This window comes from Pyrus communis, chromosome 14 (genome assembly GCF_963583255.1).
Source record: "Pyrus communis chromosome 14, drPyrComm1.1, whole genome shotgun sequence".
Taxonomy (NCBI): Eukaryota; Viridiplantae; Streptophyta; class Magnoliopsida; order Rosales; family Rosaceae; genus Pyrus; species Pyrus communis.
This window is the reverse complement of record NC_084816.1, coordinates 22,953,184-23,012,601: the sequence shown is the minus strand read 5'-3', so window position 1 is coordinate 23,012,601 and position 59,418 is coordinate 22,953,184. Positions and strand designations below refer to the sequence as shown.

At 37.9% G+C, this 59,418-nt stretch overlaps 7 protein-coding genes across 7 annotated transcripts in view; all 7 read left to right on the top strand.

Moving 5' to 3' along the window:
• Positions 1-3,725: 3,725 nt before the first annotated feature.
• Positions 3,726-6,217, top strand: LOC137714633 (uncharacterized). The gene is made up of 7 exons (XM_068453797.1): positions 3,726-4,245; positions 4,339-4,488; positions 4,582-4,725; positions 4,858-4,953; positions 5,127-5,240; positions 5,339-5,629; positions 6,117-6,217. Exons 1-7 carry the CDS (start codon positions 3,726-3,728, stop codon positions 6,215-6,217), a joined length of 1,416 nt encoding a protein of 471 aa, XP_068309898.1.
• Positions 6,218-10,852: 4,635 nt separating this feature from the next.
• Positions 10,853-14,195, top strand: LOC137714764 (ankyrin repeat-containing protein ITN1-like). Its single transcript, XM_068453896.1, has 2 exons — positions 10,853-11,383; positions 13,338-14,195. The coding sequence occupies exons 1-2, from the start codon at positions 11,069-11,071 to the stop codon at positions 13,947-13,949; spliced, it is 927 nt and encodes a 308-aa protein (XP_068309997.1). The 5' UTR covers positions 10,853-11,068; the 3' UTR covers positions 13,950-14,195.
• Positions 14,196-20,236: 6,041 nt separating this feature from the next.
• LOC137714632 (ETO1-like protein 1) lies at positions 20,237-21,918 on the top strand. The gene has a single exon (XM_068453796.1). It carries the CDS (start codon positions 20,914-20,916, stop codon positions 21,916-21,918), a length of 1,005 nt encoding a protein of 334 aa, XP_068309897.1. The 5' UTR covers positions 20,237-20,913.
• A 15,182-nt stretch (positions 21,919-37,100) lies between these two features.
• Positions 37,101-37,694, top strand: LOC137714631 (uncharacterized). Its single transcript, XM_068453795.1, has one exon. It carries the CDS (start codon positions 37,101-37,103, stop codon positions 37,692-37,694), a length of 594 nt encoding a protein of 197 aa, XP_068309896.1.
• Positions 37,695-44,528: 6,834 nt separating this feature from the next.
• On the top strand, positions 44,529-50,762 carry LOC137714630 (uncharacterized). The gene is made up of 8 exons (XM_068453794.1): positions 44,529-45,102; positions 45,227-45,376; positions 45,469-45,621; positions 45,810-45,989; positions 46,914-47,030; positions 47,126-47,401; positions 48,465-48,581; positions 50,099-50,762. Exons 1-8 carry the CDS (start codon positions 44,529-44,531, stop codon positions 50,482-50,484), a joined length of 1,953 nt encoding a protein of 650 aa, XP_068309895.1. The 3' UTR covers positions 50,485-50,762.
• A 2,514-nt stretch (positions 50,763-53,276) lies between these two features.
• Positions 53,277-53,873, top strand: LOC137714629 (ankyrin repeat-containing protein ITN1-like). The gene has a single exon (XM_068453792.1). It carries the CDS (start codon positions 53,277-53,279, stop codon positions 53,871-53,873), a length of 597 nt encoding a protein of 198 aa, XP_068309893.1.
• A 2,738-nt stretch (positions 53,874-56,611) lies between these two features.
• Positions 56,612-59,418, top strand: part of LOC137714921 (ETO1-like protein 1) — a 4,025-nt gene continuing 1,218 nt past the window's right edge. Inside the window, exons 1-2 of the mRNA XM_068454082.1 lie at positions 56,612-57,408; positions 57,524-59,239. Of these exons, the coding sequence (XP_068310183.1) occupies positions 57,281-57,408; positions 57,524-59,239 (1,844 nt within the window). The 5' untranslated portion in view covers positions 56,612-57,280. The remainder of the gene's footprint in view (positions 57,409-57,523; positions 59,240-59,418) is intronic.

Genomic DNA, 59,418 nt, shown 5'->3' with positions numbered 1-59,418 from the left:
TTAGGTCTATAATTGAATTAATTATTTGGACTTCGGGCCAAATTTAAAGTGTGGGTGAAAATATAAAACCCATTGGGCCTAAAAATAATTAGGCATTGAAAACCCAGGGCCCAAAATTGAACCAAAGCCCACGGGTGGGCTGAGTAAGCAGGAGCCGTGTGGCCCAGGCCCAAGAATGGGCTGAGATAGGCTCGGGTGGATCAGGCCCCGGGTGATGGAGGGCTATAGGCCCAAGACCAACAAATTGGTTTGCAAAGGAAATCAGGCCCAAGGAGATCGCCCAGATGAGGCGGGATCACATGTGACGCGACACACCGTGTATCGGTGTTGGGCTAGGTCCAATAGAAAAACCCAATGGGTTGTTGGATTTTGGGCTGGGATAACACAATAGGCGCTGATGTGGGTCGAAGATCCGATGACCACTTAGGGTCGGGTCGAGGGGATCCGAGACACCCCAGCGGTGCTCGGTGTCAGAATTAAACCAGGAGAACGCCGATGTCGCTTCAGGCAATTATCCTCAGGGATTACAGCACGGCGAAGCACGGGGGTTCAACTAGGAACCCAAATCGTGGATGGAAGCCTAGGTTTCGACGTTGGGGAGGTCCGAGAATGGTGAGGATTCAAGGAATCAGTTCGAAGAATTGCTTCGATATTCATCGGAGTTCTGAGAAAGAACCCATCGTCTCTGAAGATGGCGAGGTCCCAATCACGACTGCAAGCGTGATTTCCCAAGTATCAACGGCGGTGAAGCCATAGCCAACTTCGGGCGGCGTCGTGGGTTAGGGTGCGATGCCAAAATGCATCTTCTCAAATGGAGCAAGGGTTGTGTTCCAGTGCTTCACAACCTATGGTGGGCTCGTGTGAGCCTAGTGGTGTCGGGGGTCACGGGTTCGAAGATTTCAATTTTTTTTCTTTTTATTTTTCAATTCAATGCAATTTAATTGGATATGCATATGCAATTCAATTCAATAGTTTAATGCATGTACATATATTTGATGCAATTCATGGCAAATATCAAATTCACATAATTCAACAATATATAATGCATACACAATTTATGTAGAATCTAAAATTTGAAAAACGTAAAGTTGGGTTATGCATTATGGTGAATGGTCATGCTATTAGGGTTGCAAAAATATCGAGATAAAAACCGTTGTTTTGAAGGAACCTAATTACGTGATGATATGGATGAATTTGTTTGATGCAGAAATATCTACAACGTCAGATTCCTAAGTGCAGCGATAGGAGCGTGCTGATAACATATTGTAGCCTATTTTATCTGACAAGAAGGACATGGCCGGCGGCAAGGGTAGAGAGAGAGGAGAGACGTGTTTGTAGAATCGTAGGGGAATTGTGTATTAAGGATATGTTATCCCCCCTACGTAATGCCTTTATTTATAGTATTAAAAAGAAGAGAATACATCCTTCATTCCCAATGAATATAAGTCCATATCGGAAAGTGTCACATTCCGGCCCGGGTGGGACCACTTCCCGGGCCCGCTCCACCACCGTAGCACGATATTGTCCGCTTTGGGCTCCGACCACGCCTTTACGGTTTTGTTTCTGGGAACTCACACGAGAACTTCCCAGTGGATCACCCATCATGGGAGTGCTCTCGTGCACTACTCGCTTAACTTCGGAGTTCCCATGGAACTTGAAGCCAGTGAGCTCCCAAAAGGCCTCGTGCTAGGTAGGGATGGGAATATACATATAAGGATCACTCCCCTGCGCGATGTGGGATGTCACAATCCACCCCCCTTAGGGGCCCGACGTCCTCGTCGGCACACCACGGCCAGGGTTAGGCTCTGATACCAAATTGTCACATTCCGGCCCGGGTGGGACCACTTCCCGGGCCCGCTCCACCACCGTAGCACGATATTGTGCGCTTTGGGCTCCGACCACGTCTTCACGGTTTTGTTTCTGGGAACTCACACGAGAACTTCCCAGTGGATCACCCATCATGGGAGTGCTCTCGCGCACTACTCGCTTAACTTCGGAGTTCCCATGGAACCCGAAGCCAGTGAGCTCCCAAAAGGCCTCGTGCTAGGTAGGGATGGGAATATACATATAAGGATCACTCCCCTGCGCGATGTGCTCTGATACCAATTGTCACATCCCGGCCCGGGGTGGATCACTTCCCGAGCCCGCTCCACCACCTTAGCACGATATTGTCCGCTTTGGGCTTACCATTCCCTCACGGTTTTGTTTTTGGGAACTCACGAGCAACTTCCCAGTGGGTCACCCATCATGGGATTGCTCAAGCCTCCCTCTCGCTTAACTTCGGAGTTCCTACGGAACCCGAAGCCAGTGAGCTCCCAAAAGGCCTCGTGCTAGGTAGGGATGAGAATATACATATAAGGATCACTCCCCTGCGCGATGTGGGATGTCACAGAAAGAATAACTACAATCAAATGTAATCTATGATTTACACAATCACACTTAAACTAGGAAAATTCACAACAAAATGTACTCAAAAAAATAGTAAATTAATTATAATAACAATTTGTGTAATTTGAAATTAATTAGTAAATTAATTAAAATTGTAGAAAAGTAGTTTGATCAATTTTCTAAAAGCCTCAGATGTTTGGTCTAAGAAATTCAAAACCAAGCAGATAGATCAAAATGCCTATAAAAAAAATTATTAGTTATTGTTAATGTTACAAATATGTCTCGACTATGAATTGTTAACCTATTTCTAGTTATCACGTTATCATCATCATCATTATTGGCGTTAATTGTAATGACTTACTACTAGTTTGATCAAATCTCTAAAAGCTTTAGATGTTTGGTGTAAGAAATTCAAAAATCCAAACATCTAGGTCAAAATGCCCCAAAGAAAAATTATTAGTTATTGTTAACATTACAAAATATTTCTTGATTATGAATCGTTAACCTACTTCTATTTTATCATCCTCATTATAAGGGTTTGCCCAACGAACAAATCCGTCACGCAAGTAAAAGGTAAACGTCGAGCAAATGTTGTGTTGGTAGATATTTATTACAAATCAATGTGGGCCTTTGACCACCGACAATAGAACTTAGCCGATGAACCATGTTGTCAGACCAAATCAACCTAGCCGAAAACTATAGGATTCGTCGAGCAAACCGTCAGATAGTGAAATTTTGTAGAGCTAAGTCGTATTTTCTGGTAGTGTGCATATTTATCCAAGTTTAAGAAATAGTTAAAGAAATAGTTAAAGGAAAAGAGAAAAAGAAATGAAAAGGAAGCACCAACAATCACTTTTCTTGGAAAATTGTACACCAAGTAAATTCAGGAAGCATCACATACTTGCAGTGCTAGGTGGTCATTCCAAAATCAAGATCAATGGGTCATCTTTTGCATTTGAAACAGTCATTAGAATGGCTTTCTTATCTTATACGCCCACAGCTGGAAACCGAAAAAGAAAAGGGAAGTGAGTATGGAATAGCTTTTGTGAACTTTTTGATGTTGGTACAGAGTAACAAGTGTAAAGGGAGATAAGTAATGGCCAAATTAAAGAAAAGGGTGAAGGGAGAATTTTCTTTGTAATTTAGCGAGTGTAAAGGGTATAGTTGTGGTCACAGAAGGAAGTATCTTCTTTTGGAAACTATGGTACTTTACAAGTTAAACATGGTTTACTTACCAGACTAAATATGAAGACAAACGTCAGTGTTAATTGCCACTCATATCAGGAAGAGAAGAAATAGCTTCTACCATGAACCAAAATAAAGCGGTGGATTCTAACATGGATGACAAGATCAAGAGTATGGACACAGAGAAAATCAAGAAATACTTGTTCCGAATTGCCATGCAGAGGGATTGGGAAGCAGTTGTTAGAACCTATGAGCTCAACGAGAGGGCTCACGGGGAAAAAATCACCAAGTCAGGTGACACAGCACTACACATAGCAGTATCCGATGGCCAAGAAAAACATGTTGAAGAGCTCGTAAAACTGGTTACTGTAAAGGAGCTTCAAATTCGAAACGAGCGAGGGAATACCCCTCTCCACATCGCGTCATGGATGGGAAACGTGAAAATGTGTTGCTGCCTTGCCAAGGCTCAGCCATCGCTGGTCATTACTTTTAATGTAGACAATGAGACTCCTCTATTCTTGGCTGCTGTCTATGGTAAAAAAGATGCCTTCTTATGCATGCACCACATCTATACCCCTACCCTTGGAGATGATCGTCAGAAACGCTACAAATATTGTAGGAGGAATGACGGTGATACCATCTTGCATTCTGCAATTTCCGGGGACTACTTTGGTAATTAGCCCCTAACTGGATTACTTCCATATATATCAGCTATATACTCCCTTATGTAAAGTAAATAACAGCGTGTACCTTGTTGGTTGACAGATTTGGCATTTCAGATAATTGACTTGTATGGAGATCTTGTTAATTATGTCAATGCGCAAGGCTTTTCCCCTCTCCATCTTCTGGCTACCAAGCCTTCTGCCTTCAAAAGCGGTAGCCACCTCGGCCTATTCCAAAAAATTATTTACTACTGTGAGTATTAGTACTTATTATTGGTTACTTTGAAATCTAATTACAAGTATCACTCTACTCATTCTTCTTTGTACATATATGGTAATTTGGAAGGTATTTATGTTGATGAGCTCAAGGCGGATCGATCTAATGGGGGGATAATTAAGACATTCAAAGTGGAAGAGAAACCCAATTATCCAGAAAACTACCAGATATGCATCAACTTCATTCGGTTGTTCAGGGAAACAATTCCCAGTGGTAGGAGAACAAATATCTCAAAATACCTCAATTATTTGAGTATTTCTCCTGCAAACATCAAGCAATCACAGAAATATAATTATAGCCAAGTGATTATAATTTAGATTTAAATTTTTTATCTTCATTTTGTAGTTATCAAAAACGTCGTCCAAGCCAATCAGAGACAGAGGAGAGAAATAAAATCAGCAGATCCAGAGAACCAGCGTACTCTCAACACTTCAAATTCAGGTAACTTCTAAGGAAGGCATGCTGTGTCATACTCTTTTTTTGTCACATTTGACGAAGTAGAAATCGTAGACCTATCTTAATCCTCACCCTTGACCCCACACTTCCAAATATAGGGGAGTAAATTGGGGTGTAGGGTTTGAAGAGAATCTTAGTCGAGAAAATTGTATATGCAGGGTCAAAATCCAATGATCTAAGTCAAGGACACCAAAAGTTTCCCAGAAACTACACAACCTGCTTTGAGTTTGTCAAGCTTATATCAAAGGCAATGCTGATTGTTCTTGGCTTAGGTAATAAAGCAGCCATGCACTTTCCATTTTATCTCCTAATCTCTCTTAATTAGATACATAATTTTCTTTATCTAATCATTATTATATGTTGTTTAAAGGATCTACCCAGATAAGAAAGATAAGGGAAAAGAAAAAAAAACACAAATGGTCTGTTCAGATCATGAACGAATTGTTAAAACGAGCTGCCATGTATGAGTATGAAGACAGTGGTATGAATCCGCAGGTCACCACGGCACCTTCCCACAAAGAAAATGACATTGATGAAACCACACCTTATAACATTGCTGATGGCGGCCCCATCCTCATGCCCCCCGATAGCGCCGTCCCCGCCCCCATGCCTGAACAGAAGGCTGAGAAGCCAAATAATGGTAAAGAAAAGATCCCAGAAGGTAACAGCTATTTCACTTGCTTAATTAGAATTTATGGTGACCCATCGTAACAACCTAAGGGTGCGTTTGTTGCACCGGACTAAATCGGACTGGACTAACTTTAGGGATTAAGCTGGACTGGCTTAGACTAGACTAAGCTGGACTAACTTAATGAAGCGTTTAGTGTAATATCGGATTAAGAACTAAAATAATAATATTTAATTCTATCTTTTACATTTTGTTCTTTTTCTTTTTTCTTTTACCTTTCTAGAGCACCCTTTCTCTCTAGAATGCTCTCCATTTTTTCCTCCTTCCCGTCCAACTGCCTCTGTGTCTCTCTTTTTACTTTCTCCCTCATCACCATTCTTTTTCACCACTTTCTCCCTCATCTTCAAATTCCATTTTTTTTTTCATTAATTCTCAACAAAAGCTTCTGATTTGTCATATGGGTTTTTTTTTTTTTCCTAAACTTTTCACAAGCTTTTGAATTTCATTTGGGTTTTGGCAGATTGGTATTTTTTGTCTTCTGGGTTTTGGCTGGCATCGTGGAGTTTGCCGACGATATCCCGGCGGATGAAGGTGATGGTCGAGAACGATATTGGGAGTTGACGAAGTCGAGGATCTGAACAGAGGAGAAGCACTACCTTTTGACAGCGAGCTCGACGATAAACTAGAGATGTGCACGGGAAAAGCAGATATGAGGTCTCATAATTCTGGGTTCTGGGCAAGGAGAGAGGGAGAGAGTAGGAGAGAGTGAAACAAAGAGCGGAGAAAGGAGGACGAGCAGGAAGTCACCCTCGCGATTTTCTCTGGGCTTACGAGTCCGCCCAATTTCGGGGATCCTGGTTAAGACCTCGTAAGGAGGTGTTTAATCCGAGCGAATCCCACCTAATCTCATTAAACCAAATCCTGCAGCAGACCAAATAAGGGACTATAGTCCAGTCCAGTCCAGTCCTCCTTAATCCTATCAAACAAACGGGCCCTAATAGTAAAGCTAAAGTTACTCAACTACTACAAATCCTAGGGTGCTAATCCTAATTAAAAGCAAAATATGAAAATAATAAAATTCTAAACAAATACCCTCAAAACTTGAAACACTGCATAAGGGCCATAAGGGCATAAGCGAAGTCAAGGGATTTCCTTCTAACTAGTGGCTGAGAGTAAGCAAGCTACCTTCATTCAACTTCAAACACAATGACTACCAATGCGTAATTTGTCATATTTACAGAGAACAAAAAATGAAAAATTAAAGGGTTTCTAGAATAAAATTTAGAATTTTCTACAATCTTACAATTCTCGAATACAATTCTAATACTTCATTCTTCTCCATAAGAAGATATTTATAAGATTACACAAGAGCAATACTAGGAAATAAATCATAATAATTCTTTGTCTACAAGACAAGGAAACCTAAACCAAATTAAATCATCCATATGTGTCAAAAAATTGAGGATTATGATAACAAATATCTTCTTCAAGATGATCCGTCAATTTCCTTGAAATAGCCTCCAAATCAAATAAATTTTTCTAGCGGTAGTGATGATTAAAAAACATTAACTGTTTTGCTTAATTATGATATTCATACCGTGATATGGTATTCTGTTATAATGGCTTCTTTTTTGGATGAGGAAAGTATTGCCCCTTCAAGAATCATTATTATTTTTATTATTTTGTCACATTTGACTGGAGTAGAAATCCTAGACCTATCTTATCCTACCCTCCCAAATACAGGGAAGCAAATTAGGGTTTATAAATCTTAGTTTGTCGAGAAAATTTTATATATGATTGGTATTCAGACCATCTTCCAGCCCAATCGAATCTAGAATTAAAGATTAGAAAGAAAAAAAATGAGGATGTAAAGGTAGAGAGGAAAAGAAAACAGAGAGCAAAGAAGATTTTCATGATTTGGATAATGTTCCCAGTGCACAGGACAGCTGCTAAGGCTATAGGGCAGCAACATTACAATTCATCTCTGACATACATGTGGCAGCAGATTAGAGTTTAAATCAAAATGCAAATTATATAAAACTAGACGTGCAAAAAGACAGTAGATGTGAAATCATGTCAAGCTCCTAATTAAATCATATAAAATTACTAATTAAATCAAATCTCTAAAATACTATATTTTTTATTTTTCAACACTCCCTCAAACTTATGATGTGAAATCATAAGTTTGCCAAGAAGGAAATAAGATCTAATTTGAAAATTTGTCAACACCCCTTCATGTGGGACCATGTATTAAGTGAAGCCAAACGTGCAGTTAATCTTTATTGATATACTGAAACTAACGGTAATCTTTTCGAAAGCTTAACAAATTACAATCCATCACTCTAAACTAACGCCTCTTTTCGAATAGTCAACTGGAACTAGCGCCAATCTTTTTGAAAGTTTGACTAACAAATCATAATTCTCGAAACTAATATCTATATTCGAAAGCCTATCTGGAACTAACTCTAATATTTTCGAAAGCCTAAAACTAAACTCACAAGAAAAAAAAAAAAAATAAATAAAACACAAAAAAAATTACATGATAGGAAACAGATCCTACTGTGAATTTTCCCCCCTAAACTCTTTCCTCCTAGGCATCGAAACTACGTACTTTTTCTTCCCTTTTTTTCTTCTTCATGGTAACAAAAATTTATCTTCTTCTAATAATCGTAGACAATCTTCACCTTCAGGTTCGTGGCTTGTGGGTGCACGAAGAAAATTAGCTTCGTGCACCCACAGGGAAGTGCTCACAACAAAGTTCAAGCAAGGATTGAACTCTGCTCTGATACTAAGTTGAAAATAAAGGGTTTAGGATAAATTTAGAATTCTCTACAATCTTACAATTCTCGAAGACATCTTCATTCTTCTCCATAAAGAAGTATTTATAAGATTACAAAAGAGCAATACTAGGTAATAAATCAAAACAATCCTTTGTCTACAAGACAAAAAAACCTAAACCAAATCAAATCATATTAAAACCCTAATTAACTCATATAAAATCACTAATTAAATTAAATCCCTAAAATACTTTTTTTTGTTTTGTCGAAATCTTTTTTATTTTCCAATACAAATTAAAGTTGTTGATCACTTGGCAAACTTGAGACCAAAATAGAATTGAGTTTTCTTGATTCCTAAGAGTTTTTTTCATACCCGTAACACAAGTCAGTATACCACATATCCTAATATAAGTGAAGAGATGAGTTATTTTTTAATCTTTCCACTTGTATTATGACAATACTTGTAGTGCACTGACTTGTGTTCTGTTTACATTGAAAAAATTCTCATCAATCCTCTCATTATCCGTTGATATAAAAAAAAAACAAACAAAATTTTAATCCCTAAAATAAGATGAAGTTTAGAAAAATGTCTTATACAAGATAAAAATTGATTTTTAGTCCCAATACTAGATTTAATGTCTACATATGCATTCAATGATTTTTTTTTTTTTTTAATTTATAATTTTATGGTGTCCATGAATTAAATTTTATGAAAAGTATTGTAATTAAACTTTAATACTCAATTGAATTCAAATGAATTAGCTTTTATTTGTTGACATTTGCATCACCAATTTATTGCAAGTATCTTATATAAGAAAATATTTTGATAGAGACTTTTCGGTACACTTGTAACATCCCACATCGTCCAGGGGAGTGATCCTTAAATGTATATTCTCATCCCTACCTAGCACGAGGCCTTTTGGGAGCTCACTGGCTTCGGGTTCCGTAGGAACTCCGAAGTTAAAAGAGAAGGGGGTTAGAGCAATCCCATGATGGGTGACCCACTGAGAAGTTGCTCGTGAGTTCCCAAAAACAAAACCGTGATGGAATGGTAAGCCCAAAGCGGACAATATCGTGCTACAGTAGTGGAGTCGGGCCTGGGAAGTGGTCCCGTCCGAGCCGGGATGTGACAATTTGGTATCAGAGCCTAACCCTGAGCGCGTGTGTGCCGACGAGGACGTCGGGCCCTTAAGGGGGGTGGATTGTGACATCCCACATCGCCCAGGGGAGTGATCCTTAAATGTATATTCCCATCCTTACCTAGCACGAGGCCTTTTGGGAGCTCACTGACTTCGAGTTCCGTAGGAACTCCGAAGTTAAGCGAGAAGGGGGCTAGAGCAATCCCATGATGGGTGACCCACTGGGAAGTTGCTTGCGAGTTCCCAAAAACAAAACCGTGAGGGAATGGTAAGCCCAAAGCGGACAATATCGTGCAACGGTGGTGGAGCGGGCCCGGGAAGTGATCCGCCCCGGGCCGAGATGTGACAACACTTATATTTTTTCATATTTTCTTATGTGCCACTAATTTATTACAATATATTTAGGTACGGACATTTCGGTACACTAGTTTAGTATAATATGTTTAAGTACGGACATTTCGATACAATAATTTAGTATAATATATTTAAGTACGAACATTTTGGTACCCTAATTTAGCATAATATGTTTAGATACAGATTTTTCGGTACACTATGGTTTTTGTATATGTTCTTATGTGCCACTATGCATCATATTATATTAGGTACTAACATTTCGGTACACTAGTCTGTGAAATATATTACAGTTTTTGTATATGTTCTTATGTGCCACTATGCATCATATTATATTAGGTATTGACATTTCGGTACACTAGTCTGTAAAATATATTATGGTTAGGACGTTTAGGTACACCAAATTTTTTTTTTCGTACAACATTATATTTTACACTAAGGGGAGGGAGAGTTCGGCTAAGCCACACAATAGGCACCTAATTTGATATCGAATTCACCCATCCACGAGATTCGAACCTAAGACCTCTCACTTATAAGTGAAGAGGAATACCACCAGATCGTAGTACTGAGTGGCTTAGGTACACTAATTAGAGGAATTAAACAAAATTAATGAATTAAAATGTGTATAATAATAAATTTAAATTTAATGTGGAGACATGAAGTAAGGTGTCCATTAAATATTAAAAAAAAAATATAATATAAATTTGAATGTTTTTTTTTAACAAACAATATTATCTACACTAAGGGGGTGGGGGACTAAGCTAAGCCTCACAATGGGTTAGCAATAATGTGGTTGAAATTCACTTTTAGTGAGAATCGAACCTAAGACCTCTTTGAAAAGAAATATCACGTAGTACTAAGTGGCATATAAATTTGAATTAAGTACATGTTAAAGGACTAAAATCTTCTTCAAGGATTAAAGTTTAAAAAAAAAAAAAAAAAAAAAAAAAAAAAAACCTTTTACTTAAGAGAGAGGTTTTAGGTCCGAATCTCGTTGATGGCGAATTCAATACTAAATTCGGTTGCCCATTGTGTGGCTTGCCGAACTCCCCTCCCCCTTAGTGTAAAAATATCGATGTACTAAAAAATAAAAAATAAAAAAAAAAGTTAAAAATAAACCCTTTGTTATAGATCAAATGGCTTGATAATTTCTAGGGTCATCAGCAGATAAAAAGGCAGAGGAAAATAAAACCCCAAGCGCAAACATGGAATCGCCAATACTGATTGCTGCAAAAAATGGGGTGACTGAAATGGTGGAGAAGATCCTTGAACTTTTTCCGGTGGCAATACACGATATGAACACAGAGAAAAAGAATGTAGTGTTGTTAGCAGTGGAATACAGGCAACCCCTTGTGTACAACCTCTTGCTAAAAAGGAAAATCCTGAAAGAAAGTGTGGTCAGTACAGTGGATCATGAAGGGAATAGTGCATTACATCTAGCAGCAAAGTTGGGAGAACATAAGCCTTGGCTAATTCCTGGAGCTGCGCTGCAAATGCAATGGGAAATCAGATGGTATGAGGTAAGGATTCAAAGAACTGAAATATTCAACCGATGAATCTTATATTTTTATTTTATCATTTTTTTCATCATACTATGTTATTTTAGGGTTGTTTTATTAACACCTCACATATTGTTGAATTAGAATACACCTCACATACTAAATACACTCCATATTTTTACTTTTTCAATCAAAATTTATCTTAGTACACCCCACATACTTTCCTATACTACCCTCACACCCCAAACTTTCTACATACATCCCACATTTTCCACATACATTCAACATTCTCTCATTATTCATTCTCACCACACCTCCAAATTTCAAGACTCTTGCCAAACATGTAAATGCTAATTATGCGGTGGACTACATGACATTCGATTGTTGGTTTATTTTACTGGTAGAGCACAAATCCAAAATTTGTGTCCCTCTCTATTACTCCATTAGAGTCAATCTCACAAAATTTGAACCCAAAAAAGAATGATAGGACATGGGTGAAATTTTTTTTTTTTTTCCAAAATTATAATGGGTTCAATTCTTTTTACTGTTCAAAATTTAAAAGAAAGTAGTGCCAACTGTTGAGCTTACCACTTAGAGAAAAAATTGTTTATATTATAATGGATTTATTCTTTTTTTGAGAAATCTAAAATTTGTTTTTGAGTAGTTATAGATTTTGATAACAAAAAAATGTTGTAGTTCTTACAAAATCCAAAATGAAGTAAGTCTGGTTACGAATTCGTAACATTGTTTTTTATTTTTAGGGTTTAGGTTTCTATCAATTTGGGGGTTTTTGTCAATTAGGGGTTTTAGGATTTTAGGGTTTGGGTTTAGACAACCAATTTAGAGATAGGGTTCATATTAGTAAATAATTTGTGTATTCAATTTTTTTAAAATTTTTTTGGGGCTAAATAGTCATTTCATGTTAATATACATGAGTGATTTAATAATACATATTTATGTGGAGTGCATTCAACAATATGTGGGATGCTAATAAAAAAACCCTTATTTTGTCTATGGTATATCTTTTACCAAACAATATTCACACACCAACTACATTGATTTCTATTTTTGTCGATATAAAGAGAAAATTAGGTAATAATTAATCTAACTATGATTAAGTAATGGACGGAAACCGAATAGCAAATCTAACTATTATTTGTGCCATCTAAATTTTGCATTCTTTGTAGATAATGTACATCGTCAGGATGGGCTAGCCAAAATTTAAATATAAGGTCTCTCATTTATAAGTGAAAAAGAAATATTATTAAACCGTAATACTAAGTAGTTGCATTCTTTGTAAAAATTAAGATAGTACACATGCGAAATTTGGAGAATATTTTTACTAACACATTAAAGATTTTAAGGTCTTCTTTAAAATAAAAAAATAGAAATATAGTTACACTAAAAGGCCCCTTGAACAGTTCTTGAGCCATCTTGAGGTTCTTAAATATGTCTATAACATTACTAGTTTTCAAAATTTCCCCAACATAATTATAGATGACAGTGAATAAACTATAGACAAAGAATCGGAATAATTTCATTTCTGCAAAAAAATAAAAATAAATAAATAAATAAATAAAAGATTAAAATGATAATAAATTAAGAAAATTTGACCATTCATCCCTAATTTTGACTTGACAGGAGCTTTGATCTTGAAACTAAGAATTGGTAAATATTGGTTTCTGAATTTGTCACAATCTAGAGCCCCTAGAGAAACACTGTTCAAATTTTCATATATATATATATATATATATATATATATATATATATATATATAAGGTATTAAGGGACATAAGTTAGTGACGAAGTTACCCAAAAGAATCGTTGCTCCACATTATGACAATTTTAGAGATCAATTCTTAAGGATTTATAATTCATGAACCACTGCCTCCAATTTTCTCACAAATTAATAGTTAAATATCAAGTTCCCAATTTTAAACAATTTATTTCCTAATTTGTTGTTTGTAATTTGTAGTATGTAAAAACCTCCATGCCTCTACACTTCTTTGCCCGCCACAACAAGAAGGGCAGGACAGCAAAGGACATCTTCACCGAAACCCACGACACAATCGTCAAGACCGGGGGGGAGTGGCTAACCAACACCTCCAAGTCCTGCTCTGTCGTGGCCGCCCTCGTTGCCACTGTCGCCTTTGCAACCTCAACCACCATCCCCGGCGGCATGAACAAAAAAAGCGGAAAACCAACCCTAGAAAACCAGCCAGCTTTCAACATCTTCGCCATTGCCTCCCTGGTCGCCCTCTGCTTCTCCGTCATGGCCGTGGTCATGTTCCTAGCCATCTTAACTTCCCGGTACCAAGAGAAGGACTTCGGTAAGGACCTGCCGAGAAAGCTTTTGGTAGGGTTGACGTCGCTGTTTGTCTCTATAGCTTCCATGTTGGTTTCTTTTTGCACGGGACATTTTTTCGTGCTTAAAGATAAGCTCAAATACGCTGCATTTCCGGTTTACGTCATCACTTGCTTTCCGATAACCTTTTTTGCCATAGTGCAGTTTCCACTGTACTTTGATCTGATTTGGGCTACTTTTAAGAAGGTACCACAACGGAGTTACAAGATAGTTCCTCTTTAATTTCAACACCAACAGCCCCTATTTACATGGGGAGGTAAACTTGAGTTACAAAATTAAACATGCATGTGTACTTTGATTTCAATTTGCATGTTTTGCTTTAGTTGCCAATTTGTTGGAATTTGTGCTTCGTATACTTTGTTTTACGGTCGTCATTCAGTTTTTAAATTTATTGTTCTTAAATTGCGTCACATATTCAGTCATTTTATTTATTTTTATTTTTTTCTACGAGTGGAGCTATATTTTCTTTTTCACTGTCATGTAATCTTTTTCTTCATCATATGATTTCTGTAATGTAAGAGGTTGAACAAATTGAGATTTATAAGTGAAATACAGTGACCTTTGTATGCTCATCCTCCAAGGGAAGGATATGCTTTGTTTTATTCCGAGTCGTAAAGGATAATATATCCTCTCTTTTTTCTTTGAGGATCGATTAGAGATAATTAAGCATTGAAATTTACCACGTGAAAGTTTACGAAGTTTGGGAGGAGCTTGAAAATTCCACTAGGTTTATGCATCATGACAATTCTGAAAATAAAATATGATCTTAGAAAATGGCTTTCTTTTCACACTGAAAATAGTACTTTAGTAGGAAATAATTGATCAAAGCAGCTATCGAGTATGTGAATTGTTGTTGAGCTCCTAGTCTTCGTTCCCATTATGATTATAATGGCACACGATGAAACGACTCCAAACTCTAGAACGCACCACAAATAAAGGACACTCTCATTATCTTTGTTAGGACAAAATGTATATGTACCTATAAAAAGAATATATCTTTTTGTATATACAACGATACAGAGATTAGTCGCGTAATGCGTGTGATGTGTTTTATGTGTCGCACTTAGGGATAGGCAGCGGTTATGGCAAGTGGGTAATCACAGTTATTTACCCATAACCGTTTACCACATAATCGTTTACCCGTTAGGTAATTGCATAAATAGTTATACCCATAACCATAACCGTTTGTAAACGGTTATCCATACTCATAACCGTGTACCCATTTAACCATAACCATAACCATTTACCCGTTTATCCTTTTTTTACCCATTTACCCCTTTTTTCACCCGTCTACATGTTTTTTTTTTAACAACTTGAAAATTACAAAAGAAAATTTTGTCATAATTTTTGTTTTTTGACAATTAAACACCATTAGTGGTATATTTTAGCATGCATTTGCCTATTTAAATCATTTAAGTCCTCATACAATTTCAATAATTAAAATAATAGTTTACAAACGATATTTTTTTGTTACACCCAAGCAAGTCTTTAATTATAATCCATATGATTACAAAGTAAAGCTTCTAAAAACAAAAGGTAATCACTATCTTGAATACTAGATGATTCAAATACTTTCATAATATCCCTCTTGATAGTAATTCTAGAAATAGCCTTAAATAAGGGTTGCAATGAGTTGCAAAACCTCTTAAAACCCATGTGGTCCACCATAGATAAAGGATACTCATGTAAGATAATCATATAAGCTAGCTTTTTCCTAGCATTACCTTCATCAAAACTATATGCACCATGTTTAACAGACCCATCACCAGTTATAACTGGACTCTTTTTCTTTGTCATCAATATAAGACATGTTCTAACATGTGAACGTAAAGATGAAGAGGGTCCGAACTAGAGGGAAGGGGGAGAGAGAGAGAGAGAGAGAGAGAGAGCCTGCTTCTAAAACCCTCAAAATCCTTGCGATAATTTTTTTTTTTTTTTTTTTTTTTACATATATTAAATTAAATGGGTAAATGGATACCCGTATAACCGCAGGTAATACCCATAACCGATGGATATCCATTATAACAGTGGGTAATACCCATAACCGCCCATTTAAATTTCACAGATAAACGGTTATACCAATAACCGTTCATTCGTCTAAACGGTTACCCATAAAGGTAATCGTGAACTTTAAATGGGCGGGTAACCGCAGTTACCTAAACCCATGAGTATTTTGCCAATCCCTAGTGACACTGATTAAAAATAGTAATATCAATTAATAGCTATAAACTATTTATTTTTCGGTCATATTAAGCGGGTTTTTCTATAATATATTAGCATATGAAGTATGAATTGAAAATGACTCGTCATGTTAATTTTGCGTATGAGCTTATGAAAATGAGTCAATATGTTATTACATGAATCACGATGAAGATATCTCCGAGTACTTGGTAACAATAACGTTTTTGAAACTTGAATTTGGAGACGTACCTCAGAATTCAAACTAGAATGATTCACATTCATCTTGGAAATTAGAGTGAAGGTTAAAGGTCTTCTTAAGTCAAGGTGTCCCTACTTCCAATCTTACGCGATTTATGTGTCCCACAACAAAGGATGATATCGACAGGAGCGAATGTCCCCAGGGTCATTTCGGTCCTCTCAAGAACTTAAATTTCCGGGATTTTGAAGCCGAAAAACGAGTTCAGTTCTGCTGTGCGTAAAAAGCTTCTGCCCACCCTCTTCCTGCATTTGTGACACCTATCTTCTTGGTTAACAAGCGGTTTGATCTCCTTCGCACTTTCTCTAGGGCACGATGGAAAGAATAATCTTGCATCTGAACACTCATACAATTGCTCCCATTAACTTCTTTCGTTTTGCCAAGGTTTGAAACAATGCAGCTTAAAGCCTTAAAGTGGACAGTAAGCAAAACAATGCAGCATATAACTAGTTCTTTTTATAAGAATTACATAACTAGTGCTTCTTGCTATAAGCACTTTGCTTTGAAGCTCAAAATCATTTAATAAAAAGCGCTTTCAATAATTTAAAAACACTTTTCAAACGATTGCTTCACGTCAAATTGGAAAACCTATTTGTTAAATTATTTGTACAAATAACATTTTCAAGCAAAATATATATATATACACGTTGTCTCTAGTCTGAGTGATGTACACAAATCCTCCATATTCTTTAATTTATATTCAGCATAGTTTTGAATAAATTGGGAGGACCCCACTATGAAAACTCGAAAGACAATTATTGATGTAATATGAAATAAACCAAACAAATCTGCCAAAACGATAGAGTTAGGATTCTCCAAGCTAAAATGACGTCGTATTGGCTTGCATAAAGTCCAACTTGGCCATATCTTCCCTCTAAACAGTGTGTAATTATAAACATTATTTTTTTATTTGATTCCCATTAGTTTATGCAGCCGAACAAACAATTTGTATAATGATCAGGCCAAATCATGAATTTGTTCGTAAATTTAATGAATTTCCTAATTTACTAATTGTTGGCTTTCAGAAAAATAGTTTACTTGCCTGCATAATTAATTCGTGAGTGGCATATTTGAAGATAGATGAAAATGCCACACACATTGTCCCTCACGTGCTAATTTCATTAAAATAATATTGTGATTGAGTTATATATATATTTTTTAAATTACAAAATTAAAATTCAGACAATAAAACCATATGAATTAAGATTATTGCTAGGGAGATTAAAATTTTGTAAACCAAATGATGTGATTGTTAATAATTGGATTATTACTTAAATATTGATTAGCATGCTTATTTTCTATTTGTCACATCCCGGTCTGGGGTCCACCACATCCTGAGCCCGCTCCAACACCGTAACACGATATTGTCCGCTTTGGGCCCCAACTATGTCTTGGGAACTCACACGAGAACTTATGAATTAAGATTATTGCTAGGGAGATCAAAATTTTGTAAACCAAATGATGTAATTGTTAATGATTGGATTATTACTTAAATGTTGATTGGATTATTACTTAAATATTGATTAGCATGCTTATTTTCTATTTGTCACGTCTCGGGCCCGCTCCACCACCGTAACACGATATTTTTCGCTTTGGGCCCCAACTACGCCCTCGCGGTTTTGTTTCTGGGAACTCACACGAGATCTTCCCAGTGGATCACTCATCATGGGAGTGCTCTCGCGCGCTACTCGCTTAACTTCTGAGTTTCCATGGAACCCGAAGCCAGTGAGCTCCCAAAAGGCCTCGTGCTAGGTGGGGATGAGAATATACATATAAGGATCACTCCCCTAGGCGATGTGGGATCTTACAATCCACCCCACCTTAGGGGCCCGACGTCCTCGTCGGCACACCATAGCCAGGGTTAGGCTCTGATACCAAATTGTCACATCCCGACCCGAGGTCCACGACATCCCGAGCCCGCTCCACTACCTTAACACGATATTGTCCGCTTTGGGCCCCGACTACGCCTTCACGGTTTTGTTTCTGGGAACTCACACAAGAACTTCCTAGTGGGTCACCTATCATGGGAGCGCTCTCGCGCGCTACTCGCTTAGCTTCAGAGTTCCCATGGAACCCGAGGCCAGTGAGCTCCCAAATGGCCTTGTGCTAGGAGGGGATGAGAATATACATATAAGGATCACTCCCCTAGGCGATGTGGGATCTGACACTGTTGGTTACACATCATTTGGTTTGCAAATTTAATTTAAAATTTTGATCCCCCTAGCATTACCTAAATAAAATGAGACTCCGCCAAAACTATTAGACCAAAATCAAACTTTGGTCTTAATATCATTTCTCGTCTCTGAGGGAGAGAAAAATGAGAAAAAAAGAAAGAAAAAGGGTAATTTTTATCTTACTACCCTCAAGTTCTGCAAAATTAGCACTTAATTACATTTATTTTTTTTGTCTCACTTTAATACCTAAAGTTTGATTTTTCTGTCACTTTCATACTTAAAATTTTTTAATATTATTTAATTTCAAATTCCACGTTGCAGAAATTTAGAGCCAAAACTATGACACATCATCAATTAACGAAGCAGTTTTTTTTTAAACAAACGATATTATCTAAACTAAGGGGGAGGTGGATAAACTAACTCACAATGAGCTAGCAATAATGTGGTTCAAGTTTGCCTTTGATGAGAATCAAACCTAAAATCTCTCACTTACAAATGAAGAGGAATACTATTAAATCGTAATACTAAGTGACATTAACGAGGTAGTTAACATATTGACCAACAAATGAAAAGGAATACTATTCAAGTTTGCCTTTGATGAGAATCAAACCTAAAATCTCTCACTTACAAATGAAGAGGAATACTATTAAATCGTAATACTAAGTGACATTAACGAGGTAGTTAACATATTGACCAACAATTATAAGGTGCGAATTTTGCGAAATTAGTGGAAATTACCTAAAAAGGTAAAATGAAAAGACTCTTTAACAATAAAAAAAGTAGAGAAAAAAACGGATAATTGGTCAGTTTTTTTTCATTTGAATTCCCTTCACTTTTGACAAAAAAAAAAAAAAAAAAAAAAGAATTCCTTTCACTTGGTAACTGGTCGGTCCCATGCCTCTCTGAAGCTCCTCTCAGCTTGCTGTAATCTGTGACAAACTTCTCTGCAAAAATTCAAGCCATAAGTAAAGTGAGTCTCTTTTTCTTTCCTCTCTCACTTGTCTGCTTATGGTGTTTTTTGGCATTTTATGAAGGGGATTGGGTGTGGGCTAATGTGATTATTTGGCCACGTTTCTGGTAGAGATCTTGCTTAATTCTTTGGTGGGTGCTTGTTCTTTTCTGGGGTTTTGCTTTTCTTTTATCTGCTTCGTACACTGAGAGGAGGGGGAAGTAATCATTTTTGTTGTAAATTGAAAAAAAAAAAAAAAAAAAAATTTTCATCTTTTTGGTTGAATGAATAAAACCCAGAATTTTTTTGTTTTTGGTGAACTGGGTTTTTTTAATTTGAAATTGTTGAAATACGTCCAACTCGGACATTATTGTCTGCTTGTAATTCTTGAATTTTTTGTGGGATTTGGAATTTAGGTTCATTGGTGGGAAGTCTGTCAGCCAAGTGATTTGGGATCACTTGGAATTTTTCTGGGTTTTTGTTTTCTCGTTTCCCCAGTCTCTGTTGTGCTTGAACTTTGAGTTTTTAGAGAGAGAAACTTGAACTTTGAGTTTTAGAGAGAGAAACCCATCTGGGTAATTTGGAGATCTGGGATTTGCTTAGGGTCTTATGCCCCATGAGGACTTTCTTTCCCTCTGAGTCAGGTAAAGAATCACAGCTCAATGCCCTCAATCCACCTCTTCTTCTATATAATTGGTATGATCTTTTCAAGAAAATTAAGCTAGAAGTAAATGCAATGAGGAAATCAAAGATAAAGGTGCTGTCATATTTCTCATAGCCATCAAAGAGGCGCAACCTTACAGATATATAGTAGAATGAAATGGAAACCCTAATGATTTGGTGCTCTGCACCCTACTATAACTATTGGGAAAAGATATACAATATGCCAGCTAGATAATAGATATATCATATAAGGGTCTAAATGTAATTGTCCGCATCAGTAAGTCATTCTTCCTAAATGCTTTAGTTTCAATAATTATTTTTTATATTTACTTCCCAATTCACAATTTTGATTTTGATGTTATATTTTGGTGTGTATGTGCAAATTACTGTAGAGAATCTCTTATCAAGGTCCCCGAGCCGCCAATACTCCCGTTCTATAAACCTGTTGATTATGTCAAAGTTTTAGCTCAAATTCATGAAGAACTTGAGTTGTGTCCTCCACAGGAACAGTCGAATCTTTACTTGTTACAATGCCAGGTCTTTAGGGGCCTCGGAGAAGTCAAGCTGCTGCGAAGAAGCCTTCGTGCAGCTTGGCAGAAAGCTAACTCCATTCATGAGAAGCTCATATTTGGAGCATGGTTGAAGTATGAGAAGCAAGGGGAAGAGCATATTTCCAACTTGCTTGCCAGTTGTGATAAATGTGCACAAGAATTTGGGCCAGTAGATATTTTGACTCAGCTTCCTATTGATGCAACTGTAAGTCGTACCCATGAGAATATTTCGATGAATGGGAACGAAATACCAAGAAATGTCAGTTTTAGAAAACAAGATGAGAAAGTAGATTGTGATAGGCAGAAAATATCAAGCCTTTCTGCTCCATTTCATGCCATGCTTAATGGGTGTTTCTCGGAATCACTTCGCGAGGACATAGATTAGTCACAAAACAATATCAGTGCATCAGGTATGAGGACAATCATTGAGTTCAGTGTGACAGGCAGTTTGAATGAAGTCCCTACTCATCTTTTGTTGGAAATATTAGTTTTTGCAAATAAATTTTGTTGCGAAAAGCTTAAAGATGCTTGCGACCGGAAACTTGCATCCTTTGTGTCTTCTAGAGAGGATGCGGTAGAACTCATGGCATATGCTCTTGAAGAGAACTGTCCTGTCCTTGCTGCATCATGTTTACAAGTTTTCTTAAATGATCTTCCTGATTGTTTGAATGACAACCGAGTGGTGGAGATATTCAGGCATGCTGATAGACAACAGAGATCGATCATGGTTGGTCAAGCCTCGTTTTCGCTATTCTGTTTATTAAGTGAAGTTTGTATGAACCTTGATCCGCAGTTGGATAAAACAGCTTGTTTCCTGGAACGATTGGTAGAGTTTTCTGAAAATGATAGACAAAGAATGCTGGCATTCCATCAGTTGGGATGCCTGAGGCTCTTGAGAAAAGAGTATGACGAAGCTAAGCGCCTTTTTGAAGAAGCTTTAAATGCAGGCCATATATATTCAGTAGCAGGATTAGCTAGACTGAGTTACATTAAGGGCCATAAACTTTGGTCATGTGAAAAGCTTAGCTCTGTAATCTGCACTGTTACGCCGCTTGGATGGATGTATCAGGAGAGGTCCTTGTACTGTGAAGGTGATAAGAGATGGGAAGACCTTGAGAAAGCATCTGAGCTGGATCCAACTCTTACTTACCCTTACATGTTTCGTGCGGCTACATTAATGAGAAACCAGAATGTTCAAGCTGCACTTGCAGAAATTAATCGGGTTCTGGGGTTTAAACATGCATTAGAATGCTTGGAACTCCGGTTTTGTTTCTATCTTGCTCTTGAGGACTATAAATCAGCCATTTGTGATGTTCAAGCAATTCTGACTCTCTCCCCAGATTATAGAATGTTTGAGGGACGGGTGGCAGCATCCAGTGGTGGATCTAGGATTTCAAGATCAGGGGTTCCAAAATAAAAGTTCAAAAAAATATATTAGACTAGTTTGGTTCTATATCATTATTTTTTATTGAATTTGGTTCATTGAATAATCAAGTTTAATCAACCACATCAAGTGGTCCAGTGATAAGGACGCGTATTTCGGCTCTCAAAATACAAAAAACAAGGAGGTCCTATGTTTAAGGCTCCAAGTTGGTGAGTCTGCTTGATTGTGGCTAGGAGAAAGCTGAAATGCCTCTGTAAGTCTTCCAAGCCCTTAGAAGGGGTGGATAACTGTGGCTTGTCACTAGTTATCCCGCTTTAAAAAAAAAAAAAAAAAAATCAAAATTAATCTCAAAGGTAATAAAACCAACAAATTCTCCTCAACAACATAACGCATCAATTAATGACTTTACAAAGATGAAATTTGTTAATGTAACATATATATTACAATTGGGTAAAAAACTTAAATGAATTTGGAAGAAGTAAAATTAGGCAGCTAGAGGTGGTGGAACGGCAAATGGTGATGGGGGATGGGTTAACTTTAGTTTAAAGTTGGGAGGTTGCAATGATTGGAGGTTGGGAGTTCTTAAATATAATTTGGGGATATTGAAAAGGACCGGGGTTCTCGAACTTTGTAAAAAAAACAGAGATATTTTAGTTTTTAAATCTTTTGTAATTACCTGGCTAAAAGACGTCGTTTCGGCTAGGTCTTTTAAAACAAAAATTAGAAACCTCTTCTTCTTCGTTATAAACATTGCTGCATGCCCATTCATAGAGGCAACAAGCCTTTCCACTGCACCTGCCCAAATTGTTGGAGGGTCCCTAAGTTCGATCACAAGTGTTTCTTCGGGCTTCTGCACGGTCCCTATATGGATCCGCCCATGGCAGCATCCCAATTTCACACACTTGTGCATGAGCATGTAGAAAATTGGACAACAGCAGATTGTTGGCTGCAATTGTACGATCGTTGGTCTTCAGTCGATGATATTGGATCCCTCTCGGTTATTTACCAGATTCTTGAATCTGATGAGCAAAAGGTGTTCTGTATTTCACATAGTCATTGCTTCTTCTCAGGTATGTTTTGGATCCCGAAAATTTGTGGAGATTGTTGTACAGTTCCTTTTATTTTGATAGGTTCAATTTTTTGTTGGTTATGTTTAACCCAAAAGTTAATGGTATATCCTGAATAATATTGCCCAGCCAGTGTCAAACCTTAAGATTCAATTTTTGAGCAAGAAACCTTTTTGGTTCTGAAAATGTCAGTAGAAATCTCATGTCTCCACTTGATCAGGTTGAACTGTCCCGAAGCAGCAATGCTAAGTTTACAATTAGCTCGTCAACATGCATCCAGCGATGATGAAAAGTTGGTTTATGAGGCGTGGATCTTATACGATACAGGCCATTGCGAGGAAGGGCTCCGGAAAGCAGATGAATCTATCAAAATTAAAAGATCCCTTGAGGCTTTCTTTTTGAAGGCCTATGCACTGACAGACTCTAGTCAGAATCCATCATCTTCATCGACTGTTGTATCCCTCCTCGAAGATGCCTTGAAGTGCCCATCGGGCAGGTTGCGTAAAGGTCAAGTAAGTATTTTTCAACCAAATCATGAAAATATACCTAACCCCACACTTAAAATTTGTCAAGTGAACTTCCTCTTTTACCCCTATTTGAATTAAGATGAGAAAAAGAAAATCCAACCATCCAATTATTTGCCGACAGCTAACCGCCTCACACACATCCACTCACATGGCACCACATTCTCTAAAGTTCTTCTTCTTGTTCGTATGAATTCTCTATAATTGATATCTGGTATCAATTGCCGAGACAATTAGTGCTTGTTGTACTTCTAATTTTTATTTTGTAATTGCATGTTTCTACAATTCTCTGCGAGTATATAACCCTAGAATTTGGGGATTTTCATTGCTTAATTGAAGTGAATGACTATTACATTCTTTTGTGTTTTTCATGGAAACGGGTTAGGGAGTTTGGGTGTTGGGACTCAGGGTGTTAGGGAAAAAAGGAGAAAGGTCGAAGATGTTGAGGAAAAAATTAGAGTACACAACTCTAACACAAGTGTTGGAGAGACAACACAAGTAAATATTACAACACACAAACTCTCAAAGACACTCTAGAAGCAATGACACTCACTCACTTTCTAGAGACAAACTTTAGACCACTCACACTCCTCATAAGACTACTCTTAGTTCTCACTCTCAGTTGGTTGGTTGCTTGATTACATCATAACATCACACACCTATTTATAGGGCATGCTTGCCGACTTATACTACCACTAGAATTTTCTAGTGCATTGATCACGCACACACATTTTTCCACCGACTTTGCTAAACCGACTTATCTAGTCGGTGACATTGGGCTCTTCCAATTTTAGCCATGGTTTGTGATGTTTCTAGATTCTACCACAAACAAAAACATTTTCTATATTTTCTTAAGCCTAAGGCAGTGAAGGCTTTTCCAACTTGCTACCTTCTTTGCTATAGTTTTCTAGCATATTCCCATTATAGAATCTTCTAGAGAAACCATACCTTCTTTGCTACAGTTCCTACAATCAAAGCAAAGAACAAGAACATCATCGCAGCAAGTGGGGATATTTCGGGCATCATAACCCGAAGTAAGGCAAGAGCTCTTTTTGCCGCGACTTCCGCCCCTGCATTAACTCTGTCAAAGGAACAAGAGCACCTGAGGCACGAGTCTGTGATCACCCTAGCCTCGCTAAAGGCGTCAAGAGGAGAGAGCCCGAGGAAATACTCAGAGTCCCTACTCTCCGACGTTGATTCGAGTGGCAGTACAACCATGCAAGTCATGACCACTGGAGCAACTTCAATCGAGGAACAGCTAGCTCAGATGAATGAAGCAATCGCAAAGCTCACACGGACTGTGGAAGAGAAAGACTTGCAGATTGCCGCACTTGTCAACCAACTAGATGCGCTGCCCGACGTGAAAGTCGACCCAAATGTTGGCCTATTAAAGAAAGAAGTCGACGAAAAAGAAAAGCCACCAGCGGAGAAAGTTGAAGAGAAGCCAAAGCTAGACCAAGCAACGGCTTTCATGGGATCTCTCTCTATCCAGCAACTACAGGAGATGATTGCAAGCACTATCAAGACACAGTACGAAGGAAGCTCACATGAGTCTGTACTGTACTCAAAGCCTTACTCCAAGAAGATTGATGCTTTGAAGATGCCAAGAGGTTATCAGCCCCCAAAATTCATGCAGTTCGATGGAAAAGGTAACCCAAAGCAACATGTCGCCCATTTCATTGAAACTTACAACAATGCTGGGACAGAGGGGGACTACCTTGTCAAACAGTTCGTTTGTTCGCTGAAAAGTAACGCTTTTGACTGGTACACTAACCTCGAACCTGAGTCTATCAACAGTTGGGACCAGCTAGAAAAGGAATTCATCAACCGTTTCTACAGCACTCGTCGTACTGTAAGCATGCTAGAGCTGACCAGTACGAAACAGTGGAAAGATGAACTTGTCGTCGACTACATAAATAGATGGCATTCTTTAAGTCTGGATTGCAAAGATAGGCTTTCTGAAACCTCTGCCATTGAGATGTGCGTTCAAGGCATGCACTGGGGATTACATTACATCCTCCAAGGCATAAAACCAAGAACATTCGAAGAGCTGGCAACTCGTTCCCACGACATGGAGCTGAGTATCGCTAATCACGGGAAAAATGAGCCGATTACTAACTTCAAGAAGGACAAAGTATTCGCCCTAAATATAGACAAGACTGGGAAGAAGCCCGCTAAGGAAGCTTTCACCGTCAACACTACCCCTATCAAGACCACCTCAGCGCCCATCAAGATCTCCTCCAAGAAGAAAGCGAAGGAGATAAAGACAAGTGAGCCTTCTCGCACCCAAGACAGATACAAGAGCACTTTGAGAGAGTTGGAACAGAAAACGTACCCTTTTCCTGACTCTGATATGGCTGCCATGTTAGATGACTTGCTGGAAAAAAAGGTGATTGAGCTACCCGAATGCAAGCGTCCTGAAGAAATGAATCGCACAAACGATCCTAGGTATTGCAAGTACCATCGTATTGTGAGCCATCATGTTGGCAAGTGCTTCGTTCTTAAAGAATTCATCATGAAGCTAGCACAACAAGGGCAAATTGAGCTCGACCTTGAGGACACAGCCGCAACGCATACCACTACAATTGCGTTTGGATCGTTTAATCATGTGCCTCTCCAAACGACACCTGACCATTCCCGTGAATGCTCAAGTTGCACGGCACCTCCTACACAACCATCACTGGAAGGAAGCGACCAAGATGCACATGCTGATGATGAAGAAGGATGGATATTGGTAACCTACAAAAAGACAAGGAAACCAAGACCACGAGTCATACAGCCAAAGGTGGAACAAAGAAGAAATCACCACGGCCGCAACAATGCGAAGCCTAAAAGAAACATAAAGCATGATAAGACAACATATGATGGGGAACCTATGGAGCAGGAGCCACGCATTCCCGTTTCCTTGCATGAGTACTTCCCGAATGACTTTTTCCAACAGTGCACTACTGTGGCCTGTCACATGGTTGAAGTAGAAATAGAAGAGCCCTCAAAAGGCAAAGTTATCGCCACTGAGGTAGAAAAGACCCTCACACCCGAAAAAGGTCTGCCAACACACTTTAGCATCGAGGAAGCGCTACCATTGCCAAAAAAGATACGAAGAGCACTAGCAGCAGTCCTGGCAGGTCCCGGCGACCACGAAGTGCGAGAAAGTAACGACGAAGGCTCGAAGCTTCAGCCACATGAATGTGCCACATGTTGTGCCACCCATGACGCAATTAACTTCACTGACGAAGACCTACTGCTGGGATCAAAACCTCACAACCGTCCTTTCTTCGTCTCAGGGTACGTAAGGGAATACAAAGTCAACCGCATGCTTGTGGATGGTGGGTCGGCCATAAGCATCATGCCAAAATCAACAATGACCATAATCGGCATCAAGGTGAATGAACTATCCCTGATCCGTCTGCTGATCCAGGGTTTTAACCAAGGAGGACAAAGAGCGATGGGCATGATCTGAGTAGAGATGACCATTGGTGAGCTCAAATCAAGCACGATATTCCACGTGATTGATGCAAGAACTTCCTACAGCCTGCTCTTAGGAAAACCTTGGATCCACGCAAATGGGGTAGTGCCGTCCACCCTTCACCAATGCCTAAAATTTTACCGAGAAGGAGTGAAGGTGATCCAAGGTGACACCAAGCCATTCACCGAAGCCGAATCACACTTTGCAGACGCCAAGTTCTACAGGGACGAAGACATGGTACCCGAAGTTCTTCCAGAAGAGATCAAATCCACGGGCAAAGCAGCACCTAAAAAGTAGGAGTGGCAAGCCATGCCTAAAAAGCAAAAAGAGCAGGCCGTGCCATCTTCAAGCAAAGACGGTGACGAGTTTGCTAAACCTGCAACAACCAAAGGGAGTAGGATGCCGTCAAAAGGACCGAACGCACCTATATTTCGGTATATCCCGATGTCAAGAAGAAAGAATAGTCAATCTCCATTCGAAACTGGAACAAGAAAAGCCGACACACAGTGGCACACGGATAATGTAAAGTTGCTCAAGACAAATGCAGTTTTGCCTCTGACACAGCTAGGGGGTGCTAAGGCCGCAAGACTACCACAAGGCTTCATAAAAGCTCTACCAAAGAAGGTGGAATCAAGCTTTCTTCCAACCAAGAGGACCGAGGAAGGTTTCGACCCAAACGCCTACAAACTCATGTCAAAAGCCGGGTACGACTTCGCTTCTTCTGAGGCGGCTGGAAAGAAGGTTTCAAACACTGTCAATGACAAAGAACGTAACCTCACCAAAACTCAAAAGAAGTTGAAGGAGCATGGTTACGGAGTTAACAACAACAAAGCCGGACTTGGCTTCACACCAAATGCACCCGTGAAGATTTCAAGCAAAGTGAAGAAAGCTAGCACTCAACACATCAGCGTGAGCATTGAACAAGACCAAAAAGAGCCTAAACCCGCCCCTTGGACGTCGGTCTTCGATAGGATGAGCCATTCAAGCTCCAGAATTTCAGTGCTTAATCGCATTGGTAGTCAAGACCGAACCTCTGTCTTCAAGAGGTTTAACGCGCCAACATCCCAAAGCTCTGTTTTTGAAAGGTTGTTAAAGCCTAAGAAACAAAGCAACACAGCTATCTCTCCCCTGCGACGATCAGCTTCGGAAAGATTTGAAGATAATGAGAAGCCTTTTGGAAAGAGGAAGGCAACACCAAAGGAAGAAAAGTTTGATGGGTTAGCAGAAAAAGGCGACGTTCGAAGCTTGATTCCTTCAAGGATGAAGCGCCAAGCAATCTAGAGGTCGACACAAAAGGACCACTGAAGGTAAGGAGGCGCATCATCGTCCACACTGGCAAATCTTCATGCCAACAAACCCAAAAGAACGGCACTGAAGATGAAATCCCTAAGAAAGATGTCACTTCTGGCTCTTTCGACTCAAAGTCTTCACCTCGACTGTTGGGGGCATGCTCCAAGTCAAGTGAAATTGAAGGATGGACTCATGTCACTCCAAAGAAACTGCACGAGAAACATATGTCTTCTCCACAAGTGCACCAATCAGAAAGGAGGGAAAGCAGCTTTCGCCAACCTCCAAAGCAATGTGAAAATGTTGAAGATAAGAAAATTTCAACACAAAGATCGTTCATGTGGGATCTTTTCTTCCTCGAAGACTTATTCAATTTCTCGATCAAGGCTCCTTGCTATGAAGATTGTGAGGAATGCCTTTCGAAGATCGCTTCGAAGAAATTGGACAAGCAGCAACCATCTTGTCCACAAGTTTATCAGTCGAAAAGGGGGCAAAACATCTCTTGTCAACCTCCAGAACAATGTGAAAGTGTTGGAGACAATGAAATTTCGACACAAAGATCGTCCATCCCCATCACAATGTGTGACCTCTTCCCAGAAGACTTCTTCAATTACTCGGTCAAGGCTCCTTCCTATGAAGATTGCGAGGAACGCCTCTCCCAGATCGCTTGACAAATCCACAACAACAACCAAAGCTCCTCGTTCGCACGAGCCTAAAAGGTGACAACAAACGCTCCTGGCCCGCAAGAGCATAAACTGTGTACGGCAAAATCATCATAAAAAAAATAAATAAATAAATAAATAAATAAAAAGAAAAAAAAAGAAAAAAAAAAGAAAAAAAAAGAAAGGAAATAACACATCTTGGTGATATATATGTTTTATCTGTATTTAGCACAATACACTGAATAAAATAAAGCATGTCCATTAATCTCCGAGAAATTATAAGTGCGTACAAAAAAAAAAAAAAAAAAAAAAAAGAAAAAAAGATGGAGCTTTCACAAAGGTTGTTCACGTGAAGGCCCACTACTTGGCAAAACTCCAGGAGCGGGAAGCATCGAAGATAGATCATTTGAGGCCTCAATACTTGGTGGAACGCTAGATGACGCATGAAAAATGTGCCTCTGGAAGAAAGCCGCAAGCCTTTGACGGTCACTTTGAATTCGATCTTCAGATTCTTGCAGCTGATCAAGCTTCCTCTTCATGCTCGTCGAATAATTATTTGCAAGCACGTGCAAACCTCTATTCTCGCGCTTAACCTGTTTGATCTCTTGTTTAAGATTTTCCACCTCCGCCATCAATGATTCAACTTGACGGGATCGAGCAAGTAGGCGTTGGCCCATGTTGGACACGGAGCCCGCACACTGAACACTGAGAGCTAGGGACTCTTGAACTGCCAACTCATCGGACCGTCCTGAAAGCAGCCTACTATATCTAGGAGTAAGGAGGTTCCTAGCTACTATTGTAGCTGTTGTTGCATCCTTCATCACGGAGTCTTCACCTGTAAGAGGGCCACTAGAAGATAAGAAAGACGGGCACCATACATTACCCTGACACGGCGCACCCGTATCACTGCTGAGACTCAAATCTAAGCAAATGTTAAATGGGTTAGCCATTTTCAAAGGTGTTAAAAGAGAAGGGTTGGATGAAGTAAAATCTCAAAGGGCCGTTAAAATAAAATACACCGGAGACGATTTTCACGAATGGGCACTCTTCAAAGTGTGCATGTTGGAGGTGATCGATACCTCTATAAAAGGAGAGGCGACACAACCACCGATTCAAAAAAATTGAAGAGACACCACTCTTCAAATCTTAAAAGCCGGAGTTTCCTGCGTAAAGTTCGGCAACGCTCTTCAAACACAATCTCGGCTTTTCAGATAACACGTGCAACTTTGTCAAAGATCTCTGACAAAGTTGAAAACACGTGGAGGTCATTATCCCAACTACCACACTTTTGCCGATAAGCGTGGGTGACAAAGCCGCATCCGCACTACTACTTGCCATTAAAATTTCTATATATGTCAACATTCATGGCAAGGCATACATCCAAAAACGCATGACTCTTCTTCTCGACCGAGAATGTAGCTCCAACCAAACCTCTCAACATGCTCAGTTTTCTTCTTCCCTTGAAAACACCTATTCAACCAAGTCTTCGAGAGCAAACGTATCCCATATCATCATGGGCGAAAGCAAAGGTATCTCATATCATGCTTTTTCCCTGTCTTTTCCTTTGCCCTTGTTCTCACCTGCCAAGACAAGGACAGAGAAAGCAATATGTCGGAACCTCCACTCAAACTTGCGCTGCCACCAAGAAGTGATGGTCCATTCAAATGCAAGGTTTGCATTCCACTCCTGTATCAGAGGACAAATACTACAAGAGAAGATGCCAAACCTACATAAGGAAATACCACTTCTGCAAAGGGAGCAAGTAAGGCAAGTGAAAATGATACATCGAAGCATGTGGAGACAAGCACAACAAATATATGTGCTGATTCATTCGCTGCTTCTTCAAAAGAAAAAGTATCTCATATCATCAAAGGCGAAAGCAAAGCGTTGCTCTCGAGTGCTCGTCTTTTACTGTTGGTGAGTCTTGAATTCCCTCAGCGCATACTTCAGGGCAGGCGACGGAGTGTCGGCTCTTTACACTAAAGCTGCCAAGCATAGATAAATTGTTGAGAAGTGATGCCTTGAAAGACCATTTAAAGGCAAAGGGTTGCGCACCACCTCGGCTATGTAAAAGAAACAAGCAAAGAAGAATGCGGTACAAGGAGCTGGAACAAACTGCTGGAGCACGACGCCTTCCCCTGCAGCACCATCCAGACAGAAGAGTTTAAGTCAAATCCAAGCTCGACATCATGGTTCTAATCAAAGAGCTCGAGAAGCCTCAACAACCCTCCGCTGGCGCCGTCACCAAAAAGTAAAGCCTCGTCGCGCAACGCCGTTAAATCGTCAACACTTCTTCAAAAACCAAAAGTATCTCATATCATGCTTTCTCCATGTCCTTCCCTTTGTCCTTGTTCTTACTCGCAGGGCAAAGAGAAAGAGAGCAATCAGCCGGCACTTGGAGTCAGTCTTCCGATCTGGAACCGACTACCTGGAATCTATTCCCTGGTTGCTTACCTAGCGTTGCTCTCGAGTAGTTATCTTCAACGGTTGATACACTTCCAGAGAAGGGACCACATCTGCTTGGAGAACAGCTAAGACAAGTGACAATGAAACATCAATCTTGTGGATCGTCAGCAAACGCAACAACTGCATATGCTGAGTCATCCTCTAACCCTCTTCAAATATGAATTGGAAAGATTGAACAAAGAAACAGGTCATCACCTCCACCTCGTGCTTGCCTGCCATGTGCCTGAATCCTGAAACCGCTCATGGTTCAATTTTCACTCAAGATCAAGCCTCGATGACCCTTGAAGAAATCACAAGTCCGATTCAAAATCAAGTGTTCACCACCCTTGAATCAAATTCAACTCCAGATAAAAGGAGTAAGTTCAGACCTTCGGAGGAGACCAAAAGAATCCTCCAGCCCAGTTCAAGATTAAGCCTGTGGAAAATCAACGATTGGAGGAAACCAGAAAATCTTCCAGTCGAACTCAAGATCAAGCCTCGATGGCCCTTGAAGAAATCACAAGTCCGATTCAAAATCAAGTGTTCACCACCCTTGAATCAAATTCAACTCCAGATAAAAGGAGTAAGTTCAGACCTTCGGAGGAGACCAAAAGAATCCTCCAGCCCAGTTCAAGATTAAGCCTGTGGAAAATCAACGATTGGAGGAAACCAGAAAATCTTCCAGTCGAACTCAAGATCAAGCCTCGATGGCCCTTGAAGAAATCACAAGTCCGATTCAAAATCAAGTGTTCACCACCCTTGAATCAAATTCAACTCCAGATAAAAGGAGTAAGTTCAGACCTTCGGAGGAGACCAAAAGAATCCTCCAGCCCAGTTCAAGATTAAGCCTGTGGAAAATCAACGATTGGAGGAAACCAGAAAATCTTCCAGTCGAACTCAAGATCAAGCCTCGATGGCCCTTGAAGAAATCACAAGTCCGATTCAAAATCAAGTGTTCACCACCCTTGAATCAAATTCAACTCCAGATAAAAGGAGTAAGTTCAGACCTTCGGAGGAGACCAAAAGAATCCTCCAGCCCAGTTCAAGATTAAGCCTGTGGAAAATCAACGAATAGAGGAAACCAGAAAATCTTCCAGTCGAACTCAAGATCAAGCCTCGATGACCCTTGAAGAAATCACAAGTCCGATTCAAAATCAAGTGTTCACCACCCTTGAATCAAATTCAACTCCAGATAAAAGGAGTAAGTTCAGACATTCGGAGGAGACCAAAAGAATCCTCCATCCCAGTTCAAGATTAAGCCTGTGGAAAATCAACGATTGGAGGAAACCAGAAAATCTTCCAGTCGAACTCAAGATCAAGCCTCGATGGCCCTTGAAGAAATCACAAGTCCGATTCAAAATCAAGTGTTCACCACCCTTGAATCAAATTAAACTCCAGATAAAAGGAGTAAGTTCAGACCTTCGGAGGAGACCAAAAGAATCCTCCAGCCCAGTTCAAGATTAAGCCTGTGGAAAATCAACGATTGGAGGAAACCAGAAAATCTTCCAGTCGAACTCAAGATCAAGCCTCGATGGCCCTTGAAGAAATCACAAGTCCGATTCAAAATCAAGTGTTCACCACCCTTGAATCAAATTCAACTCCAGATAAAAGGAGTAAGTTCAGACCTTCGGGGGAGACCAAAAGAATCCTCCAGCCCAGTTCAAGGTTAAGCCTGTGGAAAATCAACGATTGGAGGAAACCAGAAAATCTTCCAGTCGAACTCAAGATCAAGCCTCGATGGCCCTTGAAGAAATCACAAGTCCGATTCAAAATCAAGTGTTCACCACCCTTGAATCAAATTCAACTCCAGATAAAAGGAGTAAGTTCAGACCTTCGGGGGAGACCAAAAGAATCCTCCAGCCCAGTTCAAGATTAAGCATGTGGAAAATCAACGATTGGAGGAAACCAGAAAATCTTCCAGTCGAACTCAAGATCAAGCCTCGATGGCCCTTGAAGAAATCACAAGTCCGATTCAAAATCAAGTGTTCACCACCCTTGAATCAAATTCAACTCCAGATAAAAGGAGTAAGTTCAGATCTTCGGAGGAGACCAAAAGAATCCTCCAGCCCAGTTCAAGATTAAGCCTGTGGAAAATCAACGAATAGAGGAAACCAGAAAATCTTCCAGTCGAACTCAAGATCAAGCCTCGATGACCCTTGAAGAAATCACAAGTCCGATTCAAAATCAAGTGTTCACCACCCTTGAATCAAATTCAACTCCAGATAAAAGGAGTAAGTTCAGACATTCGGAGGAGACCAAAAGAATCCTCCATCCCAGTTCAAGATTAAGCCTGTGGAAAATCAACGATTGGAGGAAACCAGAAAATCTTCCAGTCGAACTCAAGATCAAGCCTCGATGGCCCTTGAAGAAATCACAAGTCCGATTCAAAATCAAGTGTTCACCACCCTTGAATCAAATTAAACTCCAGATAAAAGGAGTAAGTTCAGACCTTCGGAGGAGACCAAAAGAATCCTCCAGCCCAGTTCAAGATTAAGCCTGTGGAAAATCAACGATTGGAGGAAACCAGAAAATCTTCCAGTCGAACTCAAGATCAAGCCTCGATGGCCCTTGAAGAAATCACAAGTCCGATTCAAAATCAAGTGTTCACCACCCTTGAATCAAATTCAACTCCAGATAAAAGGAGTAAGTTCAGACCTTCGGGGGAGACCAAAAGAATCCTCCAGCCCAGTTCAAGGTTAAGCCTGTGGAAAATCAACGATTGGAGGAAACCAGAAAATCTTCCAGTCGAACTCAAGATCAAGCCTCGATGGCCCTTGAAGAAATCACAAGTCCGATTCAAAATCAAGTGTTCACCACCCTTGAATCAAATTCAACTCCAGATAAAAGGAGTAAGTTCAGACCTTCGGGGGAGACCAAAAGAATCCTCCAGCCCAGTTCAAGATTAAGCCTGTGGAAAATCAACGATTGGAGGAAACCAGAAAATCTTCCAGTCGAACTCAAGATCAAGCCTCGATGGCCCTTGAAGAAATTTCCAGCCCAATTCAAGATCAAGCATCGACGGCCCTTGGGTTGACATCTACATTAAGGGACTTCAAAACACATCTTCTACACGTGACAAGCACATGTCTACGACGCGCCTTGAAGTGGGGGCATTTGTAGACATCGAAATTTCAGTAAAATAAATGTTAACCAATGTATTAAAATTACAACATTTATTTACTTCACCAACCTCACACACTTACTTCACCCACAACATCCACTTACTTCACCTACAACCTCCACTTACTTCACCTATAACCTCCACTCACTTCACCTACAACCTCCACCCACTTCACCAAAAAAATGAATGGTGGTGATTCACTCTCAAAACTTATAAATAGGCTTCTCCATCAAGAGGAAGAAGAAAACCAATTCACAAATACATTTCTCTACACCCAAAATGGAAGAGAATACTCCCCACACATCCAAAATCCTTGAAGCTTTGAAACTCTAAAGCTCTCAAGCACCCAACCCCCAAATTCCCAAGAATCCCGAAGAATGGAGAAAGCACTCTTCGTTCTTCGTCAAATCCTTGAGGCAATTGTTCATCCAAGATCAAGCCCCGACGGCCCTTGGATCAACACATCCGATAACCTTCAAGATCAAGCCCCGAAGGCCCTTAAAGATCCGTTCATCCGTTCATCCTAAAAAAACCAATTCACAAATACATTTCTCTACTCCCAAAATGGAAGAGAATACTCCCCACACACACCAAAACCTTGAAGCCTTAAAGTTCTAAAGCTCTCAAGAAAATCCCGAAGGATCAAGAAAGCACTCTTCGTTCTTCGTCAAATCCTCCTTCAAGATTAAGCCCCAACGGCCCTTGAAGAACTCCCACCAACCTTCAAGATCAAGCTCAAAAGCCCTTGAAGAAATCCACACAACCATTATTCAAGATCAAGCCCCGACGGCCCTTGAAGAAAGTGTTCATCATTCATCATCCGTTCATCCTAAGATCAAGCCCCAACGGCCCTTTGGATTAACAACCTCAACAAATCCACACATCCAATCGTTCTTCAAGATTAAGCCCAAAAGCCTTGAAGATCCGCTCATCCATCAACCTTCAAGATCAAGCCCAAAAGCCCTTGAAGAAATCCACATAACCATTATTCAAGATCAAGCCCCGACGGCCCCTTGAAGAAAATGTTCATCATTCATCATCCGTTCATCCTAAGATCAAGCCCCAACGGCCCTTTGGATCAACAACCTCAACAAACCCATATACCCATCCTTCAAGATCAAGCCCAACGCCCCTTGAAGATCCATTCATCAACTGTTCATCCTTAGATCAAGCCCCGACGGCCCTTTGGATCAACAACTCATCCACAAACCTACACCCTACGAAGATAGAATCAGAGGACCAAATTTGAGAGAGATCGTAACCCCAAAATCATTAAACACAAAAATATTATTTTTGTACACGTATTCTTGTTTCTTGTTTCAGGAATCTTTCGTGTTTACAGAAACCATGCATGTTTGAACTAGACCAATCTAGTTCTTTTGTACCGACTGATCTTAATGGGCTGGTGTTGATCTTTAACAGAAGATACTATGTTGATGGGGTTGAGGGATGGGTGCTCGTCGAACGATGTTTGGTGTTTCTTTTTGTTTTTTGGGTGGGGCGGCTTCAGAAATATGAGGACAAAGCTGAAATTTTTGAGGAATTTTTTGGATGTGGGGTGGATTTATAACATTCTGGGGTGTGTATAAAACAGCATACTTATTGAAATCTCTCGCATCATCGCCTCATGCGCCTGGGGAGTGATCTTCTTCCATGTAGGGGCGAGCACAGGGCACTTGGTGCAAATGATGGATCCCATGTTGTGAGTCAACAGACTGTTGACTTTGATGTCCGCTCACCGATGAAGTGGGTGGCAAACGACCATGATCTTATGTTGAGATACGCGGATGATCCGGTTCGAGGACAAGCATCTACAGATCTCCCGCACTTTGACTTTCTTCCCACCCTCGACTAGGAGTTCTCCATCACCCAAAGGTGAAAGGCCCGCCGAATCAGCATCGGCCTCCGCGACGTCAACATGGGGGTTGGGGCCGCCACAATGCCGTGCGGTCTCCACTATGACTATGCCAGGCAGATCGGGGCTCCCGGACTGATGAAGCGATGGAGTGGGCATGGCTACCGTGGTATCTCTGCCGCTGGGTCACTCTAACCCGAACCCGAGGAGCGGGTAGCGCTAACGATCAACCGCGATGATATTTGTGGAATAAAAAAATAAAAATAAAACACACACACACACACACACAAAAGAAACACTAATTTATAATACATTATTTCATAAAATTCATATAAAACTACCAATTCGTGCTTCCGAATATCTATACAAATATTCATCCCATGAGGGCAACGATGAGGCAACGCCATACAACATAAATTTACACGAATTCGGCACGGATGACGTCTATCGGCATCTCTCGGTTCAAAGGCGTCAAGTATGACACAAGGCCTTACCTTACCACGGGAATGACGACGTCAATTTGAGTATTCCAGTAATACTAGAGATCCAAACCCAGATTCTAAAGTCAAAAGCTTATGAAGGAAAACTGCTTTAGTTGGATCGTAGTAATCGAGCTTAAGGCACAAAAAATAAATACGATTTATCTAGAAATAATGAATTGTAAGGATCAAAATCTAAAGCACCCTTTTTTTTATTACCGCTTTACTGAGGAGACAGTGGAGAAAACCCTTGAAATGAGGAATATGGAAACACCCTTTTTGATTGCCGCAAAAAATGGTGCGACTGAAATGGTGGAGAAGATCCTTGAAACTTTTCCGATGGCCATCCATGCAGGGGGAAAGAACGTGGTATTGTTAGCTGCAGAGAACAGGTTTCTATTTGTGATTCTTGATACTTCTGAGTACTGCTTGGAGGTGGGTAGCGTTATCACCACGGTCGCCTTTGCCACTGGTACTGCATTTCCAGGGGGCATCAGAGAGGCTACTGGCACTCCAATCCTTGAAAACCAGGCAGCTTTTGAGGTGTTTGCCATCTCATCTCTCCTTGCGCTGCGCTCCTCCGTCACGTCCATGGCCATATTCCTGTCCATCCTGCTGTCCCGGCTCCCCGAATGGGCTTTTGGAAAGGAGCTGCCTATCAAGTATTTAGTGGGCTTAACAACGCTCTTCTTGTCCATCATTTCGATGGTGGTTTCATTTTGCGCCGGACATTTCTTCATGCTAAAGGATAAGCTCAAATACTCTGCCGTGCCAGTTTATGCAATCGCCTGCATGCCTCTGGCTTCTTTCGCTATCATCCAGCTTCCACACTATTGTAATCTAATATATATGATCTTTAAAACGGTTCCATACATCCATCGCGAGGCCGAGGCTACAGAGTAGGATATTCTTCTAGTTTGTGTACAATGAGAAATGTCTCATTAAATTAATGTATCTAAGGAGCCAAATATTTTTCGGGTTTTTCTATGACTTGGTCAACTGAGTATATGCAATTAAATTTTGAAATTTAGAGATCGACTCTAATGAAGTCCAGACTTGTTTCTATTCATTTCATAATTTAGTTGGTGTTTTTTAGAACTTAGAAGCCGACCCTATATTTAGAGTCTACGCTTTTTCCAATTCTACAAAGACTTACATTTCTACACTCTCTCGTCCGTAGAGAAAAGCACATTGTTGAAGATATTTCAACCACACTTCTTTTACACGACTCCCTTACTTGGAGGAGATTAACACTCTCTTTCCAACTAAAGGTGGTAGATGTGGCCTCTTCGAGACCAAGCATTTGTCTTCGTGATTTGTATTAATATTAATACAAGTTTAACATTAATATTTCAACACACGTTGCTAACTACTTGTAAATCCCGGGAAGGGGCACATCAACTGCGTACCAAAGCTACCCAGAACCTCTTTCTTGAAAGTAAATCTGTGGCAGCATCAAATACTCGTAGTGCAAGAAAAGTCATTCCAAATCATGTTCAGTGGGTGATTGTTGTGCAAGAATAGCACCATAACAATTGGAAAAACACAAGCTAACCCACAAGAAACATATCAAAACGAAATCCAAGAACAAAATAGAAAAGATACCAAGATTTAACGAGGTTCCTTAATAGTCAACGTAATTGGAGCCTATCCTCGTAACAGTAAGAGCTCACCCAACAATCCAGTATCAACCAAATGAGAGTGTTTACAAAGTGCTTTTGGAAATCTCACAACCTGAAAGTTCAATACACTTAATAGCTTCACACATCAAACAAACAAATAAAGAAAGAAATATAACGATTAATTCTCTCTATACAAAGCTCAAAGCTAATACAACAACCACAACTTTGATGGGGTGATTGACAACAAAGAGGGGAGCAGCACTCTTTCTTTTATTAAAAAATGCCGGCTGCTAGCCTGCTTCTCTGTTCACTCTTCAGAATCTGAAATCATAAAGCTTGCTGCCTTGTATATTGAAGATGCTACCATAATACCCTAGTCACTCATGTGGCTTTCACATAGGTAGATAAGACGCATCTAACATTGGGCTGCTGGGTCAACTAAAGGCCCACTATAATTAGGCCATAAATTCAACAATGATATTTTCATGTCCGTTTGAATGGTCATTATTAGACTCTAAGGGTGCTTTGTTTGCCGTTATTAAGTTTTACTCGACTAGATTAGATTAAGATTTAGTGTGTTCTTGTGTTTGTTGACAGCAGGGACTAAACTTTAAAACAATATCGGCAATGTTGTTGGTGACAATTTTGATGTGCAATCCTTATACACAAAAAGTAAAGAGGTTAGTCCGAAAATTACGTAGTTATAGTCTCGAAATAAGTATCTTCTTTTGGAACTATTGTATAGAAGTTAAACCTGGTTACTTACTAGAATAATTATGAACACAAACGTTATTAGTAACTACACATAGCAGGTTGAGAGAACACTATTATTAGCTTCTAGCATTTGCCCAACAAAAAGAAATGGCTTCTATCACGGATGACGATATGAGGAGTATGAACATGGAGGAGCTGAAGAAATATTTGTTCAACATCAGCAAGTTCTGCAGAGCATTTATTCGTTCCGAAAGATAAAGCTCAAGTACGATGCGTTTCCAGTTTATGCAATCACTTGCTTTTCTGTTGCCCCTTTTGGTACAGTTTATATTCCTGGCTATGTTGATCTCATCCGGTGGACTGCTTTTAAAAAGATTCCACAGCGGCGTTCCCACAGTATCCACTCCTGAAGGCTTTATTTATGTATACATGCCCTTTATCCAAAGGGAGATCTCTTCTTCTTTTTTTTTTTTTTTTTTTTTTTTTGGTAAAAATGAGGACTAGTTTTAGGGTCTATTCCATATTGAATTTTAACGATCTAAACTGTTTATTTTTTAAGTTGCACTTTATAGATCATTCTTGCATTGTATTAGTCACATCGGAAATGTTTGAGGAATCTAATTGAGTTCAAAAAACTTAATGAATATTATGTTCTAAAAAACATTAAAATTTCATCATGACAATCAAATGAGTAAATGGCTTCTAATTGAATTGATTTTTTGCAAGGTTGATCGATGGATAAAGACTTGAAAAATAGACTGTTCGGATCGTTCAATGTTGATGTATAATGAGCTCCATAACTAGTCCTTGTTTTTTTTTTTTTTTTTTTTTTCCTTTCTAAACGAGATTCCTTTAGATAAAGGCTCAGTTCACCGACGCTTTATCCAAAGGAATTCTCATTTTTTTTGGTAAATATGGGGTATAGTTGTGGAGCTCACTCCATATTGAACTTTAACGATCCAAACCTTATATTTTTTTTAAGTTGCACTTTATATATCATGCTTGCAAAATACCCTGCCACGTCATCACATTCAGTTAGTTTTTTTACAATATTGACGCAATCTCGTCAAGTGGAGCAAAAATTGAGTTTTAGAATGCAAAGTTGTGATATTTTTGTTTCACAGGAAAATAAAATTAAATTCGAGTTTCACGAGGCATATAAAAAAATAAGCTAAGAAAAAGTATCCAATACTTGTATTGCAAAAAGCAGTCATTCCAAAATGAAGCTAAGTGGGAGTTCTTGTCCAGTTCTAAGATGAATCAAATGATCATTTAAGATGCCTTGCAGCTTTGGTTTTCTAGTCCAGCTGGTAACCTCAAAATGCATAGAGCAGAGAACATTTATGAAACAGGTGTACTTCTGATTGTAAGAGTAAAGTGTGAAGGGTAGAGATAACTGGCCAAAAGGAAAGGGCAAACAATGACTAAACTTACAATTCGCCATAAAAGTTGAGAAGTGTAAAGTGTAGAGAAATATTACTAACTAGCTAAATTAAAAGGAATAACAGTTAAAGGGATAGCACTGCAACAAAAAAGGCCACTATCCGGGTAATGTGTGTATAAGGGACTGTCATCCGTCCCAAACAATATATCTGCAAAGCAAAACAAAGGACAATCAGACACATCCCCAAATCAGTTCCTGCTAACACAGGATCCAAATATCCCCAAAGTTATAACTTGTTTCTTTTGGGGTGATTAAAAGGACTAAACCCTTGCTAGATTCCAGCAACATGAAAAGGCCATATGGGCAATCAGAAGCATACAAGCTTACTTGAGATCCAAGTCCTGTAGACTCCATCTTAGAGATATGCTGCAAAAACAAGCTTTAGGTCTTCTTTTGGTAAGAACTAAAATTGTAGGATATTTACCAGTTAGGGCCTGGGTTGAAAATAATAGGGACACAGCACACAAACATCGGTGTTAGTTGTCAGTAAACTATAGTAGGAAGAGATTAACAAACATGGCTTTTACCATGAACACCGTGACTAACATTGACACGGAGGACATCAAGAAATACTTGTTCAAAATCATCATGAAAAGCCAATGGAAAGAAGTTGTTCAAATTTATACGCATGAGCATCAAGCTCACAAGACAAGGATCACAATGAGAGGTGACACATCATTGCACGTAGCAGTGTCCAATGGCCAAGAAGAACATGTTGAAAAACTAGTAAAACTGATTACTATAGAGGAGCTTCAAACTCGAAATGAGAGAGTAAATACCCCTCTCCACTTAGCAGCATCGATGGGGAATGTGAGAATGAGTAAGTGCTTGTCAAAGATTATCCATCTTTGGTCGGTGTTCATAACAAAGATAATGAGGCTCCTTTGTTCTTGGCTGCTCTCCATGGTAGGAAAGATGTCATCTTATGCCTGCACCACATCTATACGCCTACCCTTGATGAACCTCAGAAACGCTACAAGATCTGTGGGAGGACGGATGGTGAGACTATCTTGCATTGTGCAATGGATGGCGAATACAGATTGTTAGTTCATGAACTATCACTTACAAATTGTTGATTTCATCCCTACTATTATATTCAAAGCTATTTTATTCAATTTTTCGTCAACTTAAGTCACTTGACACACTTTAGAGTGTAATACCATCATTTTCTCGCCTATAAGTCTTAACATTTTATATATGTTGCGAATCTAACATCTAATTTACCCTTCAAAGTTAACTCCATACACTATTCTTTATGAAAAATTACCAATCCAACCCTCCAATGTGTATCACATGCAAACAACGTGACTTAAACCGACGAAAAATTAGATATAGTAGCTTTGAATATAATATTAGAGATGTAATTGGCAAATTATTATAATTCAAGGACTAATTTTTCGAAAAAAAAAAAATAGTTGAATGACCTAATTTTCACTTAGGTGATAGTTAAAGAACTAAATTGGTAATTAACCGTAAAAAATAAGTAATGTACCGTTTTAAGATATAACTCCACACATTGGTCCATTAGACCTCCTCCAACTTAGGTTTGTTCCGTAGTCGCCCGTGGTCTCATGGTTAGTGTTTCTTCAATTGCCGTGATGAGTGGGATTGTTTTTCCCGACATGCCTTCATCGGTAGAGAGTGGGATTGGGTGGATAAGACAGCATTTTCAAGGTATATATGTTGAAGTAGAAATGAAAAAACTGTGACGAATTTGGAGGTAGGAGATAGACTAAGCAGGAAGAAAATTTATCATATTCCAATCTTCCCCAAAATAATAGGATTAAAAGTGAGAAGTTTCCTTTATGTTAATCCATTAAAATAAAAAAAAATCATTCTCCTCTACTTTCAATAACAAACGAGGTTGCAGTTTGTAAAAACCTCAACATGCTACAATACTTCACCCCACACAATAAAGAGGGAATAACCGTATAGAGATATTCACCAAAACCCATATTTTGACAGAAAAAAGAGGTGAATGGTTCACCAACACCTCCATTGCGGCCTCCCTCATCGCCAGCCGCCAGGTCAACCAATGTTCCCGTTGCCATCAAAGAGGACGGCCGCAAACCAACCCTAAGATACCAGCCAGCTTACGACGTGTTCGTAATCATTAGGGATGGGTAAAATACCCACGAGTATGGATAACCGTGGTTAACCGTCCATTTAAAACTCACAGTCATGGTTATGGATAACTGTTTAAATAAATAAATTGTTATATGTATAACAATTTACCAATGAAATTTAAATGGATGGTTATGGTTATTACCCGCAATTATAAACGGATGCCCCTTTAACCGTTTATTTTAATATATAAAAAAATTTAAAAAAAAAACAAAAAACCAAAAACTCTAAATTGTCGACCCAAACTCCCGCCGCTCATCTCTCTCCTCGCTGCCCATTAACATTATCTTTTTTTTATTCTATTCATTTAAGAATTTAGACTGAATATTTTCCCCTAGTTTTGTTTGTTGTATTGAATAGTGGAGGAGTTATTGTTAAATTAGTATGGTTATTATGGTAGATGGATAATTGTGGTTTGTTGATATTGTTCGATTTACACTTATGGAGATTGATTTTGGTTATTTTCCACACAGCTCCGTGTATTCGTTCTATGTCTGTATTCTGTAGTTTCTATGATAATTACTCACAGATGGTAGTGTTTTGGTCAGTTCATGATATCTTCCTTTTTATGATGCACGGGGTTTAACCCCAATGCCAAAATTTTGCTACAATCATTTGTATTACTGTAAATTACTTTCATTGATATCACTAAAAAATATTTGTCGTAAAATATTATTTCAATTATTGGTAAAAGATTAAAATACAGAAATTTATGTTAAATGTATCTATAACGGTGTTTAATTGTTAGAAAAAAAGAAAATTATGACAAATTTTACTTTTTTAATTTTCAAGTTGTTATAAAAAATGTGGATGGGTAAAAAAAAATGGTAAATGGGTGAAAAAAGGGTAAATGGGTTAAAAAACAGATAAACAAGTAAACGATCACGGTTAAATGGGTACGTGGTTATGGGTATGGTTAACCATTTATAAACGGTTATTGGTATGGGTATAACCATTTGGGCAACTACACAACGGGTAAATGGGTAAAATGTTATGCCGGTAAAAGCTTAAACGGTATGGATAAATAACCACGGTTACCCGCCCACCATAACCGTTGCCTATCCCTAATAATCACATCATGATCAGTGACTTGCGTCTACAAGAAAAAAGCACTTGCACGGGAAAAAAAACGTCAGGAAATGGCCATTTCTTGGTACTTCTTATCCCTCTATTAAGGCCCCTTTTTTTGCAACATGCACTAGGTTTCTTTTCTAGCTCTTTTGCTGCTTTTTATCTAATATAATTGGTACTAAGAAAATTGAACTCAGCTCACAAATGGGCACGGATGTACTGGTTTGGAAATTTTGATTAGATGCATATTTAGTCAAGTTTAAGACATAGTTAAAGGAAAAGAGAAAAAGAAATGAAAAGGAAGCACCAACAGTTACTTCTCTTGTTGGAAAATTGTACACCAAGTAAATTCAGGAAGCATCAAATACGTGCTAGGTGATAAAGTAATTCCAAAATCAACATCTATGGGTCATCTTTTGCTAGGTGATAAGAGTGACTTTCTTATGTACGTCCACAGCTGGAAACCGAAAAACAAAAAGGGAAGTGAGTATGGAATAGCTGTTGTGAACTTTTTGATGTTGGTATAGAGTAACAACTAACAAGTGTAAAGGTGAGATAAGTAACAAATTAAAGAAAAAGGGCGAAGAGAATTTTCTTTGTAATTTAGCAAGTGTAAAGGGTAGAGTAGAGAGTTGTGGTCACAGAAGAAGTATCTTCTTTTGGAAACTATGCTACTTTACAAGTTAAACATGATTTACTTGCCAGAATATATATGAAGACAAACGTCAGTGTTGATTGCCACTCATATCAGGAAGAGAAGAAATGTGCCCAATAATAGATGCGGATTCTTTCACGGATGAGGAGATCAAGAATATGGACCCAGAGAAGATCAAGAATATGGACACAGAGAAGATCAAGAGATACTTGTTCCAAATTTCCATGCGGAGCAAGTGGGAAGCAGTTGTTAGAATCTATAGGCTCAACAAGAAGGCTCACGGGGCAATAATCACCAAGTCAGGTGACACAGCACTACACCTAGCAGTATCTGACGGCCAAGAAAAACATGTTAAAGAGCTAGTAGATCTGGTTGAAGTAAAGGAGCTTGAAATTCAAAACGAGCAAGGGAATACCCCTCTCCACATCGCGGCATGGATGGGAAACGAGACAATGTGTTCGTGCCTTGCCAACGCTCATCCATCCTTGGTCACTACTTTTAATGTAGACAATGAGACTCCTCTATTCTTGGCTGCTGTCTATGGTAAAAAAGATGCCTTCTTATGCATGCACTACATTTATAACCCTACCCCTGGTGAGGTTCCTCGGACACGCTACAATTATTGTCGGAGGAATAACGGTGATATCATCTTGCATTGTGCAATTTCCGGGGACCACTTTGGTAATTAGCCCTTAACTTGATCACTTCCACACACACACACACACGCACACGCATATATACCAGCTATATATACTCCCTTATGATATGTAAAATAAATAACAATGTGTACCTTGTTGGTTGACAGATTTGGCATTTCAGATAATTCACTTGTATAAAGATCTTGTGAATTTTGTCAATGCGCAAGGCTTTTCCCCTCTCCATCTTCTGGCTACCAAGCCTTCTGCGTTCAAAAGCGGGAGCCACCTCAGCCGATTCCAAGAAATTATTTACCACTGTGAGTACTATACAGAATATTATCGGCAAGATTGAAATCTAGTTACATGTATCACCCTACTCATTCTTTGTATATATATGGTAATTTGGCAGGTATATATGTTGATGAGCTCAAGGCGGAGCAAGGGAAACGATCTAATGAGGGGATAATTAAGACATTCAAAGAGGAAGAGAATCCCAAACATCCAGAAAACTACCAGACATGCATCAACTTCCTTAGGTTGTTCAGGAAAGCAATTCGCCTTGGTAGGGGAATTCAAAATCAAATATCTCAAAATACCTCAATTGTTCGAGTATTTCTCCTGCAAACTTGATGCAACCATAGAAGTATAATCATAGCCAAGTGATTATAATTTAGACTTTAATTTTTTATCTTCATAGTTCGATGTAATTCCCTTATGCTCACTACTAAAAACTAGGTATTCATTTTGCAGTTACCAAAAACGAAGACAATCAGAGAGAAGAAACACAATCAGCAGACACAGGGAACGTCCCCCAAGCACCTAATAGTACTCACACGACTAACACCATCGATCAGAGAGGAGAGATAAAATCAGCAGATCCAGAGAACCCTATAGAACCTAATAAGCAAACTCTCAACACTTCAAATCCAGGTAACTTCTAAGGAAGGCATGCTGTGTAACCTTTCTACATTTACACTTCATTATTGTTGGAAAAGTTAAATTTCTAACAATTATAATGTGCTTCAAGAAGGATATATATAATAGTTTCCTCATTGTGGTAAGGGCAATAGTCCTCCTTCTCCCCCTTCACTGTACAAATGTCACAATAGAAACCATTCATTTTCTTTATCATCATCTAAAGATCAGTTCTAGAAATTTTTTTTGATCCAGCGTATAATATTCATATGTGTCAAAAATTTGACGATTATGATAACAAATATCTTCTTCAAGATGAACCATCAATTTCTTTGAAGTGGTCTCCAAATCAAATAGATTTTTCTAGCGATGATGATGATTAAAGAACATGAACAATTTGGCTTAATTATGATGTTACGGTGAAATGATATCCCGTTATGATGGTGGATAGAGACTTTCCTTTCTTCGGAAAGTATTGTCCCTTCAGGAATCAATACTAATATTATTCTTTTGTCACATTTGACAGGAGTAGAAATCCTGGACTTATATATCTTATTCTTACCCTACCCTCCCAAATATAGGGAAGCAAATTAGGGTTTAGGGTTTAGGGTTTATAAAATCTTTGTTTGTCGAGAAAATTTTATATTTGCTGTTGGTATTCAGACCACCTTCCAACCTAATCAAATCTAGAACTACAGATTAGGAAAAAATGAAGATATGAACGAAAGGCAGAGAGGAAAAGAAAACAGAGAGCAGAGAAGATTTTCACGATTTGGACAATTTTCCCAGTACATAGGACAGCTGCCGAGGCTATAGGCCAACAACGTTACAATTCATCTCTGCCATACATGTGACAGCAGATTAGAGTTTAAATCAAAATGCAAATTACCAAACTAGACGTACAAAAAGACAGCAGATTATTATCGTTAACATATGCAGGGTCGAAAATCAATGTTGAGCAAGGTCAAGGACACAAAAAGTTTCCCGGAAACTACAACACCTGCTTTGAGTTTGTCAAGCTTATATCAAAGGCACTGCTGATTGTTCTTGGCTTAGGTAATAAAGCCACCATGCACTTTTCATTTTCTCTCCTAATCTCTCTCAATTAGATACATAATTTTCTTTATCTAATCATTATATGTTGTTTAAAGGGTCTACGGAGATAAGAAAGACAAGGGAAAAGAAAGAAAAACACAAATGGTCTGTTCAGATCATGACCGAACTCTTAGGACGAGCTGTCATGTATAAGTATGAAGACAGTGGTACCGCACCACCTTCCCAGAAAGAAAAAGACAATGATGAGACCACACCTTATAACATTGCTGATGGCGGCGCCGTCCTTATGCCCTCCGATAGCGCCCTCGATGTCCCTATTCCTCAACAGGAGGCTCAGCAGCCAAAGAATGGTAGAGAAAAAACCCCAGAAGGTAACTGCTATTTGACTTGCTTAATTAGAATTTATGGTGACCCATCGTAACAACCCTAATAGCTTAACTACTTCAAATCCTAAAGTCCTAATCCTAATTTAAAGCAAAATATGAAAATAATAAAATTCTAAAAAAATACCTGACACAATGATTGGCAATGCGTAATTTGTCACATTTATAGATAACAAAAAGTTGAAAATAAAGAGTTTCGGATAAATTTAAAATTCTCTACAATTTCACGATTCTCGAATACAATTTCAATATTTTATTCTTCTTCATAAGGAGGTATTTATAAGATTACAAATTAGCAATACTAGGAAATAATTCAAAACAATCTTTTGTCTACAAGACAAGGAAACCTAAACTAAATCAAATCATCCTTATGTGTTAAAAAAATTGATGATTATCATAACAAATTTTTTTTTTCTTCAAGATGAACCGTCAATTTCTTTGAAACGACCTCAAAATCAAATAAATTTTCTAGCGATGATCATGATTGAAGAATATGAACAATATTGCTTAATTATTACATTGATATGGTGAAATGATATCCCGTTATAATTTTTGATAAAGACTTTTCTTTCTTAGGAAAGTACTGTCCCTTGGAATCAATACTAATATTATTATTTTGTCACATTTGACAGGAGTAGAAATCCTAGACCTGTCTTACCCTACCCTCCCAAATATAGGGAAGCAAATTAAGGTTTGGGGTTTAGATTTTATTTTTATTTTTTTTCTTCTAAACAAATGATATTATCTATGCTAAGAAGTAGAGAGTAAGTTTAATCTTATAATGGGCTACACCAAGAAGTATGGAGTTGGCTTAACCTTACAATGGGTTAGTAATAATGTGATTCAATTTTACCTTTGACGAGAATCAAACTTAAAACCTCATATAAATGAAAGATAAAATTTTATATATGCTGTTGGTAAGGCTATAGGCTATAGGGCAGCAACATTACAATTCATCTCTGACATACATGTGGCAGCAGATTAGTGTTTACTCAAATTACAAAACTAGACATACAAAAAGACGGCAGACTATTAACTTGAACATTTGCAGGGTCAAAATCCACTGTTGATCAAGGTCAAGGAGACCAAAAGATTCCCGTAAACTACAACACCTGCTCTGAGTTTGTGAAGCTTTTATCAAAGGAAATGCTGCTTGCTCTTGGCTTAGGTAATAAAATAACCATGCACTTTTCATTTTATCTCCTAATCTCTCTTATTAGATACATAATTTTCTTTATCTAATCATTATATGTTGTTTAAAGGGTCTACACAGATAAGAAAGATAGGGGAAAAGAAACCTACACCAAGTCAAATTTAATCAAAATCTTAATTAAATCATATAAAATCATTAATTATATCATATAAAACCACTAATTATATCATATAAAACCACTAATTATATCAAATCCCTAAAATACTTTTCCTTTTTATTTCCAACACAAATTACAGCCGTTGATCACTTGGCAAACTTCGGACCAAAATAGAATTGGGTTTTCATGCTTCCTAAAATTTTTATTTTTATGTACCCCTAACACAAGTCAGTATACCACGTGTCATAATATAAGTGAAGAGATAATTTATAGCGTACTGACTTGTGTTATGTTTACATTGAAAATTTTCTCATCAATCCTCTTACTTATCCATTATATAGAAAACTAGATTTTAATTTTTAAATAAGATGGAGTTTAGAAAATTGTCTTCTACAAGATTAAAATTTGATTTTGGTCCTTAGACTAGATTTAATGTCTAGGTATGCATTTAATGTCTTTTTTTTAATTTATAATTTTATGGTGTCCATGAATTAAGTTTTATGAAAAATATTGTAATTAAATTTTAATACTCATTTGAATTCAAATGAATTAACTTTTATTTGTTGACATTTTGCATCACCAATTCATTGTAAGTATCATATATAAGAAAATATTTTGATAGAGACTTTTTGGTACATTTATGTTTTTTCATATTTTCCGTATGTTTTTTCATATTTTCTTATGTGCCACTTACAATATATTTAGGTATGGACTTGGTACACCAGTTTAGTATAATATGTTGAGGTACGGACATTCTGGTACCCTAGTTTAGTATAATATATTTAGGTACGGACATTTTAGTATACTAGTTTAGTATAATATGTTTAGGTACGGATTTTTCTGTACACTTTGGTTTTTGTATATGTTCTTATGTACCACTAATGCATCATACTATATTAGATACGGACATTTCAGTACACTAGTCAGTAAAATATATTCTGGTACAGACGTTTAGGTACACTAACTAAAGAAAGTTAAACAAAATTAATGAATGAAAATGTGTATAATAATAAATTAAAATTTAATGTGGAGACATTAAATAAGATATCCATTTAATATTAAAACAAAAATATAATATCAATTTGATTTTTTTTAAATAAATGATATTTTCTATACTAATTAAGGGGGTGAGGTAGTATGCTAAGTCTCACAATGAATAAGCAATAATGTGGTTTAAATCCTCTTTTGGCGAGAATCAAACCTAAGACCTTTCACTTACAAGTGAAGATGAATACCACTAAACTATAGTAGTAAGTAGCATATAAATTCAAATTAAGTACATGTTAAAGGACTAAAATCTTCTTCAATGATTAAAGTTGAAAAAGCCCTTTTGTTATACATCAAATAGCTTGATAATTTCTAGGGTCCTCAGCAGATAAAAAGACGGAGAATATAACCCCAAGCGTAAACACGGAAACGCCAATACTGATTGCTGCAAGAAATGGGGTGACTGAAATGGTGGACAAGATCCTTGAACTTTTTCCAGTGGCAATACACGATATGAACAAAGAGAAAAAGAATATAGTGTTGCTGGCAGTAGAATACAGGCAACCCCATGTGTACATGCTCTTGCTGAAAAGAAATATCCTGAAAGAAAGTGTGTTCAGTAAAGTGGATCATGAAGGGAATAGCGCATTACATCTAGCAGCAAAGTTGGGAGAACATAAGCCTTGGCTAATTCCTGGAGCTGCGCTGCAAATGCAATGGGAAATCAAATGGTATGAGGTAAGGATTGAAAGAACTGAAATATTCAACCGATGAATCTTATATATTATCTTTTTTTATCTTTTTCTTTTTCATCATAATACTTTTATTTTAGCTATGATATATATTTTACCAAACAATAATGACACACCAACTACAATGATTTCTGTTTTTGCCGATATATAGAGAATATTAGGTAATAATTAATCTAACTATGATGAAATAATGGGTTGGCCACAATAATTTTGTTTCAATTCACCTTTAGCGAAAATCAAACCTAAGACCTCTCACTTACAAGTGAAAGAGGAATATCACTAGACCGCAGCACTAATGTAACATCCCATATTGCACAAGGGAGTGGATCCTCTAAACCTTATATATATATATATATATATATATATTCTTATCTCTACCTAACACGAGACTTTTTGGGAACTCACTGGCTTCGGGTTCCGTAGGAACTCCGAAGTTAAGCGAGTTTGCGCAAGAGCAATCCTATGATGGGTGACCCACTGAAAAGTTCTCGTATGAGTTCCCAGAAACAAAACCGTGAGGGCGTGGTCGGGGCCTAAAGCGGACAATATCATGCTACGGTGGAGTCGAGTCTGGGATGTGGTGAGGACCCAAGCCGGAATGTGACAACTAAAAATAGCTGCATTCTTGGTAAAAATTAAGATAGTGCATATATATATGCGGAATTTGGAGAACATTTTTACTAATATTAGACATTTTAAGGTCTTCTTTTTACAAAATTTAGAAATATAGTCACACTAAAAGGCCCCTTGAACAGTTCTTGAGGCTCTTAAATATATATGTCTACAACTTTACTAGTTTTCAAAATTTCCCCAAAATAATTATAGATAAGTGAATAAACTATAAATGAAAGAATTGGAATAATTTCATTCAGGCAAAGAAAAATGATTAAAATGATAATAAATTAAGAGAATTTGAGCACTCGTCCCTATTTTGACTTGATTGGACCCTTGAAACTAAAAATTGGTAATTATTGGCCCTGAATTTGTCACAATGTCAAGCCCCTTTAGAGAAACACTATTTAAATTTTCATCCAAATAAAAGATTTTAAGGAACAAATAAGGGACATAAGTTAGTAACTAAGGCCATCTCAACCGAAAGGGATAAACATAGCTCCGTCCAAAATTACAGCCTTGCAAAAATTATTTTTAAATAAACAATGTCTGGCTATACTCATATACCATCTCCAACTGAAGGGCTAAGCATAGCTCTTTCAATAATTTATTAGTTTTAAGTTTATACTTTAAGTTTTATTAATCAATTAAGTTAAATTATCGTTAGATGTTTTCGAATGGGGCATTTTGATATAGATGCCTCAAATTTGATTTTTTTTTTTTTTTTTTAATCAAACATCTATAACTTTTAAACTTTTGATCAAACATTCTTCTACTAATTTTTAATTAAAAATTATGATTTTTATTGTATTTAATTAACCAACTAGTTCAGAAAATAATATCACAAATATTCTAAAATCACCACAAACATCCTATCTTATCTTATCATAATTCGTTCAAAATGAATTTTTCTTATTCAAATAATTTGTTGTTTTAAATTCTAAAAACACATAAACATCCTATTAACATACAATTATGAAATATAACATGCACATATTTTAAATATAACGTACCAAACAGATATATTAAATATAACGTACCAATGGTACGTTATTGGTACGTTATATAAATTTAATATAGGTACGTATTAGTATTTTGGTACGTTATAAAATATTGCGTTTGGTACGTTATGCAATTCTTTATTTAGTACGTACCAAGTTATTAGTACGTTGTATTATCCTTAGTTTGGTACGTACAAAACTTATGGTACGTTATGTGTAAGTTGTGTAACCCAAGAAAAAAAAAAAGATAACTTTTCACATTAAAACATTACACTAAAAAAATATTTTGTCAACTCTTAATAATTAATAATTGGAATAAGTACTCATTTTAAATAAAAATAAAAAAGTGAAAACTCTTAGTTCACGTTTCTACTATAAGTCGTTGTTAAAAAAAATCAATTTTATTTTCAGTTGCATGAAATTAGGCAGTCTAGTCTACATCTCAATTTTAATTATAAACGAACTCTTGTTTTTTTTTTATAATCTATATAAAATGTTGAGTTGGAAATTGAAAAACTATATTTCATCCAATTAATCTTGAACCCCAGTAGATATAATTGAATCCTTAAATTGAGGAAGGGATGAGATTTCATAAAAATAGCAATAAATTAATGAATATTATTGGGTGTATTTTTTTTTTTTTTATACATAGAAATGGATTTAAAAGAATTTATAAAAGACTTAAATTAAGAATATACCTGGAATATAAAGTTTAATTAAAAGCAAAAACACTTTAATCAAAAGTTGAAAAGTAACAGATGTTTAATTTAAAAAAATCTAAAATGAGACATCTAATTCTAATTTATATCTAGTCGTAGAATTTAAATCAATTATTACAACTAAGGAGCTGAGCCCCAATAAAGCTAAGAGTGGGGCTATATTTAACTAGCCTAATGCCCATTTGGTCATATAATGGCCTAATGGACTCCATACAATTATAGCTCAGTCATCGGTTGGAGATCGATTTTTGAACAAATCAGATCATTTTTTAGCTTTTGAACTTTTAACCCTCTTCATTGGACATGGCCTAAGTTACCCAAAAGAATAGTTGCACCACAATATGACAAATTTAGAGATTAATTCTTAAGGATTTATAATTCATGGACCACTGCCTCTGATTTTCTCATAAATTAATAGTTAAAAAATCAAATTCCCGATTTTAAGCAATTTATTTCCTAATTTGTAGTTTGTAAAAACCTCCATGCCACTACACTTCTTTGCCCGCCACAACGAGAAGGGCAGGACAGCAAAGGAAATCTTCACCGAAACCCACACCACAATCGTCAAGGCCGGAGGGGAGTGGCTGACCAACACCTCCGAGTCCTGCTCCGTCGTGGCTGCCCTCATTGCCACCGTTGCCTTCGCCACCTCAACCACCGTCCCCGGCGGCATCAAAGAAGAAAGCGGAACACCAACCTTAGAAAACCAGCCAGCTTTCGACATCTTTGCCATTGCCTCCCTGGTTGCCCTCTGCTTCTCCGTCACGGCCATGGTCATGTTCCTAGCCATCTTAACGTCCCGGTACCAAGAGAAGGACTTCGGTAAGGACCTGCCAAGAAAGCTTTTGGTAGGGCTCACCTCACTGTTCGTGTCAATAGCTTCCATGTTGGTTTCGTTTTGTGCCGGACATTTTTTCGTGCTTAAAGATAAGCTCAAATACGCTGCATTTCCGGTTTACGCAATCACTTGTTTGCCAGTAACGTTTTTTGCCATGGCGCAGTTTCCACTGTACGTTGATCTGATTTGGGCTACTTATAAGAAGGTACCACAACGGAGCTATAAGATAACTCCTCTTTAATTTCAACTTCAGGAGCCATGGGGAGGTAAACTTGAGTTACAAAAACATGGATACTTTGATTTCAATTTGCATGTTTTGCTTTAGTTGCCAATTGGTTGGAATTTGTGCTTCGTATACTTTGTTTGATGTTGATCAGTCAATTCAGTTTTTATATTTTATTATTCTTAAGTTGCGTCACGTTTTCAGTCATTTTGTAATTTTTTTTTTTTTCTACGAGTGGAGTTATATTTTCTTTTCCATTGTCATGTAATTTTTTCTTCCTGATCATATGATTTCTGTAACGTAAGAGGTTGAACAATTGAGGTTTATAAGTGAAATACAGCGATCTTTGTATGCTCATCCACCAAAGGAAGGATATACTTTGTTTTACACCGATTCGTAAATTAAGGAAGATATACCCTCTTCTTTTCTTTTCTTTTCTTTTCTCCGAGGATCGATTAGAGATTATTAAACATTAAAATTACCACTTCAAAAGTTTAGAAGCCTGAGAGGAGTACTGAAAATTGCACGAAGTTTATGCATCATGACAATTCTGAAAATAAAATAGGATCTTAGAAAATGGGTTTCTTTTCACACTGAAAATAGTACTTTAGTAGAAAATAATTGATCAAAGCAACTATCGAGTATGTGAATTGTTGTTGGGCTCTTAGTCTTCGTTCCCATTACAATGGCACACGATGAAACGACTCCAAACTCTAGAACTCACCACAAATAAAAGACACTCTCAGTATCTTTGTTAGGACAAAATGTACCATATAAAAAGAATATATTTCTTTATGCATACAACGGCATATAGATTAGTCGTGTAATGCGCATGATGTGTTTTATGTGTCGCACTGATTAAAACTAGAAATATCAATTAATAGCTATAGATTATTTATTTTTCGGTCATATTAAGCGGTTTTTATGCTATAATATATTGGCATATTAAGTATGAATTACAAACAGACTCATCATGTTAATTTGGTGTATAAGTTGATGAAACTGAGTTAATATATTATTATATGTTAATCACGATGAGGATATCTTCGAGTACTTCGTAATAATAACTTTTTTGAAACTTGAATTTGGAGATGTACCTCAGAATTCAAACTAGAATGATTCACATTCATCTCGGAAATTTGAGTGAAGGTTAGTTTTTCTTAAGTAAAGGTGTCCCTACTTCCAATCTCATTCCGATTTATGTGTCCCACGACAAAGATGATATTGACAGGAGCGAATGTTCCCAGGGTCATTCCGGTCATCTCATCAACTTTTTTTTCCGAGATTTTGAAGCCAGAAAAGAGTTCAGTTCTGTTGTGCAAGGAGCAACTCCACCAGTTTAGAGAGGGCAAGGCAGTTAAATTGCCCTTACTATTCACTTTAACTAGTACTTGTCTTTGTGTGACTTCACCCGTTAAAAAGCCTATGCCCTCCTCTTCCTGCATCTTCCTTGCGACACCTATCTTCTTAGTTAACAAGGGATTTGATCTCCTTGGCACTTTCTCTAGGCCATGATCAAGAGAGTAATCTTGCATCTGAACATTCATACAATTGCTCCCATTAATTTCTTTCGTTTTGCTAAAGTTTGAAACAATGCAGCTTAAAGCCTTTAAGTGGAGAGTAAGCAAAACAATGCAGCACATAACTAGTATTTTTTACAAGAAGTACATAATTGGTGCTTCTTGCTATAAGCACTTCAAGTACTTAGAAACTAAAAATTATTATATTAAAAAATGATTTCAGTAATTTAAAAACATTTTTCAAACGACCCCTTCACGTCAAATTGGGAAACCTATTTTGTTAAATTTTTTGTACAAATAACATTTTCAAGCAAAATATATACATAACATTGTCTCTAGTCTGAGTGATGTACACAAATCCTCCATATTCTTTAATTTATATTCACCATAATTTTGAATAAATTGGGAGGACAACCCCCCCCCCCCCCCTCTCTCTCTCTCTTTCCAAAAAAAAAAATATATATGAAAACTCGAAAGACAATTATTGATGTAATATGAAATAAACCGAACAAATCTGCCAAAAAGATAGAGTTAGGCTTCTCCACGCTAAAATGACATCGTATTGGCTTGCATAAAGTCCAACTTGGCCTTATCTTCCCTCTAAGTAGTGTGTAATTATAAACATTATTTGTTTATTTGATTCTCATTAGGTTTTGCAGCCTGAACAAACAATCCGTATAATTATCACGCCAAATCATGACTTTATTCGAAAATTTAGTGAATTTCATTATTTACTAATTGTTGGCTTTCACAAAAATAGTTTAGTTGCCTGCATAATTAATTCATGAGCGGCATATTTAAAGATGGATGAAAAATACCACACACATTACCTCTCGCGTGCTAATTTCATATAAATAATATTGTGATTGAGTTATATATTTATCTTAAATTACAAAATTAAAATTCCGACAATAAAACCATATGAATAAGTGAGACTTCGCAAAACTACGAGACCAAAATCAAACTTCCGTCTTAATATTATTTCCCATCTCCAAGGGAGAGAAAAATGAGAATAAAAAAAAGAAGAAAATGGATGATTTTTATCTTACTACCCTCAAGTTTTGCTAAATTAGCACTTAATTACATTCTTTTTTTCGTTTCAGTCTTAAGTTTAATATTTTTGTGACTTTCATAATTCAAATTTTTTGATATTATTTAATTTCAAATTCCACATTACCTATTAGAAAAAAAAAGTAGAAGGAAAAGATTCTTTTAACAAGCAAAAATGTAGGGGAAAGGAGTGATACTTGGACGGTTTTTTTTCATTTGAATTCCTTTCACTTGGTAGCTGGTCGGTCCCATGCCTCTCTGAAGCTCCTCTCAGCTTGTTGTAATCTGTGACAAACTTCTCTGCAAAAATTCAAGCCATAAGTGAAGTGAGTCTCTTTTTCTTTCCTCTCTCACTGGTAGAGACCTTGCTTAATTCTTTGGTGGGTGCTTGTTCTTTTCTGGGGTTTTTCTTTTCTTTTATCTGCTTCGTACACTGAGAGGAGGGGGGAAGTAATCATTTTTGTTGTAAATTGAAAAAAAAGAGAGAAAATTTTCATCTTTTTTGTTGAATGGATAAAACCCAGAATTTTTTTTTTTTTTTGGTTTTTTTGGTGAATTGGGTTTGTTTTAATTTGAAAACGTTGAAATAGGTCCAACTCGGACATTATTGTCTGCTTGTAATTCTTGAATTTTTTGTGGGATTTGGAATTTAGGTTCATTGGTGAGAAGTCTGTCAGCCAAGTGATTTGGGATCACTTGGAATTTTTCTTGGGTTTTGTTTTCTCGTTTCCCCATTCTCTGTTGTGCTTGAACTTTGAGTTTTTAGAGATAGAAACTTGAACTTTTGAGTTTTTAGAGAGAGAAACCCATCTGGGTAATTTGGAGATCTGGGATTTACTTAGGGTCTTATGCCCCATGAGGACTTTCTTTCCCTCTGAGTCTGGTAAAGAATCACAGGTTAATGCCCTCAATCCACTGTCATGGCTCCAGGTGGAAAGAGGGAAGCTTTCCAAGCTTCCATCAAACTCCTCCTCTTCTTCTATGTAAGTCATTCTTCGTAATTGCTTTAGTTTCAATAATTATTTTTGATATTTACTTCCCAATTCACAATTTTGATTTCCATGTTATATTTTGGTGTGTATGTGCAAATTACCGTAGAGAATCTCTTATCAAGGTCCCCGAGCCGCCAATACTCCCGTTCTATAAACCTGTTGATTATGTCAAAGTTTTAGCTCAAATTCATGAAGAACTTGAGTTGTGTCCTCCACAGGAACAGTCGAATCTTTACTTGTTACAATTCCAGGTCTTTAGGGGCCTCGGAGAAGTCAAGCTGCTGCGAAGAAGCCTTCGTGCAGCTTGGCAGAAAGCTAACTCCATTCATGAGAAGCTCATATTTGGAGCATGGTTGAAGTATGAGAAGCAAGGGGAAGAGCATAGTTCCGACTTGCTTGCCAGTTGTGATAAATGTGCACAAGAATTTGGGCCAGTAGATATTTTGACTCAGCTTCCTATTGATGCAACTGTAAGTCGTACACATGAGAATATTTCGATGAATGGGAACGAAATACCAAGAAATGTCAGTTTTCGAATACAAGATGAGAAAGTAGATTGTGATAGGCAGAAAATATCAAGCCTTTCTGCTCCATTTCATGCCATGCTTAATGGGTGTTTCTCAGAATCACTTCGCGAGGACATAGATTTGTCACAAAACAATATCAGTGCATCAGGTATGAGGACAATCATTGAGTTCAGTATGACAGGCAGTTTGAATGAAGTCCCCACTCATCTTTTGTTGGAAATATTAGTTTTTGCAAATAAATTTTGTTGCGAAAAGCTTAAAGATGCTTGCGACCGGAGGCTTGCATCCTTTGTGTCTTCTAGAGAGGATGCGGTAGAACTCATGGCATATGCTCTTGAAGAGAACTGTCCTGTCCTTGCTGCATCATGTTTACAAGTTTTCTTAAATGATCTTCCTGATTGTTTGAATGACAACCGAGTGGTGGATATATTCAGGCATGCTGATAGACAACAGAGATCGATCATGGTTGGGCAAGCCTCGTTTTCGCTATACTGTTTATTAAGTGAAGTTTGTATGAACCTTGATCCGCAGTTGGATAAAACAGCTTGTTTCCTGGAACGATTGGTAGAGTTTTCTGAAAATGATAGACAAAGAATGCTGGCATTCCATCAGTTGGGATGCCTGAGGCTCTTGAGAAAAGAGTATGACGAAGCTAAACGCCTTTTTGAAGAAGCTTTAAATGCAGGCCATATATACTCAGTAGCAGGATTAGCGAGACTGAGTTACATTAAGGGCCATAAACTTTGGTCTTATGAAAAGCTTAGCTCTGTAATCTGCGCTGTTACACCGCTTGGATGGATGTATCAGGAGAGGTCCTTGTACTGTGAAGGTGATAAGAGATGGGAAGACCTTGAGAAAGCATCTGAGCTGGATCCAACTCTTACTTACCCTTACATGTATCGTGCGGCTACATTAATGAGAAACCAGAATGTTCAAGCTGCACTTGCAGAAATTAATTGGGTTCTGGGGTTTAAACTTGCATTAGAATGCTTGGAACTCCGGTTTTGTTTCTATCTTGCTCTTGAGGACTATAAATCAGCCATTTGTGATGTTCAAGCAATTCTGACTCTCTCCCCGGATTACAGAATGTTTGAGGGACGGGTGGCAGCATCCCAATTTCGCACACTTGTGCGTGAGCATGTAGAAAATTGGACAACAGCAGATTGTTGGCTGCAATTGTACAATCGTTGGTCTTCAGTCGATGATATTGGATCCCTCTCAGTTATTTACCAGATGCTTGAATCTGATGCAGCAAAAGGTGTTCTGTATTTCAGACAGTCATTGCTTCTTCTCAGGTATGTTTTGGATCCGAACATTTGTGGAGATTGTGATATAGTTCCTTTTATTTTGATGGGTTCAATTTTTTGTTGGTTATGTTTTACCCAAAAGTTAATGGTATATCCTGAATACTATTACCCCGCCTGTGTCAAACCTTAAGATTCAATTTTTGAGCAAGAAACCTTTTTGGTTCTGA

Bases quoted from the DNA above. Each gene is read 5' to 3' on its own strand.
- LOC137714632 (XM_068453796.1), top strand. From the start codon at position 20,914: ATGAGGACAATCATTGAGTTCAGTGTGACAGGCAGTTTGAATGAAGTC.
- LOC137714633 (XM_068453797.1), top strand. From the start codon at position 3,726: ATGGATGACAAGATCAAGAGTATGGACACAGAGAAAATCAAGAAATAC. The intron at 4,954-5,126 runs GTAACTTCTAAG...TTGTATATGCAG, and splicing joins TCTCAACACTTCAAATTCAG to GGTCAAAATCCAATGATCTA. The intron at 5,630-6,116 runs GTAACAGCTATT...GGGTTTTGGCAG, and splicing joins TAAAGAAAAGATCCCAGAAG to ATTGGTATTTTTTGTCTTCT.
- LOC137714629 (XM_068453792.1), top strand. From the start codon at position 53,277: ATGCCACTACACTTCTTTGCCCGCCACAACGAGAAGGGCAGGACAGCA.
- LOC137714764 (XM_068453896.1), top strand. From the start codon at position 11,069: ATGGAATCGCCAATACTGATTGCTGCAAAAAATGGGGTGACTGAAATG. The intron at 11,384-13,337 runs GTAAGGATTCAA...TGTAATTTGTAG, and splicing joins GGGAAATCAGATGGTATGAG to TATGTAAAAACCTCCATGCC.
- LOC137714630 (XM_068453794.1), top strand. From the start codon at position 44,529: ATGTGCCCAATAATAGATGCGGATTCTTTCACGGATGAGGAGATCAAG. The intron at 45,622-45,809 runs GTAGGGGAATTC...TTCATTTTGCAG, and splicing joins CAGGAAAGCAATTCGCCTTG to TTACCAAAAACGAAGACAAT. The intron at 48,582-50,098 runs GTAATAAAATAA...GGTCCTCAGCAG, and splicing joins GCTGCTTGCTCTTGGCTTAG to ATAAAAAGACGGAGAATATA.
- LOC137714631 (XM_068453795.1), top strand. From the start codon at position 37,101: ATGGTGGAGAAGATCCTTGAAACTTTTCCGATGGCCATCCATGCAGGG.